The sequence below is a fragment of the Cryptomeria japonica genome, chromosome 1 (assembly GCF_030272615.1).
Source record: "Cryptomeria japonica chromosome 1, Sugi_1.0, whole genome shotgun sequence".
Lineage (NCBI taxonomy): Eukaryota > Viridiplantae > Streptophyta > Pinopsida > Cupressales > Cupressaceae > Cryptomeria > Cryptomeria japonica.
This window is the reverse complement of record NC_081405.1, coordinates 659,967,542-660,039,630: the sequence shown is the minus strand read 5'-3', so window position 1 is coordinate 660,039,630 and position 72,089 is coordinate 659,967,542.

Sequence of the window (72,089 nt, the reverse complement as noted above, 5' to 3'; positions counted from 1 at the left end):
GCATGATTAAGCTATGATGATGATGCAATTAAGCTAGAAAAGAGATTGATTAAGCTACATGATTCATAATTATGCTATAAAATGACCAAATTAAGCTAAATCTAAGATGCGATTGCTTATAACATTAATGCTCAAATGATATGTCTATAGTAACAATGCCTAAATTGATAATGAGATGGGATCCTTTATGCTCCAAAATGGGGGATATTTATAGGATTCCCAAGGCCAGGGGTGAGGTGGCAGAAATCAACGGTCAAGATTGAGTCTGAAGATATCAAGGGTGAAATTGGAGGAGGTTGGAGAAGAGGTTGGAGGAAGGGACACTTGTCATCTCTGTGGTGACAAGTGTCAAAGAGCCTTGCTCATAAAAGGGCAAGTGTCCAAGAGAGGAGACATGTGGCCAAAGTGCCATGTGTCTCAAGGGAAGAATATCCACACCATAGGAGGTTAGGATGTGCAAGATAGGATAGGGTTAGACAAACCCAAGGTTAAGTGGAATGGGTTAGGTTAGAGGGATGGTTAGGTCAGGGGGTTAGAAGTTAGGAGGCATGTGGGTAATCTGAATTTAAAAATTCAAATAATAGGAAAAGACTAATTAATTATCAACAACTCACAAATTGATTTGTTTTAATTAATTAGGGGATTAGAAGAATTGATTGAAATGGGGGGAAGATTAATTAATTTGAATTAATTAATCAAAGGGGACTATTGAAATGAACCTATTAGATAAATCCTTAGATTTATTAATAAGTAGATGAAAGAGAGAATTTAATCAAATTGCTAATGAATTCAATTAAACTAGGAAGGAGGATTAATTAAATAATTTCTTATTTAATTAATTATCTTCAGACCATTTTTAGGTGTATACATTTTGCCCCTCTTTGAAGCGAGGTGTGATGACGCGTTGATTTAAAGAATAATCTCATTTTGATGATGATATTGGTTCGATAGAATGCCCCGACTATTGATTGATAAATTGCGGTACGATGATGCCCCCTCAGGAGATCAATTGAGATAACTGACCTTTGGAGTGTGTGAATTTTTGCGAAATTGATATCTCGATTAGAAATGATTCAATTTCTGCAATTGTGGTTGATGAAAATGTGAGTTCTACGATCATGGTGATGTTATTCTTGATTATTGATAAATCTTGATTCATTAGATTGATAAGATCGAGATTCAGTCTGGTTTCAGGAATGCCACCTCATGTATAAGATAAAGATGATCAAAGCGTCTGGTTTCAGGAATGATATATCCTGTATAAGACATGATCAGAACGTCTGGTTCCAGGAAAGATACATCTTGTATAAGACATGATATAATAGATGTAGATGTGATCAGTTGATAGAATTGATAAGGTTGATTGGATAAAGAAGTGACAATTTGTTGATATCAAGTTGCAAGAAGATTCAGATATGTTGATGTTGGTTATGTTGAGAGGGTAGCATAAGATTTGGGCTAGGTTGGTAATATTTGGAGAGAGATGAGTCATCAGTCTGATGGCGTACACACTTATGATGATATCTTGATGATTCTTGCGATATATTTAACCTTGGATAAAATGAGCATGCGAGATCCCATGCAAAGCTACAATCGGACCAGTCATTGGGTTGCGTTTTGTCATCATTGAGCTTTTTAAAATGTGGGAAGTGAGTGCAAACATCGATGGTATAATTAAACCATGATGACCTGAGCACTACTTTCTTGGATTTTGATATTGCAAGTTAGCACAAGCATCGAGGTATAATTGAACCAACATGACCTGAGTGTTGCTTGTGTAAAATAGGCAGTATTAACCATTTCTACACGCAAATCGGAAATGTCTTCGATGATACTCTGATGATCATGTTCTAAGACAAATTTTGCACATATGACTGATTAATTTACAGACAACAGACAAGAAAAATATCATGTTCCTTTCTTGTTCCTCTAGTTAGAGACATTTTGGAGTCACTCAGAAATCATGATAGCGAAAATCAAGATAGAAAAGTTGAACAACCATGCTAAAATCATTATCCAAAAGATATCATCCATTGAAAAGTGTGTGATGTGCTTAGACTGACATGTGATAGTTTGATGGTTGACAATTTGATCTTGTGTTCAACGTTGGATGTGTCTCAGTTTTCGCTTGATAAGAGTTGCCTGACTATTGTTCTACCTGTTTGATTAAGCTCAAAATGATCAAAAAATTTGCCCCCAGCTAGGTGCACGATTTTGCCCCAAGCCTAGAAACAAATTCATTATGATATACCCAATGATCCAAACCATGGCGAGAAGCCACCAGGGATGCTTGCGTATGTACAAAGGCTTTATTATGGATATGAACAACGCTGATGGCAAATGAATGCAAGCGGAAGGATGCATGAACCAATAGATGGAAGAGCTAGCGGACAGATAGCGCTTATTGTCAGGTTTTCACCGTCTGTTTTTATTGCACTTTTTCTCATATTTGATTTTTTTTTGGATTTTCTACTTTTTCATTGTTTTTGGATTTTTCTGCTTTTCCAGTGTTTTTTGGATTTTTCTGCTTTTTCACTGTTTTTGGATTTTTCTGCTTTTTCACTATTTTCGGATTTTTCTGCTTTTTCACTGTTTTTGGATTTTTCTGCTTTTTCACTGTTTTTGGATTTTCTGCCTTTTCACTGTTTTTGGATTTTTCTGTTTTTCACTATTTTTGGATTTTTCTTTGAGTACTAGTTCCCCAACTTGAAATGTTCTTGGTTTGACCTTATGATTATAACTGCGGCACATTCTTTGCTGATATACCTTTAAATGATCAAAGGCATTTTGTCTTCGTTCATGGATTAATTCTAACTCCTGCAATCTAGATACTCGTTGTTCTTCATCTGGGATAAGACCTTTTGATGATACTCGTAGAGAAGGTATCTCTACTTCTATTGGCAGTATTTCTTCTAATCCATAAATGAGAGAAAAAGGTGTGACACCTATTGGTGTGCGGATACTGGACGGTAGGCCCATAGAGCAGGGTTTAATTGAATATGCCAATCTCTTCCAGCATCATTCACGGTCTTTTTAAGGATTTTCAAAATAGTTTTGTTTGATGCTTCTACTTGTCCACTACCTTGTGGATAGTAGGGTGAGGAAAATCTATGTTGGATCTTGAATTTCTCACATAGTTCTTGTACATACCGATTCTTGAACGGTCGCCCATTATCAGTGATAATGGTCATGGGTATTCCATAGCGATAGATGATGTAATTCAAGATAAATGCAACAATTTGTTTTCCTGTGATATTGATGAGAGGTACTGCCTCAATCCATTTTGTGAAATATTTTGTAGCTACAAGGATTAATTTTGTGACCATTAGATGAAGAAGGATTTATCTTTCCTACTAGATCAAGACCCCATTTGTAGAAAGGCCAAGATGTTGCCAAAGCAAGTTCTTGTGTTGGTGCATGAATCAAATTTCCATGGATCTGACATTGTTTGCATGTTTTAGCTATCTGAAAAGAATCTTGTTCCATAGTTGGCCAATAATACCCCAAGCGTATGAGTTTTTTCGAAAGGGTATGAGTGCCACGAATGTCATTATGGACTTCATTTAAGGCCGCCTTAGATTCTTCTTGTTCGAGACATCTTAAAAGAGTATCGTCCAAGCCTTGTTTAAACAGGGTATCCGCGACAAGAGTAAAATGGGAGGATTGGCGAATAAAGTTTCTCTTTTGATTTGTCAAGAAATCGGGAGGTAGGGTGTTATCTTTTAGGTATGTATAAGTTTGGCCATAGCGGGAGGAATCATATCCAATAAGGTGATAGATAGTTTGGGAATCAGGACAATTATGAGTAGGGTAAAATAACTCTTCCACCAGGAATTCATAATGTTGTTGATTTTTTGTGTTTGAAGGAGAGAAGCAAGTGCACCTATGGCATCTGCTGCTTTGTTGTCATTCCTTGGAATCTGCTGAAAAGTTATTTCTACAAAGCATTTCCTGATATCATCGACCATCTTTTTATAAGGCATTAACTTTTCATCCTTTGTTTGATAATTGTCATTGATTTGATTGATGACAAGCTGAGAGTCTCTAAAGACTTGAAGTTGTGTAATGTTCCATTCTATAGCCATTTTAATACCTTTAACCAAAGCTTCATATTTTGTTGTATTGTTGGTGCATGGAAAACTTAATTTATATGCTTTTGGAATTGTATGACCTTGTGGTGTGATGAATAGAATACCTGCTCCTGATTTATGTTGTGTTCCATTATTGATGCCTTCTCGTGGACTGATAATCGGGTGACATATTATAAGATACGGATCTAACCCTGGAATGTCTGCATATGACCAAGTAAAATTGATTTTCCATCTTTTGAAGGGTTCAAAATATTGTTGCACTTTGTGTTCTGATAGAGAGATTGTTGGATGTAGATCAATTGTGCCAATGATAACTACCTATGCTGGTTCTATCAAAATGGATGACATTTCTTGATAGTGTGCAGGTAAAGTGTCAAATCTGCCATCTTTTGGCGCCTCAAGGAGGTTTTCACCATTAGATGCGTCCTTTCTTTTTACTTTTTCGCAGTCTAATGTTGCCAATAAATGGTTTTCAGCATTAGACCTAATATTGTTTTGTTTATTTTCAGTTTTGCGACTAGAAGATTTGGCACCCACTTGACTGGAAGATGCGTTGCTGAAATTCCTAGTGAAAGTTGTTGTGGGTTTGATTGCATTAAGATATACGGATATAGCATGGTCATTAGGAAAGTTATCAATGATGGCATGTCTTTCATTTTCCCTGTCCATAGGTTCAGGATGGATTAAGGGTAAAGGATCTTCAATTTGAATTATTTCAAAGATATTAGGGGCTATGATAGAGATGTCAGAGCTTTCAATATGCATTTCAATGTCTAGAATGATACTCTCGTCATAGCTCCTGATTGTCCTCGATTAATTCCAAGTCAACTAAATATGATTCTAATTCAAGTAGGCTAGTTCCTAACGTTTGCCCTGCATACGCATGAACTACATCAACACCTACATCTGCTTCTTCCCTTCCAATTTCAAGTTGCTCTTATTTTTTTTCCATGATAGAAAATATTCTTTGTTCCCTCGATCTCTTAGTTGTATTTGTTTTTCCATGCTTGACAAAATTGATGCAAATGATTGTTCCTTGGATTGTGTTCTTGAAGATGTTGCCTCTCTGTTATGTGGAACAATGACCTCTTGAGTTGGTTTCATATTACTACAACACTGCAATGGATTTGAGTCTGTTGAGATCGTGATTTCTTGTCCATTATATGGAAATTTTAGGCATTGATGACATGTTGATGGAATAGCCTATATGTCATGTATCCATGTTCTTCCCAAGAGTATGTTGTATGGTAAGTCCAAGTCTAGAACTTGGCATGTTGCCTCTTTCTACAAAGGTCCCACTCTGATGGGTAATATCACAATCCCTTTAGAGGAACGCTCTTCTTCATCATATGCTTTGAATGTGATCTTTTTCTTGGGATCAACTGCATCTTCTGAATAACCTAGAGCACGTACAAGACTCAAAGAATTTTTTTTTAAGCCATCTCCCCCATCTATTAGGACACGTTTAACGAGTGTTCTATGAATGATGACTTCAATTTGTAAGGGAGCATTATGGGGATGTTACAAGGAATGAATGCTTGGATATGAAGGAGATGAGCTTTGAATAGAATCCTCTGAAATAGGTTTGATGGTTATATTGTTTGGTGAGGATGCTATGGAAGATTCTTGCAATCTTTTAAGAGATGTAGGAATAGATGCCTTTGGAGAATCAATTTTCTTATGGGGGGATGATCCATTGTTAGACATAGGTGCACGATTTTGATCTTCTTTAGCAAAATCCTTTAGGGATCTCTTTAAGAGTTGCATAAAAGAGCCACCTTTCTTTGAATATGCATTTGAATCCTTGTGAGATTTTGACATAGTTGGATTTTGATTTTGGACTTGTTTGATTGCTCTGATATGTTGACTTGTTATGTCTTCTTCTTGTATTTTTCTTTGGTATGCCATGTTTCTATGATTTTCAGCTATTTCGAATGTTTCAATTTTCGTTTCTACGATCTTCTATCTCTGCAGTCTAGTTAAAACGAGCATACACATGTGTTAGATATTGTGCTAGGATTCGATTGTCCAAAAGTTATTTCGATAAGTGATCAACTGTCAATGTAAATGTGATAGAGTGATATGACACGAAAAGATGATTCAAGTGTTTGAAAGTTTGTAAGTTTTTTGATCTTCAGTTTTGGAGTGCAATGATAATGATTTTGATAAAAACCAAGTCCAATAGGAACAATATATCCTACGATGTGGGACAAGGTTGTCCTAACCAAATGTTGTAGTTTTATGATAGAGGATAATAGATCCTGATGAGAAACTATGTTTTGAGTGATCGGTTTATCAAAGAGGGTGATAATGCACTTTGAGATGTTAGATCTTGAACTTGTTGAAGTTGAATACTTGAAAATCTTGAGGTGTCTATTTCTAGAATCCGATTTGATAGATGATAACTTGACCAAGCGAACCAAGGAGACAATCTAAGCACAAAATGACAAATACCAGGTGTTTATGCTCACTATAAACTGACCAAGCAAATATGACAGATCTAAAAAAGACATTCGAGAAGATAGTTATGGACAGACAAAGACATAAATTCATATGACGCCTTATACAACCCCGAATGACAATTTAGACAGGCTTATATGACAAACCAATAATTTTGCATGACAGAAGACATAAACTCATACGAGCTTTCTCATAGAACCAGACGACAAAAGATGACACAAAATTCTTAGCTAAGTTTATTTGTACAACAATTCCCATTGGCCCAAACGATAAAAGATAACACAAAATTTTCTACTAAGATGACTTGCATGACAATTCTCACTGGACCGAATGATAAACTAGATGTCTCGTACGACAAACTAACAAACTCGTATGACAGAGTATAGAACAGAGACAAAAACTTTGTTTGGACAGATTTTTGATTGATGTTTTGCTTCTATTTTCCAGTTTTTTAGATGTCTGATTTTCTATTTTAGGGACGAAGACACAGCAAACACGTGATATGATAAGTGACCTCAAGCACAGTACGCTACCTAAGGAAGTTGGATGAGAGAGAAAACCTTTGCTTGCAAACTTAGGTGCACACCTAATAGCTAATCAGAATACGGTCGCTGAGTCTCACGCAATGGATTCTCAACACCGTATTATCCGACTCCAAACACTAATAGGGGCACGACATGGCAAGTGTATTGGGAGAGTTACTATCTCTCTTGCACAAAGATTATCCCCCTTTCGGAGGTGAATCAGGTAGCTTCTAATTTTAATCGGAACTAGTAAGGGATCCGTTCGGCGCGTCAGGGTATAAACTCAATTAAGAGGTCTCCCAGCCTTGAAAACCAAGGTTTGATATACCCAAAGGTACGGAGGAGAGTTATTCCCAAGAACTTTATTTGACTTGATTTTCATCAAATCACATTTATTTTATAGTGGGTTGGAGTACTTGGCGTTAGCCATTCCCACTTGGGTCGTTCCCCTCTCACTGGCCTCAATGGATTTGGCCTTATAGGCTCCTCGGGAGGGAAGGCCCGCTAAAGATATGTACTATTGAAAGCAAAGGATGAGTCTAGCTTTCTGATCACCTAAGAAAGGTGAGAGCATACTCGCCTATCATCAAAACACATAAGACATGTTTGTTCATTTCCATTAGCCAAAACAAGTGTTCCTAGAAAATTTTAAGAAGACATAAAGTTTGGTTGAGTCCTCCTAGGCAACCTGCAAAATAGATACGTTAGTAGTCATGATGTGTTTTGATGAAATGAAGCTTTGACAAGCGTAATCTTCGACAATCGTCCTGCAAAAACCAGTTAGGTTGTCGAAAAAACTCACAACAGACTAGGGTTAGAATTAGTAATAATCAAATTGAAGCATAAAAACCCTAAAATGCAATCTGTTTTGAAATCATAGAAGCATAATTCCGTACGACAATTCTCACCTGCTCGTACAAGGACACAAAGGAACTCATACAAGATTGAAAGGGAACTCGTACAAAATTATGAATCAGACCTGGCCAGAAACCTGCTAGATTGAAAATTTGATGATGTTAAGAGGCCAAAAATGAGATTTTCGGCCCCACGGTGGGTGCCAAAATGTCGTGCCTCTGAATGTGATACCTGCAAATGCAACACAAACACTCAATAGATCATTACAAGCATGGTTAGAAAATAAGAAGCAAATGAAAGATGAACCATGACAAAGTGACCTATCGCCTCCTAAGAGATGCGAGTATGGATTTTCTCTCAGATCTAGATAAGCAATCCCAGTGACTTGACTACACCTAGATGGGGGATTTGAAATGATAATGATATGCAAAGATGAGATTGATTATGCTAGATTGATTCAAGAGACTAATTAAGCTAAATATATGCATGATTAAGCTATGATGATGATGCAATTAAGCTAGAAAAGAGATTGATTAAGCTACATGATTCAACAATTATGATATAAAATGATCAAAATAAGCTAAATCTAAGATGAAATTTCCTATAACAACAATGCTCAAGTGATATGTCTATAGTAACAATGCCTAAATTGATAATGAGATGGGATCCTTTGTGCTCCAAAATGGGGGATATTTATGGGATTCCCAAGGCCAGGGGTGTGGTGGCAGGAATCAACGGTCAAGATTGAGTATGAAGATATCAAGGGTGAAATTGGAGGAGGTTGGAGAACAGGTTGGAGGAAGGGACACTTGTCATCTCTGTAGTGACAAGTGTCAAAGAGCCTTGCTCATAAAAGGGCAAGTGCCCAAGAGAGGACATGTGGCCAAAGTGCCATGTGTCTCAAGGGAAGAATATCCACACCATAGGAGGTTAGGATAAGGAGGTTAAGATGTGCAAGATAGGATAGGGTTAGGCAAACCAAAGGTTAAGTGGAATGGGTTAAGTTAGAGGGATGGTTAGGTCAGGTGGTTAGAAGTTAGGAGGCATGTGGGTAATTTGAATTTAAAAATTCAAATAATAGGAAAAGACTAATTAATTCTCAACAACTCATAAATTGATTTGTTTTAATTAATTAGGTGATTAGAAGAATTTGTAGGATTTTGCCAAGATCAAGGGCACAATGAAAAGCATAAAAAGAGAGACAATAGAATGACAAGAACAAAACTGTATTCTCATCAATATGCAAATGATCAACTAGATTAACCAATACAATGAATATAGGCCTGCTTATATAGGCAAGGTCATATGGATGTACAAGCACACAATTATGACATGTGGCTCAATGAGAAACAAGGGTAGGTAAGAAATACTAGGGGTAGGTAGGAGAAATAATATAATATTCCACAAGAGGTGGATGACCCACAGAATGTGGAGTGTAACAGCAAAATAAGACCACAAAAGGTGGAATTTCTCCTACAAGCTCTATCCCTATGTGCACACTTCCCTAAGTGTCTCAAATCCAAACTACAAAGAGATGCATTATCCTAAGTTAACTTAAGTAAAGTGTAATAATATCCAAAATGAATATTTATTTACACCAACACCCCCCCTTAAGTGCAACTTAGGGGAATGAAGACTTAAGTCAACAATGCAAGATGGATCCCGGCTACTAGGCCATGATAGGTACCCATGTACAATATGCAAATGCAAGCAAAACTATGCAATGCAATCTCTCACAAACGGAGAAAGGGAGAAAACCCAATGGGAAAAAACTCCCCCCCAAAAGAGAGATGAAAGTACAAAAGACTCTCAAAGAAGAAGGACAAAACCTCAAAGAGGAAAAATTCCCCCTCATAAGAGAGGAAGGAGAAGTCAGCTAACCCCCCCTAATGACACATCCCGCACCCCCAAGAGAGCTCGCAACTGCTGGAACTTACTCTCGGTGAAAGGTTTGGTGAATATGTCAGCAACCTGCTCTGCTGTAGGAAAATACTGCAAATCAATGACCTACTCCTGAATGAGCTCTTGGATATAGTGCATATGAATCTCGATGTGTTTGGTCCGTTGGTGCTGGACCGGGTTCTTCGAGATTACAATAGCACTCTGATTGTCGCAATGTAGAACTGTCAGTCGTGGAGTGGTGAATCCAAACTCTGTGAGAATCTGCTGGAGCCAAATGGTCTTAGTCATTGCATTAACAGTGCCTCGATACTCAGCCTCAGTCGAAGAGAGAGCAATAGCATGTTGCTTCTTGCTCTGCCAACAAATGGGGCCCGAACCAAGGTGAAAACTGTAACCAGAAGTAGGCTTACGATCATCAAGATCGCCAGCCCAATCGGAGTCTGTGTAACCAACCAAGCGAAGTCCTATGCCTGCTGCATAGTGAATCCCATAGTGATGTGTACCCTGGATGTAATGAAGGATGCGTTTGGCGCCTTTCTAATGAAGCTCATGGGGTTCCTGCATGAAGCGGGAAACTATGCCAACTGCAAATGAAATATCAGGGCGTGTATAGGTCAAGTAGATGAGACTACCCACAAGCTGATGATACAAAGTGGCATCAATTGGTGGAGAAGAACACTGAGCCTCAAGCTTGACTCTTGAAAGAAAGGGAGTCAAAGCAGGCTTACAATCAGCCATATGAAAGCGTGCAAGTAGATCAAGAGCATACTTGGGCTGCGATAGTGTAATCCCGGAAGGTGACTGTGAAATCTCTATCCCGAGAAAGTAGTGCAAAAGACCCAAGTCAGTCATAGCAAATTTGTCATGCAAAGCAGATTTGACCCTACTAATGATGGATGTAGTACTCCCTGTAATGATCAAGTCATCAACATAGAGCACAAGTATCAAGTGAGAATCATCCTATCGCAAAATGTAGACACTCGGATCGGAATGACACCTGGTGAACCCTACGGAGAGAAGAAAGGAATCCATCTTGGCATACCAAGCCCTGGGGGCCTGCTTAAGGCCATAGAGAGATTTTCTTAGTCTGCAAACCAAGGAAGTATCCTGGATGAAACCCTGTAGTTGCTCCATATAAATCTCCTCATCAAGATCACTATGAAGAAAAGCACTCTTCACATCCATCTGATGTACAACCCAACCATGAGCTGCAGCAATAGCAAGTGTCAAATGAATGGAGTTCATCTTGGCTACGGGTGCAAAGGTCTCAGTATAGTCAACACCTGCAACCTAAGAGAAACCTTTCACAACAAGCTGAGCCTTATACTTATCCACACTACCATCCGCTACAAACTTGGTCTGATAGATCCACTTACATCGAACCATCTTTCTCCCCTTAGGGAGATGGACTAAATCCCATGTGTTGTTCCTCATCAAGGAACTATACTCTTCCTCCATAGCTTGGTCCCACTCAGGAACCCCTGATGCTTCCCTAAATGTCTGTGGATCGGAAGCGGTAGCAATGAATGCATGTGGAAGGTCCTGATGTTGTGATCGAGTTCTCCGTGTATCTGAGGGATCCCCAACAAGAGAACCTGCGGACTCAAGTGTCTATCAAGCCCAACGAGGTCTAGGTGGAGGTGGAGAACGAGGCTCCTCAACTGCAAGTGGACCCTGCGGAGGTGTAACCTTGCGAGTCAGAGTTGAAGGAGTCTCATCATCTGAATCACTAACATCACTATCCACAATGGAGGAAGGTGGAGGAGGTAGAGAGGCTAAGCTAGGAGAGCTTTCCTCAAAGTGAACACTCCTCTCAATGAACACCTCATGTGTCTCAGGATCCATCAATCTGTATGCCTTAACACCCTTAGGATATCCAACAAATATGCAAGGCCGACTCTGAGGTTCCAATGCCTTGCGTTTTCTGTGGAGGTATGCGAGCCCATGTTGGACACCCAAAGACTCTGAAATGTCTCACAATCGGTTTCCTACCAGCCCAAGCTTCAAAAGGAGTAATACCAGCTTTGTGAGGAACCTGATTCTGGATGTGTGTGGCACAACTAATAGCCTCTGCCCAAAAGGCGGGATCAAGAGAATGTGCATGTATCATACAGCTAGCCATTTCTTTGAGAGTTCTATTCTTGCGTTCTGCAACCCCGTTCTGCTGTGGAGTGTATGCGACAGAATGCTGAAGATCAATCCCCTCAAATGTACAAAAATCCTCAAGTCTTTTGTTCACATATTCCCTTCCATTATCTGTGCGAAGAATCTTGACCACTTTCCCTGATTGCTTCTCCACACGAGTCTTGAAGTCCTGAAATCTGTCAAATACTTCACTCTTATGAATGAGAAAGTAGACCCAAGTGAAGCGGGAGTAGTCATCAATGAAGGTGAGGACATAGCAAGCCTTACTAAATGAAGGTGTTGGAAATGGACCTGCTACATCGCTGTGAACAAGTTGAAGAACTTCCAAAGCTCTCCAAGCTTTCCCCTTGTCAAACTTCTCCTTGGGATGCTTGCCCATGGAACAACTTGAACATACACCCTCTGAAAAACTGATTCGAGGTAGACCTGTGACCATGTCTTTAGTGTTGAGCTACTGAAGATAGCAATAGTTGAGGTGACCAAACCGCTCATGCCATAGCTTACTTTCTGAATTTGAATGAGTAAGCAAGGCCCTAGAAGGTGAATTTGGCACAAAGTGGGAGAATGAATAAAGCCTTGAGTTGTCATTGACTTGTCCCACTGCTACCAAGGCATCATCATCAAGTTCCTTTACCACAACTGAATCTAGTGTAAACTCAACCTTTTTCCCATTCCCATAGTGAGTGATTTGGTAGATAGAGAGAAGGTTGGTAGACAAGTTAGGAACATAGAGAACATTCTCAAATGTTCCATCATCCATGTCAACTGAACCTTTCCCTTCAACCTCTACTTGTGTATCATCACCTATGTAAATGTGAGGTACCTTAGATGGCTCCAATGAAGAAAACTGCTCCTTTGTAGAACCCATGTGATATGAGGCACCCGAGTCAAGTATCCATTGCTGCGAAGAACCTGTTGTAGCCACAAATGCTTGCCCTTTTCCCTTAGAATGTGAGGAAGAGGAAGGAGATGAATCCTTCTCTGTGTAGGCGGATGGCAAGTTGATGTTGTTTTTCTTAAGAAGATTAGTTAACTCATCAACTTGCTTTGCGTGGCATCGATGCTCATCATGACCATACTTCTTGCAATATGCACAAGTTGGTTTATCCTTCTTAGGTGGTGTCCCCTTCTTGGAAGAGGATGAAAAATTGCCTTGTGATGGAGAGGATGATTGTCCTTTTTCTTGGTGTGGCTTAGGCTTAGAGTGCTTCTTCTTCTTGTTGGAATCTTTGCCTTGACTTCCTTGATTCCCTTGATTTGCCACCAAAACCTTGGACTTTGAAGACTTGAGAAGTCCCATGTTCAACAACTTAGATTGTTCCAATATTAACATTTCTGTGAAAGCATCAAATGAAGGAATAACATAGGAACTCCCCACTGTCAAACGATGAGTTTGGAAGCTAGACACAAATGCTACATATTATGGTGCAATCTTGTCCAACAAGTTGAATATCAACTGAGCATCCTTTTTGTGAATTCCACAATCCTTAAGCTTTGCTCTTAGCTCATTTGCTTTGGTGACATAATCTTGGATTGTATCAAAACTCTTGGGATCCAAGTTGGTGAGCTCATTGTGAATTTTATAGCCTCTGATTTCATCAACTTGACCATACAATTTCTGAAACATATCCCAAGCCTCTTTGATTGTTGTACACTTCTGAATGTGAAAAATGAGGTCATCTGATACATACTTGCACAAAGTTCCAAGAGCCATGCAATTCTTTGTGAGCCATTCTAACTGAACATTAGGATCAGCCTTAGGATTAGGTGGTGCTGCTATTGTTCCATCTATGTAGTGTGTGAGACTCTTTTCCATTAATTTACTCCATACTTTAATTTTCCATGATGCATAATTATGTGGAGTTAAAGGTGGAAATTTATGAGGACTCATTGCAACAAAAATGAAAGAGCACAAAGAGAGGTACAATCACACAAGACACCCCCCCAAATTCACTCAATCAAAGAACCCCCCCCAAAAGTGATGATTTGGTACTTTATACTTAGTGCGTATATAATGGGCCACTTGCAAAAAATGGCAAAGTGGACTTCTAATTACAATTTTACAACTGCCTCAATAAGGCCAAAAGAGACTCAAACTGATAATGCAAGAGATCTAAACTAAGATCCAAGCACATTACAAGTACCTAATAGGCCAATTAAGACCAATATTTGAAAGTACAATTTCCACTCAAAATCTCAAAAATCTTATAATATATTATGAAAGTAGACAAAAAAAAATGCACTTTAAAAAAAAATGGCACCTGAAAAGGAGATCGTATGAGCTCAAACGAGGCCTTTGAAGTTGCAGAATTGAGGATTGGATAGGTACAACTGAGAGAATCTGAAAATTCTGAAAAAACCTATGCACCAAAATCATAAAATAACCACACCATTGCGAAGATCATGAAATTTTATCCCATTTCAAAAAAAATTGCACCAAAAAAGGAGCAAAAATGAGCAAGATATGGCCTTTCAAAGTTGAACGACAAAACTGAAAAGCTCAATGAAGAGGGGGTCAAATTTTTTTTGAAAAATGATGATGTCAACAAACTGCGGGGTTAAATTTGGCGGTCGTATGATCGTCGCAAAAAATTCACCTCCCTGCTGACTGGGCGTCCGTACAGTACAGACTGATGATGTGGCGCGATCTGGTTGGCCGAAAAATATTATGTGGCAGTACAGAAATCTGACATTGTAGGTTAATTTGGTTGCTGACGCAGTGCGATCTGACTGGGCGTACGGTCAACTACGTGGCTTTGCACTGATGAGGCAAGTGACATGGCGGTGCCAGGTGGCGGTCGGGGTGGGGGCCATGCTGCCGAAAGTGGAGGGTCCCGCCTGTCGGAAGTCCGACGGTTACTGGAGGTGTCGGCGGAAGGAAGTGCCGGCAATGGAGGGTCTGGCGCCGGCGAGCGGAGGTGCTGACGGAGAAAGTTGTCGTCGGTGGGAGGCTCCGGCAATAGGTAAGGACGCCGCCGAGGAGGCGCCGGAAATCTGGGGAACAGCGGGAGCAGGCGTAGACTTCCGTGCAGCGGTACGACGGTGACAGACCTGTAGACAACGCAGGGTACAGAGAGCATGGGGGGGTCTGCGGACCCCCAAAAATAACTTTTTTTTTTTTGAAAAAATTTTCTGAAATTTTTTTTTTTTTTTTGAAATATATATATTTTTTTTTTGATGAAAAATTTTCGAATTTTTTTTTTATTTTCAGAAAATATTAAATTTTTTTTCGAAATCCGTACAATAATAGCCAAAATGGGCAAAAAAATTTCTCACCAAAATAGGTCGACTTTATAGTCGAAATTCATGGAAACAGCCTCCCGGATTCAACGGTGACGTCCAAATCGCTGTACGACGCCCCCAAAAAATGAAGATCCCCAAATCCGAAAATAGAAGCCTCCAAAATGTCTCCAAAAAACTAATCAATGAAGCCCCAACAGCTCTGATACCATGTAGGATTTTGCCAAGATCAAGGGCACAATGAAAAGCATAAAAAGAGAGACAATAGAATGACAAGAACAAAACTGTATTCTCATCAATATGCAAATGATCAACTGGATTAACCAATACAATGAATATAGGCCTGCTTACATAGGCAAGGCCATATGGATGTACGAACACACAATTATGACATGTGGCTCAATGAGAAACAAGGGTAGGTAAGAAATACTAGGGGTGGGTAGGAGAAATAATATAATATTCCACAAGAGGTGGATGACCCACCGAATGTGAAGTGTAACAGCAAAATAAGACCACAAAAGGTGGAATTTCTCCTACAAGCTCTATCCCTATGTGCACACTTCCCTAAGTGTCTCAAATCCAAACTACGAAGAGATGCATTATCCTAAGTTAACTTAAGTAAAGTGTAATAATATCCAAAATGAATATTTATTTACACCAACATAATTGATTGAAATGGGGGGAAGATTAATTAATTTGAATTAATTAATCAAAGGGGACTATTGAAATGAACCTATTAAATAAATCCTTAGATTTATTAATAAGTAGATGAAAGGGATAATTTAATCAAATTGCTAATGAATTAAATTAAATTAGGAAGGGGGATTAATTAAATAATTGCTTATTTAATTAATTATCTTCAGACTATTTTTAGGTGTATATAGTATGATCACTTCCCAGCCACGGATTGGGAAGGTGGACTATTGGAGACAGGTTATAGATGACATAGATAGTGTCATATGGAGACCCTATCATGACAGTGAGGATTGGGCGGAGGATGCTATAGAGATTCCATATATTTTCAGGAGCACATACTTTATCGGGTGGATGCCCTATATACTGGACATGCATCTCATTGACAGGGTATGCAGATAGTTTGAGCGACAACAAAGGATGCCTCGGGGATTTGGAGAGTTTGCACGAACAGTGCGAGAGCAGGCTTAGTGGGGGCCAATTTTATCCTATGATGTTGCAGTTACATAGTTCAAGCAGATGGTTCCTATTCCTTGGGATCTACTAGGGGATGTGGTTGATGCAAGAACAAATGCACAGTATGATGCCTATTTTGCATCACATCCAGTACTGAGGTTAACAGATCCAGATGAGCCTGTGGAAGCGGAGGATGATGATGATGAGGATGATGAGGATAGGGGTGGAAAGAGGCGGAGGAGACATAGGAGAGGAGCAATGAGGAGGGTGGTGAGGGGCAGGGTTGGACAAAGGGATGATGGAGAGAGGGCTCGGGAGAGACAGGATCCACAGGGAGAGAGGCCATCGAGACCACCAAGGGGTAGAGGAGGACAGGTCTTACAGGTTGGTGGATAGGTATAGGGACATGTACCAGGTAGAGATGCACAGGGATAGGCTAGGAAGGAGGAGGGTGCTCAGGATGGGGATGAGGAGAAGGATGAAATGCTAGCGTTGTGAGAGATTGCAGTAGGACAGGCCGATGAGATCAAGGATTTCGAGAGAGATGTGACTCGATTGAGGTGATAGTTAGTAGAGATGTAGAGGGAGAGGGATCGGGCCATCCAGAGGTATACTGAGCCTGAGAAGGCATTGAGGGTAGGAAAGAGATCAGCTGAGGACACAAGGGCTGGATATGTATATGTCCTACGGGCAAGAGAGGAGATAGCCTACTAGAGAGACTTGTACTACATAGCTATTCCTCCAGAGCTGAGGGCTAGGAGTTTCAGGAGAGATTATAGGATGACTACCACATGGGGAGAGACATATGACAAGCATCCAATGGTGGGGCTATGGGTCCACCCGCACCAGTAGGAGGAGGAGACAAAGGAGGTGATCCTGGAGTAGGGACTTCGAGAGCTCATATTCCTCTGAGGGAGGATCGTCATCATAGCTCTCTTAGATCCAATTTTTGTATCAGTATTTTGTATGATGACATAGACACCTTTGGATGATTTTGTAGCCTTATGAGATATTGACATCATTGTATCATGACACTTTATTAGTTTTTTGATATATATATATGAGATTATTCATCCTTGCGGCAGCTATATGCATGTGTTCCTATGTGATATTCTATATGTTAGTGCAGTTTATGTATGTTCTTATAATAATTCTATGATGCTTATGATATAGATGCATATATATACATGATAAAATGCAATATATTTTTTGTTTTTTTATGTTTTATATGCTTATATATGAGAATGCAAATGTGAATGTACTATATGTAGATGGATGTATGATTAATAGTATGCTATGATTATTTACATAATGAGAATGCAAATGTATATATGATATACTAATTAGTGGTGTGTGCAGGATGTGATGTGATTATGATTTCTATATGTATGTATGAAATGAGATATGCTAACATGTGATGATGCAGGTGCAAACTACATGAAATGCAGATATTTTTGGTGTGTCATTATACTCAGTCATGTGATAATGGGCTACATGGACTCAAGGAAGGACGATGGAGGTCAATCAAGAAAGGTGGATAGAATGTATAAGACATGGAAATGAAAGAGCTTCTTGTGATTTATCATCATTGAGATTTATTATGGCAAATAGGTTATGACAATCATGGTATAGGTTTGACCCGAAAATCCATTGTACTTGTTTGCATGGAGATTAGAAAATTACCAACAAGGAATGCTCCAGTTCACACTAGACTCACAATGTCCTCATATCCTTGGACAAGTCATAGAATTACTAAGAGACAAAACACAGACAACAAAACAATAGTAGGTGAATCATATCCCATCCCTTTCTAGTCAAAGACATCCAGGAGATAGAATCTCTAATCAAAGACATCCTGGAAAAGCTAAAAGACATGTCACCAAAAGATAAAATAAAAAGAAACCAAGAGTTGACACCAACACACAATGAAATCTTCAATTTATTTGTGTTTCTTGCCACATATGTTAACATGTTTGATTTGGTCACAATGTTGTCATCCTGGTAAAGGACAGATAATGTTGAAAACCATGTTGTTGCCAAAGTCTGCTAAAATATTTGATTTGTTGAAAGACCACTGCTGATTGCGTCTCATCTGAAACTAACTAAATCTAGGAAACTGATACTTTATTGCGAAGAAGTATGAAACTTTATTGTGGGTTGGTGGTGCAAAGGATTTTTTTTATTGTGGATTGTGCGTGAAAAGGAGGAATGAAAAGATGATGCTCCTCAAAACATGTGATGCTTAGGGTACCACTTCCATCACTAGATTTAGGATTTTGCCCCAGTTGTAAATTGGACCTAATTTATTATGGAAGGAAAGGGTGACAAGGGAGGTTTATTATGAATGACTAACTGATATTAGGTAGATCAATAACAAGCCATGATGGGAATGAGTAGGTTTAATATGGATAGATAGATCGTGAGTGTGTGCAAATTGAAAGGATAAGATTGAATCTTGAAGGAGGGAGGAACAATGTCTCTACACATGGCGCCAGTAACTTGGTTTTCACCATTGGATGAATTTATTTCTCTTTACTTTTTTCAATTTTTCAATTTTTTTGTGTCACAAGGCACCTGTTTGCCCAGTTTTCACCAAGTAACGATTTTTATTTTTTTTATGATTTTTTTTTTGATATTTTTTTGTATTTTTGACAATGGGATATTTGAAAAACTATGTGTAAAACCTGCGAAGGTGTATGTTGTTTATAGGATCCTCCAAAGGTTCTCTATCTGGTGTTGAGAGTTGATATGCACCTGATCCATAGATTGTTGTGATGATGTAAGGACCAAGCCAATTGGGCTCAAATTTTCCTTTCTTTTCTCGGTCCTGTCAGTTCTTAGGATTCTCTCTCAATACTAAGTCACCTACCTCAAATGTGTGAGGTTTTACCTTATGATTGTAGTTGCAACTCATTCTCTATTGATAAGCCTTAAGATGATTAAAAGCAGTTTGTCATCGCTCATCCAATAGTTCTAGTTCCTGTAAGCGGGAGACCCTGTAGTCTTCATCATTGATTATATCGCGCAAAGAGACTCGTAAGGATGGTAACTCAACCTCAATAGGCAAGATAGATTCGGCACCATAGACAAGTGAATAAGGAGTGGCTACAATAGGTGTATGAACACTTGTGCGATAAGCCCAAAGTGCAAGATTGAGTTAGATGTGCCAATTTTGGCCAACGTCATCCACTGTCTTTTTGAGGATTTTGAGAATGGTTTTGTTAGATGCCTCATCTTGGCCATTACCTTGGGGATAGTATAGAGTAGAGAAGTGGTGGTTAATATGGAAGTGATCACAAAGTTCATGAACATCCTGATTTTTTAAGGGACATATGTTATCTATGATGATGGAAAGAGGAACACCATAGCGGCAGATAATGTAGTTAAGGATAAACGTGGCAATATGTTTTCCAATGACTTGGGTGAGAGGAACGACTTCAATCCATTTCGTGAAATATTATGTGGAAGTGATAATGAATTTATGGCCACTAGAAGAAGGAGGGTGAATCTTGCCTATGAAATCGAGTCCCCACTGACATAAGGGCCAAGTAGTCACGATCGGTTGAAGTTCTTGATTTGGCGCATGAATGAGGTCTCCATGAATCTGGCATTGCTTATATTTCTTGACAAACTATGAATCTTTTTCCATAGTGGGCTAGTAGTATATAGTCTTGATAAGTTTCTTGGCTAAGGCCAGACCACTAGAATGGGCACCACATATACCTTCATGAAGCTCTTGTAATGCAATCTGAGCTTTGCTACTTTCTAAACATCTAAGAAGAGTGCCATCTAGACCTCGACGGTAAAGGGTATCGACTAAAATGACATAGTGAGAAGATTGATGGATGAAATTAGGACGTTGATTGTTGGATAGGTCGGGAGGAAGAGTATTGTTGTGAAGGTATGAAAAAATGGCACCATACCAAGGGTAATCAGGACCAATGATACATATCATCTCAATAGGAGTGATCTCATACGAGGGAACCAAAAGGTTGTCCACCAAGAACTCATAACAAGTCTCATTCTGCAGTAGATCGATCAATGAAGCAATAGTAGCCATGGCATCTACAACTCGATTGTTTTCCCTTGGAATCTACTCAAAGATTATCTCTATGAAGTATTGTTTGAAATCATCGACCATTTTCTTATAAGGCAATAATTTTTCATCTTTTGTCTAGTAGTCATCATTTTCTTGACGAATTACAAGTTGAGAGTCCCAAAAAACATGAAGTTCATGGATCTTCCACTAAACCGCAACTTGTAAACTTCTTGTTAATGCCTCATACTTTGCTATGTTATTGGTGCAAGGAAATGACAACCGATAGGATTTAGGAATGGAATCCCCTTGAGGTATGATAAAGAGGATGCCAGCTTCTGCACCATGTTGCATGTATGAACCATCAAAGTATAATTTCCAAGGATTTGTGTGTGTCGCCGTCAGAATAGATTCGTCTAGAAATTTTGAAGTCATAAGAGTATCATCAATCATGGGTGCATCTACGAATTGATCTGCAATAGCTTGTCCTTTGATTGCTTTTCTATCCACATATTCAATGTCGAATTCACTTAGAATCATAACTCATTTAACTAATCTACCAATGAGTCTTACTTTATTGAGGAGATATTTTAGTGGATCTATCCTTACGATGAGCTTAGTTTTATGAGTTAGCATGTAATGTTGTAATCTTTGTGAGGCAAAAACCAAAGTAAGACATGCACTCTCAATCGATGTGTAGTTAAGCTCATAGCTAACTAAGGTATGAATAATGTAATATACTACTCTTTCTTTGCCTTCATTGTCTTGTTGTGCCAAGAGTGTGTAGCTGATATGTAGAGTAACAGGGGTTTTCCTGGAATTGGCGACATCAAAACAGGTGGATTTAAGAGATAATCTTTGAATATTTGAAAATCCTATTGACATTTATCATTCCACTTGAATTTGATATTTTTGTGAAGTAGATGTTGAAAAGGATGACATTGATCTACAAGTTGAGCAATGATTCTTCGTATATATTGGAGTCTCTCCTATAAAGACCGAAGTTGACTAATATTCTTTGGTGGTAGTATTTCTAATATAGCTCTGACTTTTGTTGGATCGGCTTCAATTCCTCTCTTTGAGACAATGTATCCAAGGAGTTTCCCGGAGGTTACTCCAAATACACACTTCTTAGGATTTAATCTAACTTTGTATTTTTATAACCTATCAAAGATCACTGAAAGGATGTCCAAATATGTTTCTCTTTCTAATGATTTACCCAGGATGTCATCAACATAATCTTCCATAGTAACATGCATAAGATCATGAAAGATGGTAGTCATAGCTTTTTGGTATGTGGCACTTGCATTCTTTAGTTTGAAGGACATAACATTCCAACAGAAAGTTCCCCAAGGACAAGTAAATATCATTTTGTGTTGATCTTTAGGTGTTATTTTTATCTGGTTATAGCCGGAAAATACATCCATCAAAGATAACATTGCATGACCAGTTGTAAGATCCACTATCAAGTCAATATTTGGCAACGGAAAGTCATCTTTAGGACAAGCTTTGTTGATGTCTCTGAAATCTATATATATTTTGATGTCGCAATCTGGCTTACTGACGAGTACTAAATTAGAGATCCACTCAAGATAATGAATTGGTATTATGAATCCGACATCGAGCAATTTCTCAAGTTCTACTTTTATTAATAATGTCACTTGTGGATGCATTTTCCTTAACCTTTGTTTCACTGGCTTTGCTCCTGGTGTAACTGCCAAATGGTGTATAACTAGATCAGGATCTAGTCCAGGCATATTCACATATGACCATGCAAAATTGATTTGTCGTTCTATGAAGAAACTTATGAACTTTGGTCTTTCTTTTTTTGTCAAGGATTGTGCGAAGAATATGTTGTGTGGAATCTCTTATGTGCCAATGTTTGTCTTGATAGTTTCCTCGACCAACATGGATGATTGTCCTCATATAATACCATCGAGATAATGTCAAGCATTCCATCTTCAGGCACCTCAACGAGGTTTTCACCCTCAGATACATCCTTTCTTTTTATTTTTTTAGAGTCAGAAAACGTTATCGTGTGGTTTTCACCATAAGACCCATGATTTGTTTTTATTTTTATATTTTTGTGACTAGAAGGCCCAACACCCTTATCGAAGTATGCCACGCTATTGAGTTTTATAGTGTACCCTGCTTATGGTCCCCAAGAGTAAGATCATCTCGTATGCTGACTCAGTCGATGAAAACATCATCATTTTTAAATGTGTCTAGTTGTAAATGTCCTTCTTGCTCCCAAACAATGAGTTTCGGGTGAACAAGGGGAAGGCCATTGGTGTTTTCAAAGTCAACGGGAGTAAGGGTAAAGACGCAATTGTCTTCAGGTATGTCAAGTTAATTGTCGAGGTCATCGCTAGCACTCTCCTCATTTGTCTCAATCATAAACAAATCCAAATTGACATCACTAGAAGTGCATTCAGCAACAAGAGTCCTCACTCTGCGTGATTTAGGCCTAGAACCTAGAAACAAGGATTGTTTGGGATCCTCAATAAAATTATCTTTATCATCCTCTTCTTGTGATCTCTGAAGTATTTTGACCAACCCTGAATTTTCTATTGAACTCTTCTTCCTCGGTGGGTTCACCTGGTTCTCTGAAAGTTTCGGTGAGCTCATAATCACTAGATGATTTGTCTGAACCCCATTCCCATTCATTGGAATCAGTGGAATAACATTTTTCTTCTTGTTGTTCATTAGATTCTATGATTTGAAATGCTTCTTTAGATTTGTGAGTATCTAATCTGAAAGGTATGAAACCAAGTCCTTTGGAACATTGGTTTTTGAATGTCAATTCTGGTTGCAATGGTTCAACAATTCCTTTCTTTTGTAACCCAAGAGGGCCTTTACCATCATATCCATTTTTTTGTAAGAACTTGAATCCTTTACCATACTTCTCACATGGTATCTTAATGTGATCTTATGTATCCTCTTTAGGTTCTTTATAAAGTATTTTGTATAAGTCCTCTTCTTCCATCTCACTCCACTTTTGGAATATATTAGGATCCCATCTTAATGTAATGACAAATACCTTTTTAGAAGGATGTGGTTGTCGATACTCTTTTGAAGAATCCATTACTTGTCTCAAGTACATAGTTTGATTTAGAGTATACTTTCCCATACCTTTATCTTGATATTTCCCTTTAAGCTCACCATGTTTTGACATTGAGGGTTTTAATGATTCAAGATCAACATATATAGATAATGGAGTTTCTTCTTCATTGATTGGTATTATTGTTTCCAATTTTGACCGTAGGCTATTACAATATATGAACGGATTCGGGTCGCCATTAATGTCACTTCAATTTTATTATGTGGGAACTTGATACATTGATGATATGTAGAAGGAACAACTCTCATCTCATAGATCCACGGGTGTCCCAAGAGTATATTGTAAGTGAGCTCTAAATCAAGGACTTGACATAACACATCCTTCATAACTGCCCCAACTCTGAGAGGTAAGGTGATTGTGCCCTTGGATGAGCGCTCTTCATCATCATATGCCTTTATGGTGATTGCATGTGTAGAATTCACAGCCTTTTCAGAATATCCCAATTGTTTAATGGTGTTCAATGTACAAATATTCAAACTTGCTCCTCCATCTATCAAGACTCGTTTTATTTGATTTTTATGGAGAAAAGATTCAATATGTAAAGGTGTATTATGAGGTTGGGTTATGGATGCATCGTCAACTTCTGTGAATGTGAGGCTATGTGGAACAAAAAGGTATCCCACCATGGCTTGAAACTGGTCCACATTCAGATCAGTGGGTACAAAAGTCTCTCTCAGAATTTTGTCAAGAATAGCTTTGTGTGAAGGGGATATGTGTAATATCTCAAGGATGGAAATGAGGGCGAGTGTCTTACCTAACTGATATACAAGGTCATACTCATTCTTGGTGGATGATGAGGTTGTGGTCTTGGATGGAATGTCTTGCAAGGTGACTTTACCTCGACGGGTTGTGACATTACATTTAGAGGTTTCATTTTTAGAGGATGAGGAAGATGGTCTAATGCCTTTCAAAACAACTTTACTCCTTTGGGTAGCATATTTAGGAGTTTTGTCCTTGATGATGATGGTAGAAACATGATTGTCCATTGAAATGTGATTAATAGTAGAATCATAATCAAAGGGCATCTTAGTATAATTAGCTTGATTATCTATAGTTTTGGCTTTTCCCTTGTCATGTTTAGGAAATGGATCCTTAAACATTGCATGTTATTCATTGGAGGTGTGACCATCAACTTCTATGTCACCTCTGTCAATGAGATCATGCATGATATTCTTCAATCTGGTGACAATTGCTAGTTAAGTCCCCTTTACTCTTGTGATATTCACAATACTCATCATCATTCCACCAATTTGGTTTTACTTTTGGCTCATATGGTGGATTATCTGGTAGTGTTATGAGCTTGTTTGCCACTAACTTCTTGAATGTTGTTTCAATCGGTTCTCCTAACGAAGTGTATTATCTTTGAGGTTTTGATTGCCTTTGATTATTCACTTGATTGTTTGTATTAGAAGAACTTAAACCAGGGAAAGTAATCTTAGGTTTCACAACATTTGCATCTACTGCCCCATCATTGATTGTGTTCTTATTCTTGTTCCAAAAGCGAGGTTTGTCCTTCCCATTTGATTCCTCTTTGTTCTCTTTGAATATCTTGATGATACCTTGTTCAATAAGGACTTTCTCTGTCACAATTCCTTTCTCAATGACATCTTTGAAGGTAGACAAACAAGATTTTCATAGCTCATATCCAATATCCTTGTTGACGTTTTGTGTGAGCATTTCTACCGTTTGTTTTTGTGAGACATCACAAGAACATCGACTAGCAATACCTCTCCATAGCTATAAAAATGAAGAGAAGGATTCCCCATTTTTCTGCTTAGTATTGAACAAGGTAGCCACTGACACGTCTGTTTCAATGTTGTATGAGAAGTGTTGTATAAAAGCCTCTACTAAATCACCCCATGAATTAAGTCTAGGTGGAAGTTTGGAGAACCATTTCATTGCTTGTTCATCTAATCTTTGTGGGAACAATCTCATCAAGTATGTTTCTTCTCCTACTACCTCAATGCAAGCTATGAAAAATTGTCTTATGTGTGTCTTAGGATCCCCTTTGCCTTTGTACTTATCAAATTTTGGTGTCACAAAATGTGGAGGGAATGGAGGCATTGGACTGCTTCTATCAAATGGGTAAGGACATATATCTTTCATTGTGTATTGTTGCTTTGGTGTATTCATGTTTGCCATTTTCTTTTGTAAATCCTTGATCTGTTGTCGCAAGTCATTCTTGGGTGGTGTCTTTTCTCTTTGAGCTAGTCCCATTCCTGAGCCACTAGGAGGAGGAGGAGGGATATAATGCATATATAGATGGTATTGATCATAGATGTGTTCATATGGAGGAGAGACATAGTTATAGGTTGTATATGGACCACTTGGTATGGTGTTGTAATGAGAAGCACTAGGTCTAGGTCGATACATTTTATGACCATGAAGATGGGAGGTATCATAAGAGTGATCTTGAGTATTGCCCCCAAATCTGACACGGGGTCTCCTCGTTTCATGATTTTGAATATTCGCTTGAGTGTAATTGTATGTATTCGTATGATCTTGGGTATCATCATGGTCATGTGTGGTGGTAGTTCTTCTCCATGGGAAAGGATGATTGAGGGGTTGTTCATGAGAGGTTCTATCATATCTAGCATGAGAATGAGTGTATGTGTTTGGAATCTCAGGTTTTTGAAATAAGGAGGAAGGTGACTCAATCACGAGACGCTCTCTTCTATTACCATCGTTATTGGGCCTTCTTTGTCTTGTATTAACATGATTTATTTGATTTATATCATCCTCCAAAATTTGTGAAATATCAAAATCATGAGGTAATCTTGTCCCACTTTGTGCTATGATTTGTAGGAAATATTGTCTATCCCTCTTCATGATTTCTTGAACCAATTTGTTAAAATGGGGATCCATGATAGTTTCCTCAACTTCTACAAAATCCACGGATGCATTGTCATTGTCATTATCATTGTTGTTGTCATTGTTATCATTGCCATTGTTTGGTACAATAATATGGTTTTCAAATAGATTGTAAAATTCATCTCCATCAAATTCATAGGTACTTGTGTTTAAAGACCTTAAAGCTTCTTTGGCTTCCCTTATAGACCTTTGTGAATGGGTTTCAACCATGGACTAAAGTCTTGACCGAAAATAAAAGGTATAATGAAAATGCAAAGACTATGGAAGACCAAGAGGTGTACGGAGTGTAGATGGATCTAGGGCAGATGGATCTCTTGATGAGGTAAGTTGACCTTGACTCAAGAAGACAAAATGAGATCCTAAGATGACAGATCTTGATACGGGAATCACCTAGTGTTGTGTTGTAGTATGTTTTCAAAGTTTGACGAGGACAAGCAAAGTAACCTTTTGACTCAAATTTGGAAAATATGTATGAGGGCAATGCAAGCGAAGGAAAATGATTGACTATGTGTGACCAAGACAAGTTGACTAAAGAATGAAGCCCTATAGGAAGCAGCCTTAGAATCTCTTTGAATCTAAAAACTTAAGTCCTTTTTCTCTTGATAAATCTTTTGCAATTTCTTAGTTCTGAACACAGACATGGTTTAAGCCAACCCAGATGTGATTTTTCAGCAAGAACGTTGTTATAGTAGTACAGACGTATTTTCTGAGAATTCTGACAGTGACAATTTTTTGTAAAGCACAAACACAATGTTGGCCAACAGAGACGTGATTTCCAACCAAAAACATGATTAGATCTAATGCAGACGCAATTTCTAAAAATGTGACAATTTCTTGTTGATATTCTGCTATGGGACACAAACACAATTATGTACTGCACAGACGTGGTTTCAACAGTCATAGACACATTTTTTGATACTTTGTGTAATTATGTCTAATTGTGAAGTTGTTCAATATGACCAAATCTCAATGTTTTTGACTCTTTTCGTGACAAGAGGACATAATAACAGTGAAGACTCAATGTTTGAAATGTTTTTGTAATAACCCATCATAATTAACTCAACAAAATTGACCATTCTTTTTTTTGATTAATTTAATCATTATGTTTGATTCAATCGCATACTCTGGGCATCCATCCATTTGGATTAGGCATTCATCCATCCGGGATGAGAATCTAACCATATGGGTTAGGCATTTGTCCATATGGGACATAAGATTTCATCTATCCAATACGGGATAGGCATCTACCTATACGGGGTAGGCATAAGATTTCATCTATCCAATACGGGATAGGCATCTACCCATATGGGGTAGGCATCTATCCAATCGGGATAGGAGGTGCTCTGGCCAGAGACTTAGACTCATCGGGACCATTCGGGTCCTGAGCCACTCACTAAGTACTACACTCTTTTAAAGAAGTGCACCGAGGTCGCCATCCTTAGGAGAAATTGAATAACATAATACAAGCTTGAATTCTGCCTCAGAATTTGGCTTAAAGCCTCGGGAAGTCAAGCGAATCCTTCCTTGCAACTTTAGAGAAACCCTTCAACAACAACTCAAAAATTCCTGCAACCAAAATGAGACTAACAAAGAGAATCCTACTTCTAAACTTGGGAAATTTTTCTTCAAAACAAAATCAACTCCCCTCTTTGAAACTTGCATATAATTTGATCCCGTGCCGAAGCGGGTATGTAGGCAGTCTTGGGACAGAGTTGTCCCTCATACTCAGGCATTCGTGGGTGGGGTCTAGGCTTGGTAAAAGAAAGATTGAGTAAGAATCCTATTTTAAAAGATAAGATAATTAAATTGGAAAAAGAAATTCAACGCATACTCGGAAGGAATCCCGTATGGATTCGCTTGACTTCCCGAGGCGAAATTCAAGCTTGTATTATGTTATTCACTTACTCCTAAGGACGGCGACCTCGATGCACTTCTGTTAAAAGAGTGTAGTACTTAGTGAGTGGCTCAGGACCCGAATGGTCCCGATGAGTCTAAGTCTCTGGCCAGAGCACCTCCTATTTCAATTGGATAGATGCCTACCCCGTATGGGTAGATGCCTATCCCGTATTGGATGGATGAAATCTTATGCCTACCCCATATGGGTAGATGCCTATCCCGTATTGGATAGATGAAATCTTATGTCCCGTATGGACAAATTCCTAACTCGTATGGTTAGATGCTCATCTCGGATGGATGAATGCCTAATCCAAATGGATGGATGCCCAGAGTATGCGATTGAATCAAACATAATGATTAAATTAAACAAAAAAAAAAGAATGGTCAATTTTGTTGAGTTAATTATGATGGGTTATAACATGTGGTATTAGAGCAAAGGTTCAAATCTAGGCCTTGTGCTCACTTCAATTTATTCAACTAAGGGAATGTTTTGCAATGGTAGAAATTAAATTTTAAAAAATCCTAAATCAAGAACTAACTACATAATTTAACTTTTAGGTAAAACCCTGAAATGGCTAGGGAAGTAACCAAGTGTTGCCGAGGGCAAGGGTACAATTCCCTGAGTTTGAAACAAGGGTAGACCTCTATGTGGCACCCCTAGGATTGTATGATGTAATTATTGGAATGAGCTGGTTAACAGACCATCAAGCTAATGTAGATTGCTATAACAAAATTGTTGAATGTTTGGATGATGGGGGGGAAAGGGGTCAAAATCCAAGGAAAGTTTAAACCCATTAATATAGAAACCATCTCAGCCATGCAATTAAAGAAGGAAAGGAGAAGAGGAGGCCAAATCTATATGGTTGAAATTGATGAAGGAAAAGAGGAAAATACACCAACCTTTGAAAATACCCTTTTCTTAAAAGAATTCAAGGATGTTTTTCTAGAAGAATTACCAGGCTTACCCTCTAAAAGGAAGTTTGACTTTTCTATAAAAGTACTACCAGGAGTTGAACCAGTATCAAGGGAACCTTACCGAATGAACACAACTGAATTACAAGAGCTCAAAATGCAATCAGAGGAACTCTTAGCTAAGAGATTAATAAGGCCAAGTGTATCACCATGGGGAGCACTAGTTTTGTTTGTTAAGAAGAAGGATGGAACCTTAAGACTATACATTGACTATAGGATGTTGAACAAGGTCACAATAAAGAATAGGTATCCCTTACCTCGCATAGAGGATCTTTTTGACCAGATGAAGGGAGCAGCAGTTTTCTCAAAGATAGACCTCCGGTCAGGGTACCATCAACTCATAATTAAGGAGGAAGACATTCTAAAGGCAGCTTTCAGGACTAGATATGGGCATTATGAATTCACAGTAGTTCCTTTTGGTGTAACCAACGCCCCAACTGCATTTATGAACCTAATGAATAGTGTACTCCATGACTACTTGGATAAATTTGTTTTGGTACTTCTGGATGACATATTGATTTACTCTAGGAATGAGGAGGAAAATTTAGTGCACCTACAAATTATTTTGCAAAGGTTGAGGGAACATAAGTTATATGGGAAATTGTCAAAATGTGTCTTCTTCGAGGAAGAGATTCACTACCTTGGGCATATAATATCAAAGGAAGGAATAGCAGTTGATCCAGATAAAATAAAGGCAATAGTAGAATGGCCAATCCCTAAAAATGTTTCAGAGGTAAGAAGCTTTATGGGGCTAGCAGGTTACTATAGGAGGTTTGTGGAAGGATTCTCTAAGATAGCAAACCCCATCACCTCATTACAAAGGAAGGGTAAAAGGTTTGTGTGGACAGAACAAAGTGATAAGGCATTCCAAATTTTGAAAGGGAAACTAACTTTAGCACCCATTCTAAAGGTACTAGATCCAAATGGACACTTCACAGTCATAACTGATGCTTCTATTGAAGGTTTAGGAGGAGTAATTGTCCAAGATGAAGGGGTAGTAGCTTATGAATCCAAAAAGCTATAGACTCATGAAGTCAATTATGCACCCCATGACTTAGAGTTGGCAGCGATTATGCATGCCCTACAAAAATGGAGACACTTCTTACTAGGGAAGCCCTTTGAATTAAAGTCAGATAACCAAGGACTAAAGTACATCTTTACCCAACTCCACTTAAATGCCAGACAAAGAAGGTGGTTAGAGTTTCTAAGTGAATATAATTTTGAAATTGAATATATTAAGGGGAAGGAAAATAGGGTGGCAGATGCCTTAAGTAGGAGGAGACACTTGATGACTATAGCAACATTCAAAACTTCTTTCAAAAGGCAAGTAATGGATGAACAAGGACATGACCCATGGTATGAGCAAGTCAAATTGACTTTAGAATATGATCCAACCGATCCTAAGATTGAAGGGTATACATTAGACAAAGATGGGTTGCTTAGATACAATAATAGAATCTATATTCCTAATTCAGGGAACTTAAGGGAAGTAGTCTTTTTAGAGGTTCACAATGTCCCTTATTCAGGGCACCCAGGAATTAACAAACTTTATGCAGATCTAAAGAAGTTATACTTTTGGCAAGGGATGAAGATGACATTGTCAAGTATGTGGCTAAATGTTTGGAGTGTCAAAGAGTAAAGGCAGAACATAGACATCCAGCTGGATTGTTACAATTGCACGATGTACCTCAACACAAGTGGCAAAGTTATTAGCATGGATTTTGTGCAAGGGTTACCCATGTCACCTTCTAGGCATGATGCAATAATGGTGGTAATTGACAAACTCGCTAAGGTGGCACACTTTATACCAGGGAACCTAACAGATGATGCACCTACCTTGGCTAGGCGCTTTGTTAAGGAAATATTTAGGCTGCATGGACCAACAGAGGAAATGGGAAGAATACCTACCTCTAGTAGAATTTGCTTACAATAATACATATCAAACATCTTTGGGAATGGCACCTTTCGAAGCTTTGTATGGTAGACCATGTCAAACACCTTTGAGTTGGGATAGTCTTGAAGATAGAGTGATTGTTGGACCAGATATGTTGAAAAAGATGGAAAGGAAAACTAAGGAAATTAGGCAGAGATTGAAGGAAGCCTCAGATAGGCAGAAGAGTTATGCAGACAAAACAAGACACCAAGGGAGTTTGAGGTGGGAGAGAAAGTCTTCTTAAGGATTAGGCCACATAAGAGTTCCATAAGCTTTGGGAAAAAGACTAAGCTTGCACCTCGTTATGTTGGACCCTTTGAAATATTGGGAAGGATTAATCCAGTTGCATATCGGTTGGCCTTACCTCCCCAGTTGAGCCGAATCCATGATGTCTTCCATGTATCTCTTCTTAAAAAGTATGTACCTGATGAGAAACACATTTTGAATTGGGATGCCTTACAGGTCCAGGAAATGGGAGGAATAATGATAGAGCCATTCAAAATCTTGGAGAGGCGCCAGTGCCAGTTGCGCAATAGAGAGGTTGATCAGTGCAAAGTGCAATGGGACCAGTATGATGAAAAGAATGCCACGTGGGAAGATACTAAGGAGATGCAATAGTTGTTTCCTTTTTTGTTTTAATCATGAACTATAGACTCTTTTGGATGCATTCAATAAGTGCATCGGGATGATGCACAAATTAAGGGGGGAAGGATGTCACAACCCTCCTTTATCACTTTTGGATTTAAAATACAAACTCTATTATATTTTTGGATAAGCTATTTAAATGATTGAATGAATATTATAAAAGGATAAAATAATAATACACACACGCACACACACATGGAAAATATACATTGTTTTTATTTATTTATTTTCCACATCCAATTATGGCACATGTTGTAGGAAGAATAAGAAGCTTCTAGAGGATTCTCCACCACCTTGCATGTAACTCCTCCCACTAAGTCTAATCAATTTGCATGAAGTCCAAAATTGGGAAAGAATCTCTTTTTTTAATTAAATTTTCAAATAGTGGAATGGAGGGAATTCTCTTATAAAATTATATGCAAGTTTCAAAGAGGCGAGTTGATTTTGTTTTGAAGAAAAATTTCCCAAGTTTAGAAGTAGGATTCTCTTTGTTAGTCTCATTTTGGTTGCAGGAATTTTTGAGTTGTTGTTGAAGGGTTTCTCTCAAGTTGCAAGGAAGGATTCGCTTGACTTCTCGAGGCTTTAAGCCAAATTCTGAGGCGGAATTCAAGCTTGTATTATGGTATTCAATTACTCCTAAGGACGGCGACCATGGTGCACTTCTATTAAAAGAGTGTAGTACTTAGTGAGTGGCTCAGGACCCGAATGGTCCCGATGAGTCTAAGTCTCTGGCCAGAGCACCTCCTATCCTAATTGGATAGATGCCTACCCCGTATGGGTAGATGCCTATCCTGTATTGGATAGATAAAATCTTATGCCTACCCTGTATGGGTAGATGCCTATCCCGTATTGGATAGATGAAATCTTATGTCCCGTATGGACAAATGCCTAACCCGTATGGTTAGATGCTCATCCTGGATGGATGAATGCCTAATCCAAATGGATGGATGCCCAGAGTATGCAATTGAATCAAACACAATGATTAAATTAATCAAAAAAAAAGAATGGTCAATTTTGTTGAGTTAATTATGATGGGTTATTACAGTTTTGTCCAAAAGATCAAAAAAAATTCCAAATGTGAATATATAATGTGAAATGTTTTTGCAAACACTTGAAAACACGATAGCCACAATGTTTCTTTGTTTTTATTTAAAAATGTTTGAGTGTTTTGATCATGCAAGCACAAATCCTATGGTTGGTCGAGACAATAGTTGTTGAATCTCACTTGGGGGTTACCCCGAGCTACGTAATTCAAAGTGGATACTTAGATGCTTGACCCCACTGACTCCACCCTCGTCACTCACTTCTCTGGGGAAGCCAAGCATGAGTCCCCATGAAAACTCCCCATGGAGAACTTTGTATCTCTACTAAGAACCGTAAGAATGTGAGCCACTTCAGAGGTTCGACCTCCTGCACCAACAACTAGAAGGTTTTTGGATTCTAACACAAAAGGTGTCTAGTAAGGGCATCCATTCGGGTGGCTATAATCAGCAACATGTTACGCTCTGTCAAATGGAAGGCCTCTCAACCTATAGAGGTTGCACTCTATAGGGTTTATGGGGAGTCATAACGTCATTATAGCAGCATGTAATACCCTTTTCTTGCAACTTTCGTCACACACTTTTATTTATAGTGGCTTGGAAGAGCTTGGCTTTAGCCCATTACCACTTGGGTCGTTCCCTCTCACTTGGCCTTATGGGCTACTCATGAGGCAGACCCTCTAAAAGGTAAAACACAAAGAGCCTATTGCTCAAGACACAAAAGACACTTGTTAATTTTAGAGCACCAATTGAAGTGTTTTTCTAGACTAAAGAAGACAAAGCAAGCAATTTCAAAATAAAATCTTTGCAAAGGTCCTACACCAAACTTGTTAGTAGTTTTGAAATGATACCCCTCCTACAAGCACACAAGTTAGGTAAATTTTTAGATCCAAAAAACTTTGTGAAATAGGGGCCTTCGACAAGACATTTTTCTTCTTTTTAAACAACTACACCACTTTGTTAGTCAGATCTGAAAACCCTAAATGAAAGCGAAAATGAAAAATTGAAAACACAGACGCAACCATACCAGATGCAGACGCAGAAACAAATCACATACGTAGAAAGATAGAACATAGATGTGGTTTCCAAGTCAGAGATCTGCAAAATATACAGCAGAACGCAGACGCGATAAAAACTTGCACAGACGCGAGATCTAGACACAAACGCAACAATACAACTCACATACGTGATTCCCGAAACCTGTAACTGCAAAAACTAAATAAAAAATCCTGCAAAACAAAAATGCTACAAAAGGCAATACAGACACATAAATAAATCAGAAACGCGATTAGATGCTTCAAAGTCGCAACTTAAGGATGACAGATCTGCAAAAACAACAGAAAATAAAAAACACAGAAAAAGCAGTCGCAGACGCAGAAATAAAGCAGAGATGCGATCAGATTTATCGCAAACATAGAAAAAATGTAGAATCTTCGCAATGTCGAACCTGCAACTTTTAAAACACAAAATCTGCAAACAAGATGTCAAAAATAAAAAGGGACAAGTGTCCCACCGAGCGTACCAAAATGTAGATGGTGAAAATCGATATTGAAAAACAACAAAATTGAAAGACTAACAAAGATCCAACCACAAAACCCTAGCCTAACAATAAAAGTAATCCACCATACACAAATGAAGATACCTAAGACCATGCAAATAAACAAAATAAACCAAAATATACCATTCACATGTCAAGTAGGGTTTCAAATTCCATTTCTTCCTATCTCCATTGATCTTGTTTTATATATTTGCTCTCAGATTTTATGTATGCACAAGAGCTCAACAAAGAACGAATTGTGGTTGATAGTGTGATTGCAAGAAGTCTTAATTGCATAAGATTGATTTGACGATTAGGGTTGATAATGAAGGAGAGTATCCTCTTATATATAAGACACTTTTGGAAATGAAGGGATAAGATTGAGTGTAAAGATAAATGACCGTCTAGGATTAAGGGGTAGGTAGAGGAAATAATTAAATGATAAAGGAGGTAAGTAAGAGAATAATTAAGAGATGAATGACATGTGTCATGGGTAGAAAAGGATAATGAATTAATTAAATAAATAATAATTTATTTAATTAATAGAGGAAAGAGAATAATTAAATAAATAAAATACTTATTTGATTTAGGAAAAGGATAATATAAATAAATAAAAGTATTTATTTAAATGAGGAAGGCTTGGAAGAGGATTAATGAATTAATTAAATAAATAAAGATTTATTTAATTAGTATAAAAATTGGGAAAAAATAATTAAATAAATAATAGGAGATGGCACGAACTACTGAAAATTTGAATCGACAGCATCCTCTGAGGGTGCAACAGTGTGTAGGCGAAGCAGAGCATGGAGTTGGACTCGGAGCGAAGCTGGCCGACGCTGGCTTCTGGGTGATGGAAGCAGAGGCTGCCATTCTTATGGAGACAATTCAGTATCTGGCGACCAAGGAAAAATGGAGAATGGTGAATTTTGAAAGACCCTTGGACCCATTAGAGCCACGGGAAGGTTTTCATGCAGAGATGTATCGACCCCAATGGGTTTTTTAAAGGGGCAGATGGGTTGACAAATGTCATCCTTTCTTCCAAAAATTGCATTAGGCGAGGTCATCCTGAAGAAGGGAGCAAAGCACGGGGCAACAAAGACAACTGGAAAAATCAGGGCCTTCATGGTCAAGACGAAGGCCATTCCCGCAGCGGAACCAAAAAAATCAAGATACCTTTCTGACTGTTAGTGTGGCTGATCATCTCTGAAAGTAGGGGATTAAGAAAGGCAGGAGTGGGTGGTTCAGGCAAACAAATATCCTGAAAGCGGATCAGGTGGACAATTGGAGATCTAAGAATGTAGGTATTGTTGCTCGAACTAGCGAAGTATGGGGAAAAAAGAGATCCCAAAGACATTTGTGAAAGCTCTTGGAAGCAAACGGAAGTTCAAAACCAGATTAGTGATCCCTCCATTTTGACAATCCTTTTGAATGATAGTAGAATTAATCAAATTAGGGAAGATCTTCGAAATATATGCTTCTTCATCAAATGGGGTGGAGGACATTGGGGCAGGGGCAACTTTGCCACCTGGTGTAGAGATCAATGGGGGAAGGGATTAAGGTCATGTCGCTTCCCAAAGATTTTTTTTTATTTAATTTTTAGATGGAAATGAGAGGTGGAATACCCTTAATAGTGGCCCCTATATGTTGGATGGTATTGGAGTTCATTTAATAGACTAGCAACCGAACTTCAACCCCAGGACCCACAAGTTGCATGAATGTCTGATTTGGGTGAGGCTATACAATATACCATCAGAATACTGGAATACTGAGGCCTTGAAGGAAATTGGCAACTGATTCGGATCCTTTATATTTGCAGATGAAATTCTGGAAGATAGGATTTGGAGAAGTTTTGCAAGGATTTGCGTTAATGTCGATCAAATATCAAGCATGTTGGATAAGATCGGGATCATGGGCAATGGAGAGGGGTGTACACAAAGAATCAATAGAGAAGAACAAATGTTCATCTATCCCAAAAAAATTTGAGGGAGCATATTGGAGTGGATTGTTGTGTCAACAAGAATCTCCAAAGCATACCCATGCACACAAATGCCTGAGCTGCCACAAGTGGATAACAGGGTCAAAGAACAGAGTAAGGTTCCCTCCCCTGTTTCTAAATCATCTAAGAGGATGAATGATATTATGGACATCGCTGTGTCCCATAGAAAACTATTGGTTGAGGGAAATTTGGGAGTTTATGAGATCCCTGTCATTCCTTCATAGGGAACTCGTTAGGGATTTATGCATTAGTGCAATCTAGGCCAGGTTCATGTTAACATACTAGTGGAAGGCAATGCGGTAGAATTGTATTCACTACTTTAGGAGGCAAAATCCCTTCGAGTAGAAATAGAATCACAGATGAAGACCCTTCCAACTCCACATGGTGAGGAATTGTCCATACCTCCAATGGGGATAAGGAAGAGGAGACCATCGTGGCTAGATCTTAAATCTGGTAGTCAAAGTCTATTGCAAGTAAGAATCATGCACACTAAGCACATCATAGGTGATAGGGAGGAAGGCTCAGACACTCAAGCTGAGGAGTTTCAATAGAATGAGATTGGGGATGAGAATTCTAGTTTGGAGTGGGAGGAGAAAGTTGGTGGAGAAGCTGAAGAACTGGGTGATTGCAGCAAGAAATGTTTTGAATCCTCTATATCCAAAATCAGCAAGCCCAACATCAAGCTTATGGGCGGGAGAGGTCAAAAATCAAACAAAATAATGTTGAAGCTAGCAGCAATGGCTACCGGACAAACCATACTTTTAACAAGGAAGGGTACTCCCCTTCCCCAGGAGCAATGAGGATTATGACCTAGAATGTTAGGGGCTTAAATGCCCTTGACAAATGGTGCTTGATCAAGCGTCATATTGATGAGGCAAAAGAAGACATTTGGGTGCTTCAAGAAACAAAGTGAAATAGATCAGATATTGATATGCGGATGCGAGTGTGGAGACAATGGACTGGGAAATTTGTGGAAGTTGAAGGGGCCTTGGGAGGTATTGGCATCATTTGGAATCCATTGTTGGTCAAAGGAGAAGTAGTGGATGAGGGAAAGCATTGACAACAATGCAAAATAACTCTGCTACGTAGAAATGAATCCTTTTTTATCTTCAATATCTATGGGCCCACTACCACTCCGGAAAAAAGGGAATTGTGGAATCTCATATTGAAAGCAAACTTGATGGATGTAATAGGGCAAAAAACATCATTTTTGGGGATTTCAATGCGACCCTAAATGATCAAGAGAAGGCGGGTGGTATTCAAAGACCCAACGTTGTCTAAAGAGATTTCCAAAATTTTATTGACCACAATTTTCTTATGGATATTGTCCCCAAGAATGGTGTTTTTGCCTGGACAAAAAGAAGGGATGGTTTCTCCAATATTGCAAAAAGATTGGATAGATTTTTGCTTTGTGGGGATTGAACATCACAAAATCATCTGATTGAAGCCCTTATCTGTCCTATCTCAGGCTCTAACCATTACCCTGTTCAATTGGATATCTCCTCATGCCACCCTAAAGGAGGCATCCCCTTCAAATTCGAGAAGATGTGGTGCAGGAACCCCAATCTACATGATCTGATCTCAGTCTGGTGGAATGAGATTAATGTTGGTCATAACTCACACTTGTATAAATTCAGTAAGAAGTTGAAGTACATTAAAATGAAGATCAAAGAATGGAACTAGGAACACTTTAAGAATATATTTACAGAAAAAAGGAGGGTGATGGATGAACTTGAAAGAATCAATGAAGTTGTCATTAGCAACGACATGAGAAATGATGACTATCTTAAGGAAAAGTTGCTTAAATACGATCTCAATGAAATCTTGAAAAGGGAAGAAATTCATTGGAGGCAGAAATAAAGAGAGATATGGCTCAGAGAAGGTGAAAGAAATACAAAATATTTCAATAGAACAACAATAGCTAATAGAAACATGATCGGGATTTCACAAATCAAAAAAGCAGATGGTAGTATGGCTCGGAACCTGGAGGAAGTCAACTTTGAAGCAGTAAGTTTTTTTGAATCCATTCTAAATAGGGGTAATTAAGTGGATAGAGCAGCTAGGGACAAGATTTTAGCCTCCATCCCAACAATAGTATCCGAAGACCAAAACAAAAAATTATACAGATGCATTGATGAGGAGGAAGTTAAGAAAGCAACCTTTCAACTTAACCCGGATAAAGCCCCTGGTCCTGATGGTTTTCCGACAGTTTTTTTCCAATGTTTCTAGGTCATCTTAGGGAGATCTTCATCAGACAGTGGAAGAGTCAAGAAAGAGGATGACCATGATGGCTATCATCAATCACACCTTCCTTGCTATCATTCCTAAAAAGAGCAGCCCACAGGAGATGGGGGACTTCAAGACTATTGCACTATGCAATATCGTATACAAGGTTGTAACAAAGATCATTGCAAACAAGTTGAAACAAATTCTCAATCTCATTATATCTTATGAGCAGAGTGGCTTTGCCCCAGGTAGATTGATTGTGGAAGGCATTATTACAGCTCATGAAACATTACACTCCGCTAGGAAATCCAGGGATGCCTGCATGATTCTGAAATTGGACATTTTGAAAGCATATGACTTAGTGGATAGGGAATTCCTCTTCGAGGGCTTGGACAAGTTTGGTTTTGGGGATAGATGGATCAAATGGGTTAAAAGTTTCTTAACTACCCCAAAGTTTTTTGTGTTAGTAAATGGGTTCGTTCGTGGGTTTTCCTCCTCCACCTAAGGGATTAGGCAGGGAGACCCTCTCTCCCCTTTCCTTTTCATCATTATGGAAGAGCCCTTGGGAAGATCTATCTGTGACTTGTATCATGATGGGCGATGGGCGGGGGTGAATGTTGTAAATAGAGTTGAGCATACTACTCACCTCCAATTTGCAGATGACACAATCCTCTTTGGTATTGAAGGTGGGTACCCTTTAATTTAGCTTCCTTAAGACATCAACATATGGCTATGTTGATATCTTAAGGGGGAAGGCACCCATATCATTCACTTTGTACCACATTGTACTATATTTTTGCATGTCTTAAATGGGGTGTGAACATTCTTGAAACCAGAGGAAACAAACTCTTACACGAGATGCTTCACGCCCGAAACCAGATGCAACATTTGATATATGTCTGAGACGGGGTTACACAATTCAAAACAAATTTTACATAGTTAAGAAAAGGTCTTGACTGCTTACTTGTTATTACCCAGGTTTTTTTTAACTTGATCCCTTGTCTCCACTTGTTTGCAGTGCTTTGTCAATTTGCTTTGTATCTGCAATTATCTTTCTCAGATGATTTCAACTGTGTAGCATTAATGTCACCTTCAATGATTGTTTCTCAATAAATTTTAAATTTTGAATAACTTGGTTGATGTCACAATTTCATTTTATCGACGTGACTTTATATGTCAACACGTCATTAAGACCTAAGTGATGTGTTGCCTATGGGGATGTCAATTTGGTCACCTCACTTGGCTCGGTTTGAAAACTGTTAGTCTTGCCGATCCAATTTGTAACCCTTCCTCTTATTGTGCTTTGATCATTGGGTAGACTCTTTCCGATCTCTCCTACTTTTTGGATCCTCTATCCTTATGATAATCACTGGGAGTCACAACGATCAAACGCCATCGGCGGGATCATTGATGTTGTGGTCACAAAGGAGTTTTCTGGTCGATGGTCATTCTCTTGTCGATGCATATTGTCTGGGCCTATAGTTATTTATCATTATCTCCCTATCGGTGTGACTCTCGATCGGTGTGACTCTCGAAGTTGGGCCACATTTTTGCATCTCATCCCACTCAAAACAAGTCTAGTCGATGACTCAAATCTTCATTGTTACCATGTTCGGGGAAACAAATTACTTTCAAGATGATACCTTTTATGTTTTTGTTATCGGGATGACTTGCCTCTTCAGTTTGTCCTTAATTATCTCATTCTGATATCATCTAGTCCTGTTGATCATTGGTCTTTCTATTGTGACTTGCATCGGAATGACTTAAGCTGATAGAAATTTGTATAATTTTGTCGGCGTATCTTTCATCATCAGGTTGTCCTCTGGTATGTCACTCTGACTTCATGCCTCATGTTGATATCGAACTCATCGATCGGACTCCTTCCGACATCCTTCCCTTATGTCTCTTATCAGGGTGACTTATGAAGTTGGTGTGGTCGCTATGGTTTTATTCTGACAATATTAGTTTGTCTAATGCTTTATAACTCCCCTCATCATTCTTATAGGGCTGAGTCATGCCGACATGTTCACCCATATCATTCATCGATACAATTTTGGTGGTCGGTATGACCTTTGTGTATTCGCTCTGACCTTACCAATATTTTTGATATTGCATCCATCAGGATGATCTTCCTAAAAATATCTCATGGTCATGCATCAGTATGACATGAAGTATCAGTGTGACTACTTTGTGCTTACTCTGAAGGAAGTATTCCCCTTTGATCATTCATCTTGTCCCTTTATCGGTATACTTTACATCGATAGAGGTGTTGATTTGCTTTCCATGATTCGACCTCTTATCAGTATGACATAAATATGTCCTTCCGAAGAATTCCAGTGTTATGAGCTTGGGAGACCATAGTGCGATCGGTATGACTGCAACATGGTCTTGTTGATTCACTTATTTTGAGTTTTTTTGGCTAAAAAGAAAGATGAGCCTATTCATTATGCAAAGTGTTTGTATTTTAACAACTGTAAATGATTTCACACAATACCACTGAGGATTATGAAGACCAAGGTGTGTGGTAATGGAGACTCTAGGCCTATGTGATGGTCCTGTCATGGTTGAATGTTGGGCTCTACCCTTGTGGGATCCCATTTACCCCACATATAACACATTTGTTATCTATGTTTTTTCATTAATGAACTTGTAACAATAATAACCTCATTTAATGGGTAAATAAACCATTCTTCTCAAACCAATACCCCCAATTCAAGAATGATCATCGGTGATATAAGGATGCTTTTCAGGTTGATAGAGTGTAAAGATTTGATTGATGGAAAGTGTCATGAAAAATGACTATATGAAACACCTATGGAGACAATTAATTCACTGGAATTAATAGTTCCAACAGTGGCTCTGTTTGGGGATGTATACCCCCAGTGGGTATAAGAAGAATCCAGAAATGGTCTCCGGAAAGTAGACTAAGACTAAAGTGAGGGATGAAATGGTTATATGTACAAATGGAATGGTGATATTAAAACCTATCCTACTATGCATGGAACATATCTTCTTTAAGAAAAGAAGTACTTCAATAATTGTCCATGCACTGGCAATTCCTGAGTTTCTCCTGAAGTGTTATGTAAATAGTGATGCCCTCCTAAATGGCACAAGGTTAGTCTATGATCAAATAACACAAAACACACAAAAACCGTTAGTGTTAGTCAATCAAAAACTAATCTATGAAGGCATACCAAGAGAGACACTAAAAGCATGCTAATGTATCTAATAAACGAAACAAAGATTATGAGGCATCTCCAACTGCCTCTTAGCATGGCCTTAGCTTCTTCTCCCTTGTTCCTCTCCTCTCCAAGTTCCAAAATAGTGTAGCTCTCAGCAGCTTTTTGCACTATGGATGCTTATGGAGGATTGAGATTGTAGTATTGAGCTTTGAATGTGAAATAAAAAGCTATGCTATGCTAAAATGATGTATTTTAACCAAAAAGACAAGATGTTAGATTGCTTATGCTAAAATGCTCTCTAAAATGTCTATAGCTTAGATGCATACAAGTTTTCAGGATCTGGATTATGAAGGAATGGGCTCTATTTATAGGAAAAATGGAGCAATGGATGGCCAGGATTGAAAGGTTTAATCAAGGGTCAAGCTTGAAAGTTGGGGATCCATGTGCACAATTTGCACCAATGAAATGGTGACAAGTGTCAACATAAGATTGGGTTGAAAGAAGAAATTGGAGGCATTAAATGCCTGAGGAGACCTCATGGTTATCTAGAAGGTAAGGGTCAAGCCTAAATTAGGATTACCCACTGGATTAGGAGTTAATGCAAGGATAAACCTTTGTGCAAATGATTAAGAGATAATCATGGTCAAAGCATTAAAGGCTTGATGAGACCCTTGGGTTGGGTAGAGGTTGAGTCAAAACAAATGTTTTAACCATGTGGGAGGGTTTGAGGTAACCATTAATGGTTATTGGAGACTTTGGGGATTAAGTGGTTGAAGGTTGAAAGCCTTCAATGGTTATCAAAGACTTTGAGCCATTTAGTGGTTGAAGGTTGGAAGCTTTCAAAGGTTATCCAAGACTTTGAGACATTTAGTGGTTGAAGGTTGAAAGCCTTTAATGGTTATCAAAGACTTTTAGGCTTTGAGAAGTGACTCCATTTTGCTTAGGAATGTGACAATAATTAGGGGATGGATTAAGTTAATTAGGAAGGGGTTAGAAGAATCTAGAAGGGGATTAGATTTTGCAAGTGGATTTGGTGGGTGAGGGAAAATAGGATTTTATTAAAATAAAAATTCATTTATTTCAATAAATGTGTGCAAGTTGTATTTGGATAAATATTCAAATAAATATTAATTTATTTAAATGAGAAAAAGGAAGATAAAGCATTAAAATGCTTGAAGACTTTGAGGGGAACCATTAAAGGCTTGAAGACTTTAAGGAAAACCATTAAAGTCTTAAGAAGACTATAGAAGGAAGCCATCAAGTTTGAAGACTTTAAAGCCATCAAGTTTGAATACTTTAAGGGAAACCATTAAAGGTTTCAAGTGGGTGAGGATAAATAGGATTTTAAATAAATAATTTATTTAAAATAGTTGTGCAACTTGCTTTTGTAGGAAAATACAAGTGGGTGGAGGATAAAGGTGATTTAAATAAATTATTTATTTAAAATAATTGTGCAACTTGCATTTGTAGGAAAATGCAAGTGGGTGGAGGATAAAGGTGATTTAAATAAATGATTTATTTATTTAAATGTGAGAGGTGGGATTTTGGGGGATTTAAATAAATATTAATTTATTTAAATGTGAGAGGTGGGATTTTGGGGGATTTAAATAAATATTAATTTATTTAAATGTGAGAGAAGATTTAATTAAACAAATATGATTTATTTATTTAATTAATGGTATGAATTTGGTTAAGTGAATTAAATCAAATAAATTGAATAATTTATTTAATTAATAGGAGAAGAGGGTTAAGATGAATTAATTAAATATTAATTTAATTAATTATTAATTGATGGTTAAATAATCAAATAAATACTAAGTATTCATTTAATTAAGTGGACAGATTTATGTGACTACAAATAGTATGAGTCTTCTCCTCCTTTGTCTACAATCACAAATGGTCAAATCTAGAGTGCCTCAAACTTACCATGTTTTCCCTTATCCTGATTTCTTGCATTTCATACAAGTACCTAATCCCCTTAAATTTTTTATCGTGTAGGGCTTTCACCTGCTGCTACATTTTGAAATTATGTTTCCAGGCCTCTCTCCTAACTTCATCAAGTTCAACCAATTGTACAAGTCTCTCTTTCATAGGATTCAAAAGCTCTACTTCTTCATCAACTATAAGCTTATGAACTAGTAACAGATTTCCTAACAACAAATTTGCTTGTTTTTTATATACCAATTCAAATGGAGACTTACTAGTGGATTTCTTAGTAGTAATCTGATCTGCCCATATAGTTCATTTATGTGTTTGATGCAATTTATATTTCCTATTTCAGGAGTCCAAGCTTCCGGAGGCCATAACTTGTGAACCGTGTGTCCAATGATGAATTGCTTGCAACATCAGAAAGCCCGCTAAGTGCTTTATCACCTCGTAAACTACTACACTATTTACGCTCACTTTTCAAGACATTTTGGAGCCTCTAAAGTCCTCGTAATTAATTTTAAACCTTTAATCACACCCTCCAAAAATGGAAACTTTAATATCTTCAAAACTAGTTATGATCTTGCAACGAAAAATTTATCGACATCCTTATCTAGCCAACCAAAAGATTCAAGGAGAATTTTGCACCATTTCATGCTCAAAGGAAAACTTACTATAAACAGTAACCTCATGTAAATGCAAGGTTGAGACACCATTTTCCCAACATTCTCCCACCTGTTGAACACCTTGCAAGAGTAAAGAAAATATCAACACAATAATTTAATTGCAATATACTCCGAACACGATCTGAACTTCTTTGTGCTCACAACTTTAGTTAAAGAATTTGCAACACTCATCAAAGTCTCTGCCTTAACTAGCTTCACCCTATCATATTCGACCATATCTCTAACAAAATGATATTGAACATCAATGTGTTTGGTTTGTGCATGAAATGTCCGGTTCTTAGCTAGGCAGATCACACTCTAATTGTCACTGCACCTTGTTTTATTCCAATATCTTAACACAGTCTTTTCAGCCAAAGGGCTTCTTTACAAGCATGAGTAGCTACGATATACTTTTCTTCTGTAGTGGACAAAGAAACCATAGTTTGTTGCTTACTCATCCAACTAATTGCACCACCAAATAAAGTAAACAGATAAGCACTGGTGGATCTCCTGCTATCAATATCACCTGCCTAGTCTGAATCCACATAACCATGAATATCAAGGGAAATCACATCTCTAGCCAAATTACCATGAAAACACAAAGAATACTTTGAAGTACCCTTCAAATATATAAAGACTTTTTTTATTGCATCCCAATAAACTCTACCAGGATTAGACATATATTTGGAAAGAACTCCCACAGCTTGGGTGATGTCTGATCTAGTGCAGACCATAGCATACATCAAACTTCCAACTGCACTCTTGTAAGGCACTCTTCTCATTAATTCCATCTCTGATGGAGATGTAGGACAATTTGAAACAGATAATTTTGTTCCAACTGTGAAGGGAACACATAATGGTCTACAATCATGAATGTTGAACCTCTATAATATTGAATTCACATACTTACTCTAGCCTAGCCATAGCTTTCTGTTCACTCTATCTCTTCTAATTTTCATCCCAATAATGTGTTTTGCTGCACCAAGATCTTTCATTTCAAATTTAGCGGCAAGCTAAGCCTTTAGTTCTGAAATCATACCTTTCCCTTTACCAATGAATAACATATCATCAACATATAATGCAATGTACAGAAAATGATCACCATCAGATTTATAATAAATGCAGTGATCTGATTTAGAATGCTCAAATCCCAAACTCAACACATATGTATCCAATTATTGGCACCACATCCTAGGACTCTATTTGAGGCCATACAAAGATTTCTTCAATTTATAGACCAAATTACTTTTACCTTTCACCACATATTGCTCTGGTTGTATCATATAAATATCCTCCTCCAAATCACCATGAAGGAAAGCAATTCTCATATCCATTTTCTCAACCTCTAAGTCATAAGCATCAACAATAGAAAGCAAAAATCTAATGGATGCCATTTTTGCAATAGGAGAAAATATCTCACCATAATCAACACCCTCAACCTAAGAGTAGCCTTTTGCAACCAACCTTTCTTTATACTTCTCAATGCTTCCATATCAACCAATATTTTTCTTGAACACCCATTTGCAACCAACAGGCTTCCGTCCTTCAGGCAATGGTACAAGATCCCATGTATCATTCTTTTTCAAAGATGTCATTTCTTCTTCCATGGCAATCTTCGAGGATTATGCTCCATTCATATTTAATGCCTCTTCTATAGATCTAGGTTCATCAACATTAGTATTCAAATAAAACATACATCTCTAATCATCAAGTGAATACCTTTCAGGTGGTTGTCTATGTCTTGTAGACCTTTGAACAAGCAGAGTTGGAGGTTCTTCCTCCTCTTCTGAAGATTCAGAGCTAGATGAGCTCTCCTCAACTTCTTACCTATCAAGTGGTATCGATTCAACTCCTTTAGGCATAGAAGGGAATTCAATCACATCTTCCTATTTAGTCTGTTCTCATTGTAATTTAACAGAAGGAGACTTCATTTCTCTAAAAATAACACTTCTACTATGAATTACCTTTTGTGCAACAGGGTCCCAAAGCTTGTATGCTTTAACACGATAACTGTAACCAATGAAGATACATTTCGCACCCTTGTTCTCCAACTTTGTTCGCTTCTCCTTTAGCACATGTGCATATGCCTCACAACCAAAAACTCTAAGATGCCTCAATGAAGGTTTATGACCTGACCATGCTTCCATATGTGTTTTGTCAACAAGAGTTGATATAGGAGACCCGTTAATCAGGTAGCAAGCAGTGGCAACAACTTCAGCCCAAAATTTTTATTCTAGACTAGCACCACTCAGCATACTCCTAGCTTTCTCCATCAGTGTCTTGTTCATCCTTTCTGCAACTCTATTCTATTGTGGAGAATACAAAGTTGTCTTCTACCTGTTAATGCCACTGTATTATAGAATCTATCAAAATCATTAGAGCGAAATTCACCGCCATTATTAGTCCTTAAACATTTATTTTTCTTTCTAGTTAGTAACTCAACCATTGCTTTAAATTATTTAAAATAAATAAAAACTTAAAATTTACTCTTTAGAAAGCATACCCATGTCCTTCTACTGAAATCATCAATAAATGAAACATAATATGTGGATTTTCCAATTGAAGGAACATCTACACGACCAAACACATAAGAATGAATAAGATCCAAAACACCACAAGAATTATGAGAACTCGAGTAAAACATAACGCAATTTTGTTTTCCATAAATGCAATACTCACAAAAATCAAAGTCAAGATTACAATCATTCAAACCTTCAACAAGGTTTTCATTTTTCAAGGTCCTCAGACCCTTTTCTCCAATGTGGCCAAGTCTCTGGTGCCATAACATAGTCTTCTATGTAGGTAAATTTTCTTTAGAAGAAAGAGCACCCTTAGGTACCCCAAAACCATGTCCATCCACTGAAGGCAAAACCCTCAAATCTTACGGTGAAGTATCCATATATTTAATTTTTACAGAATTCCTATTACACTCAATAGTGTATGCCTGTAGCTTATATAAAGTGTCAAACCTTACACCTCTAGCAATCACCATAACACCCTTAATCATCTTGCATCAGAAAAGACTACCTGCACACCCGCATCTATTAGTTTGCTCATAGATAATAAATTTCATTTTAATCCTGGGATATGCAACACATCGCTAATCCTTTTTATTTTACCATCAGGAAACTTGATCCTAACTTTACCTCGACCAACAATGTCTAAATTTGAATCATCACTCAAGTACACCTTGCCTCCATTAAATTATTCATATTTAGAAAACCAATCTTTATTGGAAGTCATATGAAAAGATGCACTTGATTCAATTAACCATGCATCATTACCTGCATGAGTAGCCAAAGCTGCAATGAATGCGTCACCATCTTCCTTCTTGGACTCAGAATCAAAGTCAAACTTCTTCTTTTTCTTCTTCTTTTCTTCTTTCCAGTCCTTACAGATGTGACCTGGATTACCACAATTCCAGCAAATTACTTTAGACGTTCCAGGAGATTTTGATCTCCCTTTGGATTTGGACTTATTGCACTTCTCATTCTTCTTGCCTTTTTCCTTAGGTCTTCCATGAATAGTCAGGGCTTCCTTCAAACTAATGGATACCTCCCTCTGCATCTCTTCACCAAGTAGGGCACCCACCACATCTTTAGACTTCAAAACTATAGAAGTACTATTGATAGCCATAACAAGAGAATCGCATGAATCAAGCAAAGAATAAACCAAGATCTGGCATTTCTCTTCTTCATCCATCTTAACACCAACATATATCAATTAAGCCACTAGCATATTAAATGCTTCCAAGTGGTGTGAAATTCGTCCATCCTCTTCCATCTTCAAGGAATACAATTTCTTCCTCTAGAAAAAATGATTTAATAAAGATTTGGTCTGATACAACTCACCAACCTTAGCCCATAACTTCTTTGCAGAGTTCTCTTCGTGGACATTGATCGGAATAGAGTCTGCCAAGCATAATCTGATCAGACCCTAGGCTTTGTGGTCCATACCATCATACTGAGCAGCAATAGTAGGATGTAAGGGTCTTAAAACATTGAGATCGACAACATCCCACAGATCTCGATCTATTAGCAGATCTTCCATCTTCAACTTCCACATCTCAAAATTACTACCATTAAATTTCTCCACCTCTATTCTCCCTGACGAACTTCTCATCTGAAAATTCTTGCAACAAGATCAAAAAGTATCTTCTGCACAAGCTCCCTCTCAAATCTGAATTAGTTCAAAAAACCCAACAATCCACAACTGAAACCAAAGGTGATCAGGCTTTGATACCACTTGTAAGGAAGTTAAGTAGCCAAACAATTTCCTACACTAACCTTGAGAGGAGGATAATGCAAAATTTTTACAGATCGTTATAACAGTTACAAAAATTTAAATAAAATAATCGTAAATAACATTGATACCACAACACAATGATTTACATGGGGAAAACCCTTTCGAGAGAAAAACCCCACACTCCAAAAGCAACTCAATATATTATTCATTTTAAACCTTTCATCGCACCCTCTAAAAACAAAAACTTTAATATCTTCACCAGCATCCTTCTACGCCGTTTACACTCACTTTTAAGGGCAAGCTATGACTGGGGGCATGATGTCCATCGCACCAGCATCCTTCGTTGCACAATCCTTGCCACAAGTTGTTAATGTATCACAATATCAACCTTCTATATCTGCACAACCTACGATATCACAACAACCATCCAATAAAGTGGAACCAATCTAATCTCCAATCCTAGATGCCCTATGATGTACCAAGAGACACATCAGCATGTGTACCTCCCTTTTACAACTCATTTATGTGTCCAACATATTTTTTATATTTCCTATTTCAAGAGATCAAACTTTCAAAGGCCATAACTTTTGAACCAGGTATTCGACTAATGAACTGTTTGAAGGGTCGAAAAGCTTGAGATGAGCTCTATCACCTTATAACTATCTATGTTGGTTACAAGTTGTAATGGGTGGAAAATTAGGGTTTCCACCATGAGAGAGATGAAAACCGCTAATTTGCCATTATATTCAAAAGAGGGGTGAATCCAATAGATTTAGTCACAAACGAGTAATGATAAGGACTGAAAATACTGATCGGATTCACAGGATGAGTTGATTTTCCCTCTTTTGTGAGTTGAAATGTTGAAATTAGGTTAAAGTGCTAAAAATGAAGATAAAAATGTGGAAACAATGAGCTACAGTAGTCAAACTAAGGCATGCACTTGGATTTGAGTAGTATATGCAGATTTGGACTTGATCCCCAAAAAAGCTACAAAAATGTCAGGACCGGAGCGCCTATCACTTTGGTCCTCCTAACTTTTCGCATGCCAAAGAGGGTTAATTCATCTCTGCAAATAATGCCTATTTTGAAGATTGCATCTCCACTCCATACTTGTTTCCTGCACACAAAATGAAAGGGAAATAGGTTGGGAATAGGGGCTTGCCTAAGTCAAACCCTGGTTTAGGAATTAACCTTGATTGAAATATTACAAATACTAAAATAAATAATGGAAGGATATACCTCAGATCTACAATGATTGATAATGATGATTTGCTTCTTAAATGTAGTCACATATGTTGTATGAAATGGCATGAACATGACGAAACCCTAATCACACACACATGCTTGCAAATGAATGATGTAATGATGCTCCACAATTGATAAATAAAGAATGCAGCCTTGAATACCTCTAGAAATGCTTGACGATTATAATTTCACCCTTGTTTCATGTCTCCTATATATGCAAATTAGAGGGGAAAGCCTCCTTATATACTTTTCCATTGAAAATCATGCTAATTTTCTGACATAGGCCGACATGGGGAGAGATTTCCCACTCATTTTTGAAGATGCAAGAGGGGGTCAAAGAAGGCCCCAATTGAGGGGGACCAAAGCATGGCATTTTGGTCCCAATGAGGACCAAAGTGTGACACTTTGGTCCTACCCTAGTTTGGGGCCAAGACAAGGGGTTATATGGTGTGTGAAATCAAGACAAGGTCAAATTTGCATGGTGAAGGCATAATTAAGCCTTAATTAGGCATTGGGGGATGTAAACTAAGGTAAGGGCCCAAAGTGTGGACTAAATTGTAAGGGAGTACAATTTAGGATGCTACATTTAGCCCCCACTTTAGCGGGAGTGTGAGATTACGCAAATACTCACAATAAAGTAGATGAAAGAGAAATAAAGAAGATGAGGAATGTGGAGAAAAATCACAAGGAGTATAAGGCATCACTACTTTTGAGGAACCAAGCCCCCAATATTAGAATCTTAACTCACTCAATAATATGCAAGGGCACACAAAAAACAAGACAAAAATAAAAAGGCAAACAAAGGCAAAGGACACACAACAAAAGCTAAAGACAAAAAACAAGACCTTAAGTCAACTAGCCAAAGAGACCTCGATATCAAAATGTCTCAACCACTAATATCATTCTTGAAAATTGTCATCTCTCAAACACAAATGATCACATAAAAAAGAAAAGAAATCAGCATCCATGAACTATCAATAGAGAATCTACGAGTTCATGAGAAGAAGAAGAGAGAACATGAATACACACTAGATGTGCTTTTTCAGGTGATCCACAAGAAGAATGATGAGAGAGGACATAGATACCTCGCCCCTAGATGTTTTTATCTAGGTGATCCATGTTGGGAAGGAGAATAGGAATAGTCTATCCCTATTCTACTAGTTCCACTCATCCTCATGCGTGTGTGCAAGTGATGTCTAGTTTCAAGTATATAGCACCTCATATAAGAGTTTGTTTCCTCTAGTTTTGAGCGTGCATCAACCTGTTTAAGAAATGTAATGTAAATGAAAATGTCAAGAGGCAATTATGTGAATTCCAAGAGACAAATGTGTGAATGTCAAGAGGTGAATGTGTGTGTGAATGCCAAGAGTCGAATGTGTGGCTTCGAGAACATCTTGCTCTAAGAGTTTCCTTTGGTTTCGAGAATGTGTAACCTTGATTGAAACAAATACATGCATGGTTTTGAGGACATCCATGTAAGAGTTTGTTTACTCTGGTTTCAGTGATGTGTAACCCCATCTCAGACATATATCAAATGTTGTATCTGGTTTTGGGCATGAAGCATCTCGTGTAAGAGTTTGTTTCCTTTGGTTTCGAGAATGTTCACTCCCTGTTTAAGACATTCAAAAATGATATGCAAAAATATAGTACAATGTGGTACAAAGGGAATGATATGGGTGCCTCTCCCCCTTAAGATATCAACATAGCCATATGTTGATGTCTTAAGGAAGATAAAAGCAAGGATACCCACCATCAAAACGAAGGAGATATCCTTTAGGAATCAATGTCATAAATCCAAGCTAAAGAGGGAGTACTCTTATAAGCAAGGATAAGATAGTTGAAAAAGAGATATCTTGCAACAAGTGTAAAGGAGATCCTTGGAGGAGAAGAGATATTTTCTCAAAAGACATCTACCTCCAAAGGATCTATCTTGAAGAAGCATAACATCTTCTACCAAAAGAAAGGAAGGAGAACAAGAATGCATACCTTCCTCCTATTTCTAGGTGAAAGAGATTCGTGATGAAGGATGACACACTTTTGACCCAATGAGAGGGAGTAAATTTATAATAGATATGCATTGACAAGTGAAGAAGAGCTTGTAGCCAAGGACTTACTGTGTGCTGAGAAAGTGTGGAACCTACCAAAGAGGATCAAACCACTTCAAACACACACGTGAAATATTACGTTAGAGTTAGAAATCAAAATAGAAAGTAAACTAATTTAGCTTCAAAATAAAGAACCCCAAGCACGCCTCATGTTCCTCTATCTCCAAGGATCTTCAAGATTAAAGGTGGCCCTCACTTGGAAGAGCACTTGATCTTTTAGATGACAACCTAAAGAATGAGATTGAAGGATATGCCAAGACCAAAATGGATGCAACTAAGATCCTATCTATATGATCAAATGATATGAAAAGACAAAATACAAGATGGAATGCAAGATATGAGACTAAGATTGATTCCAAATTGAAAGCTTATGGTGTGCTAATTAATAGGTGAATAAATGATGATTAAATGAATAAAATTCATTTAATTAGTTGTGCAAGTTTTAGGTGTCTACATGTTGCCCCTCTTTGAAGCGACGTGTGACCAGATGTTGATTCAAAGAAAAACGTTCGATATGTTGCCAAAAATTCCTAATATGATGTCATTGCCAACATTGTCGATATGATGCCCCAAATATGAAGAATTGATTTGATATGAAAAGTTGATATAAAGCTGGTGTCGATATGAGACTAATATGAAATTGATATGGAGATTTGATATGATAATTTCCCCTCGGGAGATTGTTCGAGCACTAAAAGCATGAATGATCTCTCGAAAGAAGAAGAATATTATTTGAAAGATAGAAGAATGGATAGTTTATGACATGCATGGGTTTGATAAGATTGATCAGATTGATAAGAATGAGATCAAGTCTGGTTTTAGGAATGACACCTCGCTTATAAGACAAAGATGATCAAAACGTTTGGTTTCATGAACGATATATCTTGTATAAGACCTTATCAAAATGTCTGGTTTCAGGAAATATACATCCTGTATAAGACATGATAGAATAGATCAGATGAAATGGATTGATAGAATTGATAAGATTGAGATCAAGTCTGGTTTCAGGAATGACACCTCCTGTATAAGACAAAGATGATCAAAACGTCTGGTTTCAGGAACGATATTCTTGTATAAGACTTGATCAAAACATCTGGTTTTAGGAAAGATACATCCTGTATAAGACATGATAGATGAGAGTTGGATGAATGATGAAGATATGAAAGTGAAGAAAGATTCCACGATGATGCGATGATATGCATGTGATGGATGCAATGATGAATATGACTAGATGATGATGACGATGATATGCATGTGATGGATGCAATGATGAATGTGACTAGATGATGATGATGATGATGATGATATGCAACTAAGTGCCATGAGATGATAATGAAATTAAATGAAGATTTTAGGAATGATCTGAAAAATGCACCTAAGCACTTAACAATGATATGAAACCTAATATGAAATGCACTCTCGTTCTTGATACTGTCACCTTTTCGATCAAATTAGATATGCTTCCTTTTTATCATCATTGAGCCTTTGATATGTTGAAATTTGATACAAGAATCATGGTATAATTGAACCATGATGACCTGTGTATAACTTACATGGGTTTTGATATTGCAAGATAGCACAAGAGTTGAGGTACAATTGAACCACAATGTCCTGAGTGCAGCTTGCATAAACAAACAAGAGTTAACCTTTGTCCTATACAAATTGGAAATGCCCTTAGTGATATGCCACCGGATCACGTCGTAGAACAAATTTGCATTGTAAAAAGGCTTCACTCACAACCAACAAACAAAGAAAATATCATACTCCTTCCTTGCTTCTTTTGTTTCAAGACATCCTTGAGTTGCTTGGGAGATATGATAAGCAAAAATTGAAAACAACCATGAATGCCATCCTATGTATTTTTGTTGGATAAAACATCTAGTAAATGCCTTGTTGTTTAGTTTTGATCAGTTCACGTTTCTTTGTTTTACCACTAATTGCCATGATCTTGTTTTTGTCTTGATGTGTTTGTTGTGATCGGTTATCTATTTGAAACCCAAAGGTGATCTTCGCCTAGTGAGGTTAGGATTTTGCCCCCACTGTAGATACTACTTACGATATGGAATATGTACATTGACCACCAATCCATGGAGGGATATGATATAAATAACTGATCATATAATCAATGATAGTGACTACGCTAAGTATGTTCAGGATTGATAAGCATTAGTGAAATTGTTTTTTTTTTTTCTGGTGATGGCTCAAACAGGTGGATATGATATGTACAAATAGATGGAGGGGCCGCTCTATCATAAATAGTGCCCATTGCTAGGTTTTCGCCACTTGTTTTTATTGCACATTTTAATTTGTTTTTGTATTTTTCTTGATTTTTTATTGTTTTTATTTTTTTTAGAGATGAAACATGTCCTTCCATCAATTGATAAAGATACGACTAACTAGAACAAAATCCAGCAGTCATACTGATCTATGTCATTATTTTGATTTGTTCTATGATTGATAAGAATGTCTAGTTTCAAAGAATGAGTACCTCGTATAAGACCGATATGTCTGGTTTCGAGTGTACCTATCCCTGTATATGACATGTTGATGTTGATGTTGATAGATGGATTGGTTAACAAGACTCGATGATTGATAGGAATTTCTGGTTTCAAAGAGTGAGTACATCGTATATGACTGATCTGTCTGGTTTCGAGTGTACCTATCCCTATATAAGACATGTTGATGTTGATAGATGGATTGATTAACAAGACTCGATGATTGATAGGAATGTCTGGTTTCATAGAGTGAGTACCTTGTATAAGACCGATTTGTCTAGTTTCAAGTGTACCTATCCTTGTATAAGACATGTTGATGTTGATAGATTTCGAGTGATGAATTGATTAACAAAACATGTGATCAGTTTGATTGCAGACTTAGAGAGTTTTCCTGTTGTTCATTTGATGGATGGACCATGCGTTCATGCTTTGATTTTCAATTTTTTAATTTGATTTTTTTTATTTTTAGTTTTTTTTAGACATTTCTGATTTTTGGAGCTTTTTGGATTAGAAGAAAGATGTATTTGGTTGCCCCAATGTATAGCAAGACAAGGAATATTATGAATAGATGATTGAACCATTGAGGTGGAAATGGATAGGAGAAAGATGAAGGTAGCTTATGAGGAGACACGTCGAGAGCTTTTTGAAATCATGTTTTTGTCCTTAGTTTTGATCAAGATCAAAAGGAGATATGGATGGAGATAGGATATGGATAGGAGAAACAAGATCATAAATAGTGATAGATGATGGAAAAAATGAATAGTTAGGATAGATGGTATGGATTAGCATGAAGCAAGATCGTAGATAGCACTGGATGAATATAGATAGGGTAATGCATATTAGAGGAAGGATAATGGGAGATGTGGTATGAAGAATAGAGTGGATGAAACTTTGACCCCAAGTATAGAGGCCTCCATTTGCAAAGAGGTGATATGTAAGATTGCCACAATATTTAGCACCAACTGAATAAGTGTTCTTGAACTTTTTCAAAGATAGAGACCCAACCCACACTTAGAACCTCCGAAAAATTCAACCAAACATATCTAGCAACTAGGAAGTAGACTCAAAAGGGAAGAATAATCCCAAATTGGATCAAGGTACTTAGTCTTTGATTACCCATGCATGTACAATTGGGTTCATTCCAGCTCATATGATCATTGTCATCTTCAAAATCCAACGTGGCTAGCTACATGAATTACCCTGACTTCAAAAGCATCCTGGATAGAGCCTCACTGCCAGCAAGCGTCCATAGCTCTGACAAGGTTATCATTGTAATATCACAAATATTGCTCCATTTCTAGTTAGGCGTCCATAGCCCCAATGGAGTTACTCTCATGTTCTCATAGCCAAGCATTTTGATATTGCATTTCTTCTTCTTCTTGATATTTCTTTTCTTGCTCATGCTTTTGATCTTTTGATACTTCTTTTTGCTCTTTATTTTTCTTGCATTGGCTTGTAAGTGATGAAACTTACATGGGTCCGATAATTACAGTGGTGTTGAAGCAAGATTTTAGATTTTTCACTAGCCATGTCTTCGACTAAGAGATCACAATGATTTAGAGCAATTGATTAAGTGTATGAGATATAGTAATCAAAAGATGTCAGTACCAAGATACGATAAGTGGTTCTTTTCTGGATTGAGTGTACCCCAACCAAAAGAAAATGTTAAAGAGGAACAACCTTAGATTCTAAAGTGTTTCCTGAATAGATATCTAGGAAAAGGACTGAACATGATATTCAAGCATGGGCAAGAATGTGACAAAATGACACAAATGCCTATTTCACATATGATGAATTTATGCAAAGTACTGAGTGAAAGGGATGGAAGGATATAAAAGAGGTGTTGGATAATAGATAGAGTGTTTGAAGATTTGTGCAAGGATAGATGGAAATGTATTCAAGATGAGTGTTGGGACAAAACTCAAGAAGTGATGAAGAGATGGAGGAAAGTTGAATTTTGGGACACAAGGACCCAAAATAGATAAAGGAAATGATGGAAAAATAGTTTTGGAAAGATGTTTAGATAGATGGTTGAAAGAAGTTCAAAGATGTGTGCCTTTGTTGATCTTTCTTATGGATCATTTGAGGTGATGGATTGGTGGATGGAGGGAGGTAAGGACCCAAGATGGATGGAAGGGATGGAGAGTTTGACTTTGGAATGAAAGGACCTAAAATGGATTTGGAGGATAAAGAGTTTGACTTTGGAATGAAAGGGCCTAAAATAGATTTGGGGGATGAAAGGATTCCTTGATCTTGATCTTGACTTGGAGCAGGATCATTTGAGTTTGTTCTTTTCTCTTGATTTTGAATTAGATTAATGAAGGAGATGGAAGGGATATCATGCTCTTGCTTAGGCGATGGATGTTGAATGGGACTCTACTCTTGAGATAAAAGGGGATCATCATGGATGGAATACCAAAATCTTAGGGGATCATCATAAGATTCTTGATAGGTGGGATCTTGATAAAAAATGGGATTAGATTGGAGAGCCATGATATCTTGATATTGATTTAGGCTAGGACTCATTTCCTTTGAATACACTTCTTCTTTTTCAAGTGACAAGGGATGGTCACATGAGATATCAAAGTTTCAGTTTGGATAGGTTGATGTTGTTGACTTGATGGATACTTCGTTTCGGGTACTCAAGCTTGCTAAGTCGAATAGAGTTTGTTCAATAGGCCCCTATGACAAAGCACATCAAATGATATGGATAAAGTCTCTCAATATGGAAACTTGATTTGACTAGCTTTAATACCTAGCTAGGTATTGTTGTCATTGAGATAGCTGGATGATAAACTCTTGATCACTTGGTTTGATACTCCCATAATCTTGTTGGATGAAAGTCTTGCCTAAAGATAGTTGAAAAGTTAATAACCACCTCAAAAGGTGCTTTGTTGGATTTGTAAACTTCTCCACTCTATGATTCCTTTGTTTGAACTGATTTTTATTTATTTTTATTGATACTTTGCAAGATATTTGATCATTTGTGACAAGAATACATAGCACACATGAATACAATGGTCATCCTAATGCTAAACATATAGTGTATGTTCTTTTGAGGATGTGTTCAAATCCCTGATGTTTTCACTAGTTTGGATACAAATAAGATGCACCAAGTAGACTCTTTATTCAAGGGTCATTGACAATATCATATCCCACAACTTGATACTCCTTCAGCTCAAACAACCATGTCACCCCCTAGAGGGCGCCTATTTTTTTGCCTTTTTCCAGAAATTAACCCAAAGAGGATTGCTCCTCAATGGATTAGTTATCTTGGGAGATGTGTGGTGAGTGACCTTGGGGGCGGATTCTTCCCCACCCTTGCACAATGATATTGCCAATATATGGCAATTGAATCGGCTCAAAGTTTCTAATTCTATGGTTTGTAGTAAAGGTTTTGTTTGGCACGACAAATGATAAACTCAATTAAGAGGCTTCCCAACCTTTAGAACAAAGGCTTTTCGCATCACAAGGATACTAGGGGAAGGCTATCAAATACACACTGTCGTTGGAGGGGATTTCCATCAGCCTCCACATTTGATTATAGTGGGTTGGTAAACTTGGCTTTAGTCGTTACCCACTTGGGTCATACCCGTCTCACTAGCCCCCTCAAGGCTTCGGGAAGGAAGGCCCTCTAAAGGTTTTAAACGCTTGAAAGTAAATAAAGCATGAAAAGAGTGGGTTTGGCTTTTTGGTCACCCAATTAAGGGGAGAGCATATACCTACCACTCAAGACAAAGCACACAAAGTTCTTTTTACCCTTTCAAAGAAATGATTAGCTAAGTCCTAATTGGACATGTTGCTCCAATCAAACATGGTCTTCTTTTTAGTCCCACATAGCAATTGTTTTCTAAACTAGTAATTGGAAATCCTGGTCAACAAAATGAAAGCATGTTGCTATAAAGTAAATCGATTTGCAAAAGGGACAAGTTGATTGTTCTTTTTAACTTGCAAATAAATATTGATTGTGAATTTTACCTTTGCAAGAAAATAAAGATTTGTTGTTCTTTTTAAGCCCAAATTGAGGTGTTTTGCTCCTAACTTGCAAGAAAGCAAAATTTCATTTGTGGTTCTTTCAGCCTTTGCAAGTGATGTTCTTTTTAAGCCCAAAAGACAAGTTTGATTTATTTTAAAGCACCAAATTGAAATTGTGAGGTTATTTTTACCAAAAGGAAAATATGAATTATTTTTAACCAACTTTGAAAAAGCTAAAAAGAGAATCAAAATCTTATTTTAACTCATCCAACTTGCAAGAATTTGTTAGAAACCGACAAAAAAGAAGTTAGTGAAAATCTTAATCACTTGGTGGGCTAGACAAGCCTAATTTGCCAAACAGATTACAAAATTTTTGCCTCTGTGACAAATATGCTAAAATAGAGTGCAAAAGCGCTAGAACAAAGAATGAATGCGCTAAATCGTACTGCAAATGTGCTAAAAGAATCTGCAAATGCACTAGACTGTCAGAAGCTACAAAAAGACAGAAGATGTAAATGCACTAAAACAGACAGTAAACGCACTATGTCATGTTACAAATGCGTTGGAACAATGGATGTATACGCTAAAACAAAGGTCAAATACGCTAAAACAAAGGTTGAATGTGCTGCAGCGTACCACGTATGCGCTAAAAGATTCTGGATTTTTTTTTGTACGGACCTGTGCAAAAATGTTAAAAATTTGATAAATTTAGGGGTCAAGTCCCACGGTGGGCACCAAAAATGTGTGCTAAGAAAGTGTGGAACCTGCCAAAGAGGATCAAACAATATCAAACACACACATGAAACATTATGTTAGAGTTAGAAATCAAAATAGAAACTAAACTAATTTAGCTTCAAAATCAAGAACCCCAAGCACGTCTCATATTCCTCTATCTCCAAGGATCTTCAAGATTCAAGGTCGCCCTCACTTGGAAGAACACTTGATCTTTTAGATGAGAACCTAAAGAGAGAGATTAAAGGATGTGCCAAGATCAAAATGGATGCAACTAAGATCCCAACTAGATGATCAAATGATATGGAAAGATGAAATGCAAGATGGAATGCAAGATATGAGAATAAGATTGATTCCAAATTGAAAGCTTATGGTGTGCTAATTAAAATGATATGGATATTTCTTTGAAATTGATATACAATGGCTATGAATTAAGCTAGCATGAAAATAGGATTATCATGATACTATCAACATAATGAAAAGTAAACTAGCATGCAACTAAGATGATCTAATGCTTGAAGATGACAAATTGAGCTCCTTGATAACCTGCAAATTGACTATAAGTTTGATGCACAAGATGATGGATGGATAGATTGAAGAAATAGGCTCTATTTATAGAGAAAATTTAGAGAAATGGATGGCCAAGATTGAGCAATCTCAACAAGGGCTAGGATTGAAAGTTATCAATCCATGAGGGGGATTCAATCCAATCCCAAGTTGACAAATGCCATCTTGAGATGGCTTGATAGGATGCTAAGAAAGCATTAGATGCTAAGTAAGCAATAGGGATGACATCATTGAATAATGCTATTATCCAAGGGAGCATGGTATTGTCCAAGAGGTAAACTCTTGTGCAAAGTTGAGGGATGGCCAAAGGGACAACCATCATGGGCTAGGATGATGTCTTGTAAGAGGCATTAAATGCTCTTTGAAGACTTTGGAGGTTAACTTGTTGAAATTTAGATAACCTTACAAGTTTAACTTGTTGAAGAAGGTAGAGTCTTCAACACATTTAGAAGACTTTCTTCCAATTTTGGAGAAGTGACTCCCCCAAATTTAGGGACATGACATGATTAGAGGAATTAGGCTAATTAATGAGAGGTTAGAGGGGTTATAGAAGAATATTAGCATGCTAATGGAAAGTGTAGGAGAATGCAAGTGGAGAGAAATATGCATTTTTAGATAAAATAAAAGATTTATTTTAGCCAAAAGGGGAGCAACTTGCATTTGTTGGATTTTGCAAGTGGGGGGACTATTCACAAATAAATAATGATTTATTTAAATGCAAAGGGATTTTAATAAAATGTAAAATCAATTAAAAGGGAAAAAGGGGGTTTTAATTAAATAAATAAGATTTATTCAATTAAATGGCTAAAGGGGACTTAATCAAACCTTAGTTTAATTAATAGGTTAGGCTTAGAAGAAAACAATTTTAATCAAATCTTTAATTTGATTAATAGGCTAACTGGAAGAATAGGGATATTAATAAAACCTTCATCTAATTAATAGGCGAATAAATGATGATTAAATGAATAAAATTCATTTAATTAGTTGTGCAAGTTTTAGGTGTCTACACTTACACCTCTTTCTTAAGAGAGAATCCTTGAGCAAACAACAACTTCACACAAGAAATGACATCAAAATTATAAGCAAACACCGCAAAACAAAGGAAATTTTGATTCAAAGAGAGAGAGAGAGAGAGAGAGAGAGAGAGAGAGAGAGAGAGAGAGAGAGAGAGAGAGAGAGTGTGTGTTTCCCCCAAGTGTAAGGAAAATGAGAAGAATTAAACAACCTCTAAAGAGAGATAAAACATAAGCAAATGCATAATGTACTCACATGAATAGATATCCAATGTAAGAAAAGACATTATTATATGTAAAATTTCAACTCTAAAGAAGTGGTAATCTTCAAAGAGAGAGAGAGAGAAAGAAAGAAAGATCATAGATTCTCTGAAGGAGAGAATATTCATAAGAGACATACCTTTCCACGCAAGAAAGGATATCAACACATGAAAAATACAACCCCTAAAGGGAATAGTGATGATTTAGATAGAAAGGGAGAAAGGGAAAAGCTATCCTTTTCCCCCCAAACAACAAGAGAAGGATAGTTTAAGGGAGAAGAATCACACATTTCCTTAGGGAGAGATTATTCATACGAGACGTACCATTTCAAAGAATAGGTCCTAGCAAGGGATACACGTGCATCCACATGAAGGATAACTCTATGAAATAAAGGACATCAAGTGATGAAGAATGCAATACCAAAAGGAAATGGTGAAACTTTAAAGATGAGAGAAAAGGAGAATCATTTTGCTACCCCAAGATGTTTAAAATTGAAAAAGTGCCACCTCTAATGACAAAGAGCCCCCAATTAAGTTAACTACTTACATGTCATAGGGTGAGGAGAAATATGAGGGGGAAACGAGTGCTAAGGCACTACCTTTTCACCAAGAAAGAGAGCAAGATATGTTGAAAGACTTATACGAGCACGATCATATTGTTCTTGAATAAATTCATTAAATGCTTTACACTTTCCAAGAGAATTAGAACCACCATGATTAAAAAAAGGCAATGTCCACTACCTTCTTTATGCTTAGTGCTAAACTTCACAAAAGGAAAAATTCACATTCTTGTCATACTTCAATTTCCAAAAGATTCTAGTAGCCAATTTTTCTTGATCATCGTTAGGTATAGGCTTATTCTTTTGAGATTGAGGACAAGGGTTATTATAAGAAGGATTGTCATCTATGATTTTAACTTTACCAGTATCAATAATTTCTTTCATTGCATTTTAAAAATCAGGACAATCATTAGGATGATGATCACGAGTTTGATGAAATGAACAAAAAGGAGTTTTTGAAGAAGAAACACTTTTACTGGAATGAATGGTTGCTTGTCTGGCAAGATGACCTTTGAAGTCTTAAATCATAAGGAGGTCATCCATAGGAGATTTATTATTGTTTCCTAGGCCTTTTGTGGTAATTTGTGTAGGAGGGTTGATAAGGACTTGAATTCCTTGTTTAAAATTTCCAAGTCCTCATCCTCTTTTACCTTGTTTTGATATTATGTTAAAGCCACTCCTATAAGAATATTTTAATTGATAAGGCGGAGGAATATTATAATCAATTTCTTTGAAATTTATAGTGTAAGGATGTTTGGAAGAAATGATAGGATTAGTAGATGAAGAAGGAATATCTTGTGGAGGAGGATTTTCCTTTCTTTCATCATGCATATCCTTTTTGGTAGATTGGGAAGGGAGATCCATATCCTCTAAGGCGTCATCTTTTCTTAATGTTATGTGGGGAGAGAGATCAAGCATAACATCATCTTCTCTACAAATGCTTTGATATTTAAGATAGGCTCTAGGAGAATAAGGAGGATCTAGGGAGATGGAAACACCAATATTTTGATCTTGCCCCCCTTGTGCTAGGGTATGTGTATGAGAAGAAGATGGAGTCATGTTTATCTTCAATGCTTTCTCCCCATTAGAGAGATCATTGATAGGAGTATTAGCTCTCTCTTCATTCACATTAGATACCCTAGGAGAGGTACAAGTGTTAGGTTTTCCATTAACATCTCTAGGATTGGGATCTACAAAAGCTTTGAGGTGATCTATATATGAAATGCACTTTCCTAAAAACATCACCATAAAACAACATGCACTAAAAATGAAAGATTTGCTCCAACATCAACATCAAGATCAAATTGATTGAAAGGAAGTAATTTTTAAACTCTAAAAACACAATATGCCAAAGTGTTATGAATGAAAAGAAGCATTGTAAAATGAAAGAAGCCATTATCCAACACATGGTTTTGATAAATATAAGTGAAAAGCAAAGTAATCATATGTGAAATAGAAAATAAGTCAGATTTATTAAGTGTCATAATGAATGTTGAAGATTGAAGCAATCCACAAATCAATTTAACCAAAATAAATTAGGGTTTTTATAATTTAAACCTCTAAATTTATATAATTTGATTAAAGTGAGATCTATGAATTTGAATTTGAATTTTAAAATGGGAAATTTAAATTTTAAAACTAAACAATGGATTTATTTGTTGTAAAAATGATTGTTTAATTGATTAAGCAAATAGAGATAAATGCAATCCTCTTAATGAGTTTAAATTTAAAAATTAGGGTTTTGTGAAAATAACCTCTTAATTTTTTAAAATTAATTTGAAATTGGATCTAAGATTGCAATTTTGAAATTGAATTAAATCTGAAATAATTAATCCACAAATAAGACAACCCATAAGCTCAATTTTAAATTTTAAAATTAGGGTTTTTGAAATTAACTTCTTAATTTTTTTAATTTGATTAGAAATTAAACTTGCAAGTGAAAAATTGAATTGTGAAAAAAAAAACTCAGATCTGAAATAAATAATCCAAATTAAGCAATTCACAAGATCAAATTTAAATTTAAAAATCAGTGTTTTGTTGAATTTAACCTCTAAATTTTTAAAATTCACTTGGAAATCAAATTTGTAAATGAAATTTTGAATTTTAAATTGCACAAACAATGAGATCTGAGAACATGAATAAGAATTAAAGGTGTAAGGAGTTGGGTTCACCAAAATGTAATGGGTGGAAAATTAGGGTTTCCACCATGAGAGAGATGAAAATCGCTAATTTGCCATTATTTTCAAACGTGGGGTGAATCCAATAGATTTAGTCACAAACCAGTAATGATAAGGACTGAAAATACTGATTAGATTCACGAGATGAGTTGATTTGCCCTCTTTTGTGAGTTGAAATGTTGAAATCAAGTTAAAGTGCTAAAAATAAAGATAAAAATGTGGGAACAGTGAGCTACGGTCGCCAAACTGAGGTACGCACTTGGATCTGAGCAGTATATGCAGATTTGGACCTGATCCCCAAAAAAACTCCAAAAATGTCGGGACTAGAGTGCCCATCGCTCTGATCCTCCTAACTTTTCGCATGTTAAAGAGGGTTGATTTGTCTCTACAAATAATGCCTATTTTGAAGATTGTGGCTCCGTACCTGTTTCCTGCACACAAAAAGAAATTAACCTTGACTGAAATATTGTAAATACTGAAATAAATAATGGAAGGATATACCTCAAATCTATAATGACTAATAATGATGATTTGCTTCTTAAATGTAGTCACATATGTTGTATGAAATGGCATGAACATGACTAATCACACACACATGCTTGCAAATGAATGATGTAATGATGCTCCACAATTGATAAATGAAGAATGCAACCTTGAAGACCTCTAGAAATGCTTGATGATGAATGCTTCAATGCTTGCTGATTATAATCTCACCCTTGTTTCATGTCTCCTATATATGCAAATGAGAGGGGAAAGCCTCCTTATATACTTGCCTATCGAGAATCATGCTAATTTCCCGACATAGGTTGACACAAGGAGAGATTTCCCAGTTATTTTTGAAGATGCAAGAGGGGGTCAAAGAAGGGCCCAATTGAGGGGGACTAAAGCGTGTTGCTCTAGTTCCAATGAGGACCAAAGCGCCACACTTTGGTCCTACCCCATTTTGGTGTTGGGACAAGGGATTATATGGTGTGCGGAATGAAGACAAGGCCAAATTTGCATGGTGAATGCATAATTAGGCCTTAATTAGGCATTGGGGGATGCACACTAAGGTGAGGGACCAAAATGTGGACTAAATTGTAAGGGGGTACGATTTAGGACCCTACACAAGCACTTTTCAAGACATTTTACAGCCTCTAATGCCCTCAAAATTGAATTTGAAACTTTCATTGCAACTTTCAAAAATAGAAACTTTAATATTTTCAAATCTAGTTATGATCTTGCAACAAAAAAATATCATTGTGCTTATCTAGCCAATTTGAAGCTTGGGGAAAATTTTTGAACCAATTCATGCTCAAGCGAAAAGTTACTAAAAATAGTAATGGTATGTAAATTCAAGGTTGAGATACGATTTTCGCAACAATTTTGTTGCCTTTGTTTTTGTTTGTGCTTTGGCAGTTTGTTTGTTGTCTATTGGTTGTTAATTGTTTATGTCTATCTTTGTGACAACATTTTCTAAAAAGAGTTTTGGGTCCCTTCAAAATTTGTTATATCAATTATAAGAGGAAGTATAATATAATAGTATTAATATTACTTACTATATACATACTATTTATAACATTATTAAATTAATTATATATATTAACTAATAGCGATATTAATATTAGTTACATTTTAAGTGTATATCAATTAAATCACAACATTAGAGCTATTGTCAAAGTTAATACCATCCAGTCTAAAGTTCCTTAGATAGTGGATTTTTCTTTTTTTGTATCTAAATTAAATTTCAAGGATAAATATATGAGAGATTATTTTAGGACATGCCTTCAATATCTATTATGTGGCTATTATTTTTGGTAAGTCTGACCTTTCTATCATGTCCAAAACATCCACAAACTCACAAATTAACTATCAAATCATCTTTGGAGATATGAAATCAATGTGAAACCATGGTAACGATCTAAACAAGGTTGTGAATAAGTCAAAGAATCAGAGGTGAATCTCAAGTTCCTTTATAACGAGAGACAATAAACCCTAAATTTTTTCCGTCATCTACGCCAAAAAAACATTTAAGAGGATTTAGTCTCGTTTTATACAATCGAAGTCTTTCAAAGATAGATCAAAGATTTTTGACATGATCTTGACAGATAATAGACTTCACAAGGATATCATCAACATAATATTCTAAAATATTATGGATGAAATCATGGAATATGAGTCATGGCTCGTTCATAGGTTGCTCCTACATTCTTCAACCCAAACAACATGTCAACATAACAAAAGGTACCCTAAGGGGTCATGAAAGTGGTCTTGTACTGGTCTTCTGGGTTAATGTGGATCTGATTATAACCCGAGAAGCCATCCATGAAAGAGAGCAACGTGTAACCTGCAGTTTAATCAACAATCATATCAATATTCGAGAGTGGAAGTTATCCTTGAGGGAAGCTTTATTCAAATCCTAAAAGTAAATACAGATTCGGATTTGGCCATCAGGCTTACCAACCAGAATAATGTTTGAAATCCAAGGAGAGTAGTTAATAGGACAGATAAAACGAGCCTTTAAAAGCTTTTCTATCTCATCTTGACTAACAAGGCTACCTTGGGATTCATGTTTCATATCTTCTGCTTCATAGGCTTGGCATTAGGACTTAGCACAATATTGTGAACCACAATTGATTCATCAATCCTTGGCATTTCCTCACATGACCAAGCGAAGATATCAGGAAATTGGTGTAGGGGGTCTGAATATTCCTTAGATTCCTCTAAGGATAAGCACTTTCCAACCTTGATAACCTTATCAGGGGCTTTGTCATCCATACCAACATCAATAGTTTCTTCGTTGAGGAGAGCACTACGGTCTTTTGGATAAGTTGAAGATATGTGTTACTCATCATGGGAAAAGGAAGTTTCTTTATTAACACTCACAATGGATTCCTTGAAGTATGCTTGAGAATTTAAACAATACGAGAATCGACATTTATGATGATAGGAAGGTAACTCAAAAAACACACTTAAGAATTCCTTTAAAGACTCCTCTGAAGGGAAGAGGTCCAAATGAACTTCAAACGGTGATGTCGTTGTATCAATACACTCCAAATGTATAAAATTAAGAGGAAGAGGCTCAACAGAAACCATGTTGACAGTTAAGCATGGTTTAGCTTTGCGAGATGTAGGTCGATATCTTAGTCCAGTGTTATGATGACGAGGTTTAGGTTCCAAAGGAATCCGAATACCTTGTTCATTAGGTCCATGACCTTACCATCATAACTAAGCTTTGATACAAGATTATACCATGGACCATAAATATCATGCAAATCTTTGAAAGTTGGAGGTTTGGTATAGAAAAGGTGATCAACATGATAAGTATCACTTGGCTTTATGGATGCATAATCATCTTTTGTAGTCAAGGTGAACGATATTTTAGGAAACCTCAAGTGAACAAGGTCAACTTTGTATTCACCAACATGAGAATAAGTGAAATTCAAAGAACCCCAATCATCACCTAAACATGCATTCACTTTAGATGGAGAAAGTGATTCATTAGAAGATGATTCAGTAGAGGTAGACTTAGATTTTTGCGCCTTTGAGAGATCTGTTTTAGGAGGATCCTCTTTCAAGGATTTATTCTTCTTAGATGATTCCTCCTTTGGGACTTCTTCACTCTTTTGACTTTCCTTTTCAGGGGACACGACAGAAGTAGAAGTCATCACTATGGAGGACAACATTGAAATGTAATTCTAGAATGAAGGTGTAACCGAGGCTTGACCTACTGTCGCTATTTGATACAGATGCATAGCTATAAAGTGTGGAAGAAACAACTCCCAAATCATGAAGCCATGGTCTACCTAAGAGAAGATTGTAAGATAAAGGACTTGACATCACATGTACAGGAGTTGGAATGGTGACCGGTCCAACTTTCAAGGATAATATGACCATTCCCAAAGCAGTCTTTATGTTGTTATCAAAACCTCAAATAAACAAAGATGACATTGCTAAGGTGTTTGGATCCACCATAATCTTCGACAACAAATCTAATCCACACACATTAAGTGTGGAGCCTATGTCAACAAGGGTTCGTCTAATCCCAACACCATTAACATGAACAATTATTATTAACAAATCATCCAAGTTTCTTACTTCTAGAAGCAAGAGTTCATGGGGATAGAACATAATATTCAACGTATCCACACGAATATGATCCATCAACACATTTACATCCACTGGTCTTGCGAGAGAAGGCAACAAAATCTTTTGGAAGGCTTCCTGTATCATACCTTGATACACTAGAGTAGTTTGAAGCAAATCTCATAGTGAGATCTTAGTAGGAGTAACTTTAAGTTGCTCAACAAGATCATGGTCACTAAGGCACTTGACCATAGGTAGAGGTGCTTGAGGAAGTCTAGGTTGAGAAGGTGGTAAACAAGATTGTGGTTGATCAAGATGTTGTTTATTTCTCCTTTTGTTATATGTATGAGCAATAGTATTGTAGGAAGGTTGCTTAGATTGTATAAACTTAGTATACAAATTAGGAGCATCTCCCTTGAATGGTTTCCCACCAATGGTTTTAATTTTCTTTGGAGAAGGACTAGTTGTAGTCACATAAATGCATGGTCTCTTAGGCTTTCGTGGAGCTGCAAAGACAATAATGACATTCATAGACTCTTCATTTTGCAATGAAAAAGAGTTCGAAGGTGAAATGTATTTTACATCTCCATTAGAAGGAGATGCTTCTAAGAAATCGTTTAAGACCTCATCTAACATATCGAAATCATCTTTGGAAAATTCCTTGTCGAATGCATCAAATTGTAAAAGAAAAATATTTGACATGAGGCATTCATGTTTGGTTCACCAAAATGTAGAGGAGGGGATTTGTTACCTCTAAGATGGCAAATCTTAGAGAACAAATTATCTATTGCCACCTCACTTAAATTGGTGCTAGAGGTGAGCCAAGGGATACAAATATAATACTGAATTAAACGTATGAAATTACAGAACGTCAAAGTACATATAATGAATTAATAAAATTTGAATGCTACAGTAATGCAAGAATAAGAAATAAATTATATCAGAGGACCTATTTGGTCTTGTGTCCTGGACGCCAACGTGTTGTGGGGACATCTACGCATCGCATTATCGTTTGTACGGACAAAGACCTGCGAATGCAACTAGAATCCTCCAAAACTTATCCTTAGTCGTGCAGAAATTGTTCACCACCTGCGCAAATAGAGACGGGGGGAAAATGTTGGGGGTTGTATAGGGGTTTGCCTTAGTCAAGCCCCCATTTTGGTGTTTTCATTGTCATGGATAACCAAATAGATAGATTGGATAAAAAGATAAACGTAATAGAAACTAACCCTGCTCGATGGAGGAAAACTCCTACTACATGATCTGCAAGATAAATGATAAATGCAATAGAAACAAGCCTCACTTGACGTAGGAAAACCCCTATTATAATAGATATGAGATAAAATGATAAATGATAGACTAAATGCACCTAGAAAATAGATACATTCAGAAATACAACAATGCAAAACATACAATGTTGCAAGATATGAGAGAAGACAAAGCATTCTATCCAAACCCCTCTTTTGAGATAAGAGCGTGATGAAGCTTGAGATGGTGTTCATGTTGTAAGATAGTTGTTAAGTATTCACAATGATAGCCAAGAGTTTGAGATCCAAGAGAATGAGAGAGTGATCTTTTGAGAGCTTTCTTTTCAAGAGTGTCCAGAGAGATAAATGAGCAAGAAAATGAGCTTTTTAATGTAATGAACAAGTGCAAGGAGCTATTATGGATGAATTCAAGTGAAGGGGTACACGTCTGAAAATGTTTGATGCAGAATTATACGATTCTGGATCTAGGAATTTGATGGGATGTTAGTGCAATGCGTAGACATCTATGCAATGCGCTGCCATCCTCACTAAAATGGTCCCAAATGAGGCATTGGGGCAATCAAAGGCACTTTGTCGTTTGACCTCATGATGTCAAAGTAATAAGATCTTGATCACGAGGCTTGTCATAAATGCATCGAGCACAATTCCTAAGTGTCATAAATGCACTGGGCATAAGTTAGGACACTACACTATTATATATCAGTTTTTAAATGCATGCATATCATGCAGCTAGTGGGCTACCATTAGTAATTAGAGTAGATGAAAAATGAGCATTTGCATGGGACACTAGTAGAGACCAATGGTGGACAACATCATTGTAGATTAGAATTATGGAAGATCATTGTGATTAACCATATAGAAGATAGTTGGGTGACAAAGAAGCATAGAGTAATTATGTTGGGATTTTGATGTGCCAATAGTACATAAGACCAACATGATACAATGGTGGAGAAGTTTTTTTAGTATTTCATGAAGTATTTCAATTAGGTACAAAGTTACCACCATTATTCCCTGTATACATACATGTATATGGTAGTATGTTATGTGATTGTGAGATCAGTTAGGTATATATTCCAAGGATAAACAATAATAGATGACGATTAAAAGGATAAGATCATCATTTTCATGGAGATTGATTGTATCAAGGTCACACAAGAGTATAGATCCTGAAGGTCCCAAGAGCATCTCATGCCAGTATTTTAAAGTGGGATAACAATAATAGTAGGAGAAGATGATGGGTGAGGATCTTTTAAAGGGGTAGAAGAAGGAGGTTGGGCACAATAGAAGAAGATGTGGAGAGAGAAAATATATCATGCATGACAAGGAAAAGGAGGGTCTAGATGTGAAAATTGGGGAGATGATATAGGGGATAATGTTGACAAGGAGATTGGGGATAAGGACATAAAAGATGTTGAAAAAAGGGTAGGGGTGAAATAAGAATAATTAAGAGATGAGAGAATATAGGGAGGAGAGGATAGAGAGGGAGATGGGTGAGTAGTTAGGTATAAAAGAAGAGGGGAAAAGGTATAAGAGTAAGGTCAAGATAGGACACAATAATCTTAGTGGAACCAATATAGATCACATCTAGATATGCATTTTATTCTATTTAAGATGGTTATAAATATATTTGTTTTTATTTAGAAATGTGTAATTATTATTATTTTTTAACTTAAGACATATTAGATTAGGAGGGGTAATATTTACAAGTTTCTACAACTAGCGTCTAGAAGTAGCAATGATATTGTCACTCAAACATTAGACCAGATAACACTAAGTGTGGACAACTAAGAATTATTATACAAGGATAGGCCAACATATATAATAGTATTTTTATATTTATTTTTAATCTAGTGATAAGATTATAGGTAGCATGTGTCCATGCTACAATGAAGGTTAACACAATACAATGTAAAGTCTAATGACATGTTTAGCATGCTTGGGTAGACTACAGTGGCACAACACCAACTCTACCAAATAGTAGAGAAGGTAGTGGGCATGAGAGGTGATGCCCTAGTTGAGATAGATCATACTCAAGCAGATAGGGATAACCTATAGATTGAGCACGATCGAGCTCATGTGAGTGAGTATACATGTAAACAAAGATCCAATATCTATGAGTCAAGAGAGATTAGTTCTTATTTTAACCACCATGTTTTCATAGTGGTGAAATATTTTGTATCACATTGTATGCAATCACATTAACATTTGTTTGTGATATGATAGGATATTGAGTTGTGGTTTGATTTAGTTCATTTTTATGTAATTTTGGATATTGAATTGATGTTATCTATAATTATTCTAGATAATAAAATAAGATAGAGATTGATGTTATTCAATGTTTATATTTCTCTTTATGCATGAATGTTGATCACTATTTAATAATGAGAAATTGGTATTGATGAATAATAAAGATCAATCAAGTATGAATATAACTACAAATAAAATTAGGTTTCTAGAAAACATAATAAAAGAAAATAAAATATCATGTTAACTAGCTATCTAATATGGAAGAAAGATGATAGGGTGTATAAAGGATAACGCCATCACAAGGAATGAGAAGAATGATATCAATGACAAATGAAATGCATGTATATATAGATAACATACATGGTGGAAGGAAGATAAGGTGCAAAAAATGCTTCCTAACACTAATCTAGTGGGGGAGATGACACAAATTTTCTTACAAATCTTAAATTATTACATAATAAGAAACACATATGAAAGGAGATATACAACATGCAAATATATTAACAATAAACACAAGATATGTCATGGTGAAAACCCTTTTGGGAGAAAAAAATCCACACTCCAAAATTTGCCCAATATATTATTCAAAAATCAACAATGGAATATGATAAACATGTAGAGAAAGATTCTTGTAGGATTCTCACCAACTAGAGATCTGGAGGTAAATCAATAGCTATAAAACTCTTATACACAACCTCCATCTCACTTACATAATATATAGGA